Source organism: Lithobates pipiens, unplaced genomic scaffold (assembly GCF_037356315.1).
Source record: "Lithobates pipiens isolate NorthernLeopardFrog02 unplaced genomic scaffold, aLitPip1_a1.2 Scaffold_3, whole genome shotgun sequence".
Taxonomy (NCBI): domain Eukaryota; kingdom Metazoa; phylum Chordata; class Amphibia; order Anura; family Ranidae; genus Lithobates; species Lithobates pipiens.
The window spans coordinates 13,678,716-13,750,804 of record NW_027507790.1 but is presented as its reverse complement, the minus strand read 5'-3'; the positions used below and the strand labels follow the sequence as shown (position 1 = coordinate 13,750,804).

The 72,089-nt window shown below is 44.1% G+C and overlaps 2 protein-coding genes across 4 annotated transcripts; one reads left to right on the top strand and one right to left on the bottom strand.

Moving 5' to 3' along the window:
• The first annotated feature begins 15,658 nt into the window (after positions 1-15,658).
• TMEM119 (transmembrane protein 119) lies at positions 15,659-21,166 on the top strand. 3 transcript variants are annotated; one of them, XR_013263828.1, is made up of 3 exons: positions 15,659-15,787; positions 17,743-20,252; positions 20,291-21,166. XR_013263828.1 is itself a non-coding variant. In XM_077461287.1 (2 exons), the coding sequence occupies exon 2, from the start codon at positions 17,764-17,766 to the stop codon at positions 18,745-18,747; it is 984 nt and encodes a 327-aa protein (XP_077317413.1). In that variant the 5' UTR covers positions 15,659-15,787; positions 17,743-17,763; the 3' UTR covers positions 18,748-21,166. The 3 variants fall into 3 exon arrangements, 2 of the variants coding, with proteins under 2 accessions (XP_077317413.1, XP_077317414.1); XM_077461287.1 differs by having other exon boundaries at positions 17,743-21,166; XM_077461288.1 differs by lacking the exon at positions 15,659-15,787 and adding an exon at positions 15,818-15,969 and having other exon boundaries at positions 17,743-21,166.
• A 16,981-nt stretch (positions 21,167-38,147) lies between these two features.
• ISCU (iron-sulfur cluster assembly enzyme) lies at positions 38,148-63,991 on the bottom strand. Its single transcript, XM_077461286.1, has 5 exons — positions 63,820-63,991; positions 47,607-47,720; positions 47,018-47,128; positions 43,978-44,056; positions 38,148-39,263 (listed from the first exon to the last, which is right to left on the bottom strand). Exons 1-5 carry the CDS (start codon positions 63,907-63,909, stop codon positions 39,181-39,183), a joined length of 477 nt encoding a protein of 158 aa, XP_077317412.1. The 5' UTR covers positions 63,910-63,991; the 3' UTR covers positions 38,148-39,180.
• Positions 63,992-72,089: the final 8,098 nt, after the last annotated feature.

Below are 72,089 nucleotides of genomic sequence, written 5' to 3'. Positions count from 1 at the left end.
GCCTCCTGGCTCGGGGACTTTAATATACATCACAAGTCCTGGGATTGGATGGGTGTTCTGTCTATCAAAGTACCCGGGCCAGGAGGCAGGGGCTGTATGTGACAGCGAGTGCAGGGAACACACGGTAATTTAAATGAAAGCGGTTACAGCGATTTTCTGCACTCTGATGATCCAGCCAGCTCTCTCTTCCTCTGGGCAATCGCTGGGAGAAGAGCTCACATTAAACCCTGCCGGTACTCGTCTGCCCCCCCCCCCCCCCCACACTCTCTCAGGCAGCCCAAGCTTGCCACCCCTCATTTTTCACTCCTCACAAAATGTGAGTAGGTGAGTGTAAAATTTGAGGGCTGGAATAGTGTTTCCTTAGTAGAAATCTCTAAAATGCTTAATAAAGCATTAAACTCAGTCTTCAGTGCTTAAAGACCATATGGCCTTGAAACGATCTTTTATGTATGACTGTATGTACAGTATATACAGTGGGAAAAATAAGTGTTAAACACTTCACCATTTTCCTAGGTAAATATATTTGTAAAGGTGCTATTGACATGAAATTTTCACTACATGTTGGTAACAACTCATGCAATCCACACATACAAATAAAACCAAAACAAAGAAGTTCAGAAATTAAGTTATGTGTAATAAAATGCAATGACACGGGAAAAGGTATTAAACACATGAAGAAAGGGAGGTGCAAAAAGGCATGGAAAGCCAAGACACCAGCTGAAATGTATCAGTAATTAGAAAGCAATCCTGCCCCTTGTCAGGGCAAATTAATATCAGCTGGTTTAGTCTCGACTAATAGCTTATAAAAAGGTGTCTAATTAAAGGTGTCACACAAGAAAGCTCTCATGATGGGTAAACGCAAAGAGCTCTCTCAAGACCTTCGTAACACTATTGTTGCAAAACATACTGATGGCAGTGGTTACAGAAGGATTTATAAAATTCTGAATGTTTCAGTGACCACTGTTGGGACCATAATCCGGAAGTGGAAAGAACATAATTTCACCATAAAATGGCCACGACCAGGTGCTCCTCAAAAAAGGCAGAGGAGTGAAAATAATTATCAGAAGAGTTGTCCAAGTGCCAAGAACCACTTGCGGAGAGCTTCAGAAAGACCAGGAATTATCAGGTACAATTGTTTCAAAGAAAACAATAAGTAAGGCCGCGTACACACGGGCGGACTGTTCGCCCAACTTAGTTCGTCAAACAATCCGACAAACAGTCCGCTCAAAATTTGCATGAACGGACTTGACCACACACGATGAACGAACAATCCGCTGAAAGTGTGCGCGATGACGTGAACGGCACGTACGACGGGACGAGAAATACGACGTCCAATACACTGCAATGCAACCTTCGCCGTGTAAATCCTTTCTCAGCATGCGCGAAACTTAGTTTGTCGAACAAGCCTACACACGAGCGGACTGTCCGCTGAAACCAAGTTTCAGCGGACTGTCTTACGGAAATTCCGAAAAACTTTGTTCGTCAGACTGTCCGCTGAAACAGTCCGCTGAAGCCCACACACGAGCGGACTGTCCGCTGAAACACTGTTCAGCGGACAAAGTTGGGCGAACAGTCCGCCCGTGTGTACGCGGCCTTATGCACTCAACCACTATGGCCTATATGCACGCTCACCAGGCAAGACTCCATTGTTAAAGAAAATGCATGTTGAAGCTCATTTTGCTGCACAACATTTAGACAAGCCTTTGAAATACTGGGAGATTATAGTCTGGTCAGATGAGACTAAAATTGAACTCTTTGGATGCCATCATGTTTGGAGGTCAAATGGCTCTCCCCATCAACCCAAAACACCATACCAGCAGTAAAGTTCGGAGTTTAGAGGGAACATCATGGTATGGGCCTGTTTTCAGGATACGGTATTGGTAAACTTCATGTCATTGAAGGAAGGATGAATGGAAAAATGTAACCAAGACATTGTTGATAAAAATTTGCTGACATCTACCAGAATGATGAAGATGAAACCAGGGTGGACATTTCAGCAAGGCAATGATCCCAAACACAAAGCCAAGGAAACTCTCAATTGGTTATAAAGAAAGAAAATAAGGCTGCTAGAATAGCACAGCCAATCACCGGACTTGAATCCAATAGAAAATCTATGTAAAGAACTATAGATCAGAATTTATAGAACAGGCACACAGGACCTTCAAGATTTGAAGACTGTGTGAAAGAATGGGCCAAAATACACAGGAGAAATGCATGTGACTAATTTCTCCATACAGGGGGCGTCTTGAACAGCGGCGGCCCATCCATTAAGGGCGCCGCCCCCATCCATGCCGCCACCCCCCTATCCATGCTTCCGGCCCCTTGCAGGATGCCAGGCACATGCATTTCAGTGGTGGGTTGTTTTTTTTTGAAGCACTGATTAGAGCCGATGACTCTAACAGGCTTCAAAATAGAGTGGACTTGGTCACAGAGAATGTGATCACAGCCCACCCAGGTGTGTTAGAATAGAGAATGAATATTCATTATTCTAATACTGATCTTCCTCCTGGACAATCAGGAAACAGGTCTGAGACCTGTCACTCGATTGGCTGAAAGGATAGACGATCCTATTGGACTTCTAGGAGGAGGGGAGGAGACGCACAGTCGCCGTGATGGAGGAAAGGGACACAGGAGCTGCTGCTCGATGCCTGTTGCCTGATCCCTGCTGTCCGATGCCTGATGCACGCTGCCGAGAAGGGGTAAGTATCGGATGGGGGAGTTGTTTGGCACCCCCCCAAAAAGAAAAACACCAACCGCTACTGGTCTTGAAGCTGTCATTACCAACAAAGGATTTTGTACAAAGTAAAAAATCCATTTCAGTTAGCGTGCTCAGTACTTTTTCCTTGCACCTTGTATGTATGGATTACATGTGTTGTTATCATGTGGTGAATTTTTTTTTTGTCAATACCACCTTTAGAAATATATTTACATTACATTACACTGAAGGAATGACACTTTGCTACAATGTAAAGTAGTGAGTGTACAGATAGTATAATAGTATAAATTTGCTGTCCGCTCAAAATAACTCAACACACAGCCATTAATGTCTAAACCGCTGGCAACAAAAGTGAGTACACCCCTAAGTGAAAATGTCCAAATTGGGCCCAAAATGTCAATATTTTGCGTGGCCAGCATTATTTTCCAGCACTGCCTTAAAGAGGAAGTAAACCCTGATGAGTTTACTTCCTCTTTTTTTCCCTGCAAAGGTAAAGCATAATGGACTACTATGCATCGCATAGTAGCCCATTATGTGTCACTTACCTGACACAGGAGCCAGCGAAGTCGCGCTGTCCCCTGTAGTCCGCCGCATCCATCTTGCTGGTGGCGTCTCGCAGCTCCGCCGCTGTCATTCGGCGAAGCCGCATGCGCACGGGAGTCGACAAATGCGGCAGCTCCATTTTTGGAACTGCCGCGTTCAGTGCGCCTGCGCGCCGCTGTCTACGGCGCATGCGCCGTAGACAGCGGTGCCCGTTTTCAGGCAAATATCTCCTAAACCATATAGGTTTAGGAGATATTGCTTGGACCTACAGGTAAGCCTTAATCTAGGCTTACCTGTAGGTCAAAGTGGTTTGTAAGGGTTTACAACCACTTTAACCCTCTTGGACATGGAGTTCACCAGAGCTTAAGAGGTTGCCAGTGGAGTCTCTTCCACTCCTCCAACAAGACGACATCACAGAGCTGGTGGATGTTAGAGACCTTGCGCTCCTCCACCTTCTGTTTAAGGATGCCCCACAAATGCTTAATAGGGTTTAGATCTGCAGACATGTTTGGCGAGTCCATCACCTTTCCCCTAAGCTTCGTTAGCAAGGTACTGGTCATCTTAGAGGTATGTTTGGGGTCGTTATCATGTTGGAATTCTGCACTGGGGCCCAGTCTCCAAAGGGAGGAGATCATACTCTGCTTCAGTATGTCACAGTACATGTTGGCATTCATGGTTCCCTCAAGGAACAGTAGCTCCCCAGTGCCGACAGCACTCATGCAGCCCCAGACTATGACACTCCCACCACTATGCTTGACTGTAGGCTAGACACACTTGTCTTTGTACTCCTTACCTGGTTGCTGCCACACATGCTTGACACCACCTGAACCAAATAAGCCCTTGTACACACGGTCGGAGAATCCGTCGGAATGTGTCCTTTCGGACCGTGTCGTCGGATAATCCGACTGTGTGTGGTATGCATCGGACTGATTCCGTCGGAATATCCGTCGGACCCAATTTTCCAACATGTTGGAAATATTTCCCGTCCAACTGGGCCAGTCGGACATACTCCGATCATGTGTAGAGAATTTTGATCGGACCAAGTGCCACGCATGCTCAGATCAAATTCCTACATCAAAGCTATTGGCTACTAGCCTGAATGTAGTCCCATCGTAACGAAATTACGTCATCACGTTCTGAAAGATCTGTTTTTTCAACAACTTAGTCCGACCGTGTGCAACAGTTTCGGACAAGATCCGACGGAGAAAATCAGACGGATTTGGTTGTCGAAATCTCCGACCGTGTGTACAGGGGCTAAGTTTATCTTGGTCTCATCTGCCCACAGGACATGGTTCCAGTAATCTATGTCCTTTGTCTGCTTGTCTTCAGAAAACTGCGGGCTTTCTTGTGCATCATCTTTAGAAGAGGCTTCCTTCTAGGATGACAGCCATGCAGACCAATGTGATGCAATATGTGGCGTATGGTCTGAGCACTGACAGGCTGACCCCCACCCCTTCAACCTCTTCAGCAATGTTGGTAGCACTGATAAGTATATTTCCCAAAGACAACCTCAGCATATGACACTGAGCATGTTGACTCAACCTCTTTGGCCTGTTCTGACGGGAACCTGTCCTGTTAAACCACTGTATGGTCTTGGCCACTATGCTGCAGCTCGGTTTCAGGATCTTGGCGTAGCCTAGGCCAGTGATGGCGAACCTTGGCACCCCAGATGTTTTGGAACTACATTTCCCATGATGCTCAACTACACTGCAGAGAGCATGAGCATCATGGGAAATATAGTACCAAAACATCTGGGGTGCCAAGATTCATGTTTGTTGCCAGCGGTTTAGACATTAATGGAGGGTGTTGAGTTATTTTGAGGGGACAGCAAACTGACATGGTTATACATATACTGACATGAAAAGACATAATAAACTGGCATGAAAAGATATAATAAAATATTTACATAAATATATATATATATATATATATATATATACACATACAGTATCTTACAAAAGTGAGTGCACCCCTCACATTATTGTAAATATTTTAATCTATCTTTTAATGTGACAACACTGAAGAAATGACACTTATCTATAATGTGTAAAGTAGTGAATGTACAGCTTGTATAACAGTGTACATTTGCTGTTCCCTTAAAATAACTCAACACACAACCATTAATGTTTAAACCGGTGGCAAAAAAAGTGAGTACACCCCTAAGTGAAAATGTGCAAATTTGGCTCAATTAGCCATTTTCCCTCCCCAGTGTCATGTGACTCGTTAGTGTTACAAAGTCTCAGGTGTGAAAGGGGAGCAGGAGTGTTAAATTTGGTGCTATCACTCTCACTCTCTCATACTGGTCACTGGAAGTTCAACATGCCACCTCATGGCAAAGAACTCTTTGAGGATCTTAAAAAAAGAATTGTTGCTCTACCTAAAGATGGCATAGGCTATAAGAAGATTGCCAAGACCCGGAAACTGAGCTGCAGCATGGTGGCCAAAACCATACATCGGTTTAACAGGACAGGTTCCACTCAGAACAGGCCTCGTAATGGTCGACCAAAGAAGTTGAAGTTGCATATGCTCAGCGTTTATATCCAGAGGTTGTCTGTGGGAAATAGACATGTGAGTGCTGCCGGAATTGCTGCAGAGGTTGAAGTGGGGGGCGTCAGCCTATCAGTGCTCAGAACATATGCTGCACTCTGCGTCAAATTGGTCTGCATGGTTGTCATCCCAGAGGGAAGCCTCTTCCTAAGATGATGCACAAGAAAGCCTGCATACAGATTGCTGAAGACAAGCATGGTGCCAAGCGTGTGTGGCAACAACCAGATGGGGAGTACAAAGACAAGTGTGTCTTGCCTAAAGTCAAGCATGGTGGTGGGAGTGTCATGGTCTGGGGCTGCATGAGTGCTGCTGACACTGAGGAGATACAGTTCATTGAGGGAACCATGAATGCCAACATGTACTGTGACATACTGAAGCAAAGCATGAGCCCCTCCCTTTGGAGACTGGGCCGCAAGGCAGTATTCCAACATGATAACGACCCTAACACACACCTCCATTACGACACTGCCTTGCTAAAGAAGCTGAGGGTAAAGGAGATGGACTGGCCAAGCATGTCTCCAGACCTAAACCCTATTGAGCATCTGTGGGGCATCCTCAAACATCCACAAGCTCCGTGATGTTGTCATGAAGGAGTGAAACAGGACTCCAGTGGCAACCTGTGAAGCTCTGGTGAACTCCATACCCAAGAGGGTTAAGACAGTGCTGGAAAATAATGGTGGCCACACAAAATATTGACACTTTGGGCCCAATTTGGACATTTTCACTTAGGGGTGTACTCACTTTTGTTGCCAGCGGTTTACACATTAATGACTGTGTGTTGAGTTATTTTGAGAGGACAACAAATTGACACTGTTATACAAGCTGTACACTCACAACTTTACATTGTAGCAAAGTGTAATTTCTTCAGTGTTGTAACATGAAGAGATATAATAGAATATTTGCAAAAATGTGAGGGGTGTACTAACTTTTGTGAGATACTGTGTGTATATATATATATATATATATATATATATATATATATATATATATATATATATTTTTTTTTTTTTTTTTTTTTATTTAAATGATATGCTTTTACAATTGAGTGGTACATACAGTATATTCATATATTGTAGCACGTGACTTTGTCTTTGTTCAGAAGAAATGTTGCATTTGCATTCTTCTCAGCTTTTCTCAGAAAAGAAAGCTAACCACAAATTATAAATGGAAAACTTGATTTCAGCTTGTAGAGTAGCTGCCACACGGTAACATGAAGAACATGCTGAAGCTGGTCTTCAATGGCTCAACTGGTAATCTAAAAGTTTTACATTTACTGCACATTTGTCCTGTTGTAACATGACAATACAGTATAGATTTACTTAAAACGTATGGTTGTAGATTTTATACTTTTAGTATGTGGGTTTGGTGTGACTAATGGTTCTGAGAATTATAAGGATCATATGCTGGGTGGAAAAGTGTTTTGAGAAATGGGCATCCCATATGGGCGGTGCAGCAGACAAGTTCTATGTCTGCTTCAAAGGGCAAAGTGTCTTCAAAAGGTTTCTGTCCTCATTTTGTAGAATGGGTGTAAACTTATGCTAGTAGTTGCTCGGAAAGGGCTCTGACACCAAACGGTACACTTAGAATTGTAGTGCAATGTGCAAACAGCACTGATCATGTGCAAAGTGTGGTAACCCATAGCTACCAAATGAAAAGCATCTTCAACTGACTGGTTGCTATGGGTTAATGTGCTTTGTAGAAAAACTGTTGCATGTAGTGCTTTATTGAAGGTTTTGAAATGGATATTACTAGATGCCCCAGTCCACAATAGGTTCAGCTGTGTACAATTTACACCATAAATATACACTAAATTATTATTATTATTTTTTTTAAATAAATATGAGAAACTTAAAAGGGATTGTAAGTAAATTGTTTTATTTTTTTAACCACTTCAATACCGGGCACGTAAACACCTTCCTGCCCAGACCAATTTTGAGCTTTCAGCGCTGTCGCAATTTGAATGACAATTTGCACGGTCATGCCACACTGTACCCAAATTAAATTTTTATAATTTTTTTCCCACAAATAGAGCTTTCTTTTGGTGGTATTTGATCACCTCTACGGTTTTTATTTTTTGCTAAACAAATAAAAAAAGACCGAAAATTTTGAAAAAAAAAATGTTTTTTTTGTTTCAGTTTCAAAACTTTGTAAATAAGTACGTTTTCTCCTTCACTGATGGGCACTGATGAGGTGGCACCAATGAAGTGGCACTGATGAGGTGGCATTGATGGGCACTGATATGTGGCACTGATAGGTGGCACTGATGGGCGACACGGATGGACACTGATAGGTGGCACAAATTGGCACTGATAGCTGGCACGGATTGGCATGGATAGGCGGCATGAATGGGCATGGATAGGCAGCACAGATGGGCATGGATAGGCGGCACAGATGGGCATGGATGGGCACTGATAGGTCTGACAGATGCGAGTGAGGAAAAGCCGATCACTGGCTCTTCCGATTTACACTGTGATCAGCCATGATTGGACACAGCTGATCACGTGGTAAAGAGTCTCCGTCAGAGACTCTTTACCGAAATCCTAGTTGCAACAACGATTGCCGCAATGCGCGCCCCCAGGGCGCATCGCAGCGATCGTTGTTGCAACTAGGATCTCGGTAAAGAGTCTCCGACTGAGACTCTTTACCACGTGATCAGCTGTGTCCAATCATGGCTGATCACAGTGTAAATAGGAAGGTACTTCTCACGTTCATGTGAGCTCCCTCACATGGGGAGAAGCACCTGCGGGCGCGCTCCCGTGATACAGCCGCGCTGCGTCATTGGATGTCATTGACATCAGCGCGAGCCAATGGCTGCAGGCGCACTGGGCAGGCCGCAGATCGTGGCGATATGCCGTGAGTGTCGGCTCCCGTGTGCATGCGCGGGAGTGACGTCATCGCGGCTCCGGCGAAGCGAGACCTGGAAGTCGCTCCGGGATACATGGCAGCGGTGAAGAGGAAGACGGAGGACTGCTTCGGGGGCTTCGTTCTCAGGTAAGTTGTTCATAATGAGCTAGTATCCTATGCATACTAGCTCATTATGCCTTTGTCTTACAGGGTGCGTTTAAAAAAAATTTTTTTGCCTTCACTTCCTCTTTAATGCATAGAATGCATTAAGGTGCAAAAGCATTTACCTTTACAACCCTTTTAACCAATATAGTCACTTTATTGTGTTAATCGATTGGCAAAAGGAGCTCATATAAGTGAGTGGCCCACTCCAAAATTTTTGGCAGATTGTCAGGCAGCACAGTGATTTAGTCGTATCTATAGGTAAAATGTAAAATAATACATTTATTACCACATTGTATTTCTGTTATTTCAGCCTACTCCTATTAATCTGAAAATCTTGAGGTTTGTAAACTTACTTGGTGAAGATCCCCACATATGTACTTCGTTGAATTATATAATAATGAATGATGGTCCACTTCTCAATGGATAATGTTTCTGGCTTTGCTTCCCTTTAGGACAGGTGGATATCCTTATTGTGCTAGAAAGATAAAGGAAGAAAGGGCGCACCAGCCTTGTGCATTATCCCAAGTAAATTTATTTTGTAAAAACATAAAAGCTACTCACAAGCATGTGAAAATAAATACGCATAAACGGCTTCCATCCCATGGCTATACAGTCCTGGGACCAGCACACTCCAGATCATAGTGAAGACTATGTAGGTATTGGCTAATGCGCTTCGAAGGTAAACCTTCTTCCTCAGAGATTAACCCTCTCTTCCTTTATCTTTCTTATACATTTCACAAAGGTGCTGACAGGAGGAGTTTCAGGAGGCAGAGTCAGTACAGGAATCACAGCTTGCAGGCAGAAAGGTACCATGGGACATGTAGTTCTTATAAATTGAAAGTAAACAACAGGGAGAAGCTGCAAAGGATATTTTTAAAGTAAGCTTATATTGGATTATCAAATGTAGACGGGTGCCCTTCTGAAGATCCTGTTGTCCCCCCCCCCCCAGAGTGGAGCTGTGTGAGAGAAGCTTCGGATTGTGTGCATTAGAGCCAGCTCCTCCCATCACTGCCACTGTGTTGTAGGAGTGGCTAATGTGTGTAGACTCCCCCCCCCCCCAGAGACCCCCGTCTCTGGAAGCTGTGTGTGTGTGCTGGAACTACAGAATGGCTGCAGGCTCTGTGTGGCTTTCTCTCCCTACTGGACTCTGTATTACAAGCACAGGCTCTGCTCACTCACAGGTTGGCTCTTATCAGAGGGCAAGAGAAAAAGAGCCAATGGGCACATCATAAAGGACTTGCAGTGCAGGCGTTAGGGACAAAGAAAATTGTAGTTCTTGAAGGGGAGCTAATTCCCATGAACCACTGCACTAAAATTCATAGAGCTTCACTGTTTTCCCAGGCAAACTGATTGCAGCAGTCCAGGGAAGAGAGTGACCAGTACAGACCTGCTGTCAGGGTCTGTGCCTCACAACCGAAGCAATTAGAGAGGGGATAAGAGGACCCGTTGCTGTGCCTGTTCCCCACATCAGGGAGAGGGGAAGGCCTGCACCTGAGCCTGCTAGAGCTGCCTGCTAGAGCTGCCTTCAGAGACTGAGTTGAGAGAGAGGGTCACTGCGTCTTCAGAATCAGAGCTGAGAGGCTGCGGCCTGTGTGGGGATCTGGGTCCTGATCACTGGGAATTGTTGATTTCCAAGCCTTTGGGACCAGATTAGCCTCCTGCCAGGAAGTGGTGATCTGAACTAGATGTCCTAAATGCCCACCACACTCTGTTAGCTCAAACAGGGATTGCTCCTACTTATCAGCTTAGCCTCTTTTTTCTACTAACACTTTTAAAGGGACAGTGCACCACCTAAGGAAGGGCCCCACTGAAAGCCAGCCAACATTGAATATCAGGCACCAGGTACTCTCAGCCACGCACCATAGGGGTTACATGTATAGCATGTGCTCAAGGGTACATTTACTTTTTGTTAATTGATGCCATTAAAGCAGGGGAGGGCTGGCAGCCTTAGGCCTGGGGGGCAAGTCCAGTCAAGTGGCCCATTGAACCACTGAATCAGCTCACCACCCATCTACACCACATTCCCCGTACAGAGAGAGAGGGAGACTGCTCCACATTGCCCCAAAGAGAGAGAGACTGCTTGACACTGCCTGCACAGAGAGAGACTGCTTCACACTGCCTTCACAGAGAGAGACCGCTTCACACTGCCTCCACAGAGAGAGACCCCTGCCTCCACAGAGAGAGACCCCGCTTCACACTGCCTGCACAGACCCCGCTTCACACTGCCTGCACAGAGAGAGCAGTCACTTTCTGTGCAGGCACTGTGAAGCAGTCAGTCTCTGTACAGGCAGTGTGAAGTGGAGCAGTCTCTCAGAGAATGGAGCAGTCTCTAAGAGACTGCATGATTGCCCCCAGAGAGACTGAGAAAAAGAGCTTGCCCCTTCCCCACACCCAGTACACAGAACAATGAGACTGCAGGAAGATGAAGACTAAAGACTGTGCTGTCACTGCCACCACACTAAGCACTACCTGAGTTCTCTGGTGAGTGAGCACCACACCACTGGGCAAGCCAAGCAAGCAGAGTAGCTGAGAGTCACAGTGAGCGCAGCAGGCTAAACACGCAAGTCCTGCTGTCTCCACGGCATGAACACCAGATTCACCAGGGTGCAGGTTCCTGTCTCAATTACGGATAGTAATAAATGCACATGCAGGCGCATGCCGGAGCACCGGCCAGATTAAGGGCATTGTGGGCCTGGTGCTGCAGTGGAGCAGGTTTAGGATTGGCAGGGATATGAGGTAAGTAATATCATATCCCAGCTCTTGCCCAGACTTGGTCACAGCCCCACAGGGCTGTAATGTTAGGGAAGCCCAGAACTGGAATTACCAAGCTTCCGTAAGAGCCGTGCGTGGGTGTGTGCTCTGAGGTGAAAGTTTCCAAGCCATCAGAATACAGTGATCACTGCTGGCAGCTATAGCAGCCAGCACTGATCGCTAAAAAAACATAAAGACACGCTGGTTGTACTGTCAGTTGATGGAGTCAAATTCTGTACAACCAGTCTGCACAGAGATAGATTGAAATGTCTGCTGAACTTCAATCTGTCTATTGTGGCCTAAGTCCACCAGTCTCTGGGTTTAATAATATCCTCAAATCTTCTGAAAGGGGGGCTCCACTTAGGTGTAGAAATTCACTTTGAGTGAATACAAGCATTTAGGCTCACACTGGTGTGCTGCGGTATGGCTGCAGTGCGGGTGTACTGGTGGGTGTTGCACCCCCTCAGACTTCTTTTAGGTTACTCATTGTTGCTGCATGTTCTGAAAGTGCACCAAACATGCAGCATGCAGGATGTTTTGTGCACTTTCAGAACATGCAGTAAAAATGTGCATCCTCTATGTCCCAGGGGCAACATGCAGGATGACTGCAAGAACACCAGCACTGCAGAATGTCAGTGAGAGCCCATATCATACCACCTAGCCCTAGGAGGGCAAGGTACTGGCACAGGCTGCTAGAAAAAAAACTCTATGGCTGCAGAGAGGAGGAGAGATGAAGAGCTCACTTACTTGGATGGTCCCGGCCTCCCAGGAGCCTCACTGGATTCCAGCCAACTGCTCAGATTGAGCAGAGAGCAGGTCCAGCCTCTGCCAGCCAATGGTGTGGAGTAGGGAGGGGCTGGGCGGGGCTGTGCTGTGTAACACACACTGTCAGCCCTGACATGAAGACATCGCTGGCTCACAGTACTGGACTCGGCCAGCTCAAGAACTGTGCATGTTGCGGTATTGAGCTGACGACACAGCAACCTTTGCCACCACATATCAGAGCAGCCCAGGGGGCAATTGCATCCCTGCCCCCTGGCCCAGCCCTCCCCTGCATTAAAGAGACTCCTGTAGTTTCACCTGTTGTAGTTAAATGTCATGTTGTTATAGCCTTTGAGCACCAGTTAGTGGGTCATTGACCATAATGCTCTTTTTTGTATGTATAATTGTCTGCTTGCTGATAAATACCATGTTGCTTTGAATTGCCATAATATGTTCAATTGATTTACCGCTAAGTAGAGTTGGGCTAAACACCCCCCGTTTGGTTCGCAGCAGAACTCTCGAACATTGCAAAACTTCGGACCCGAACTGCAAACCCTATTAAAATCTTTGCTACCTAAATTAGAAAAGTGCCCATTTTGAAGGCTTATATGCAAGTTATTGGCCTTAAAAAGGGTATTGGGGCCCGGGTGCTGCCCTGAAGGACATGTATCAAAACATTTTTTTTTTAAAAGATTGTTTTTACAGGAGCAGTGATTTTAATTATGCTTAACAGCTTGCCGACCAGCCGCCGTCATTATACTGCGCAGGTCGGCACATTCCCACAAAAAATTGGGATATTTATTATAGTAAAATGTACAAAATATTGTGTTTTTTTTTTCAAAATTTATTTATAGCGCAAAAAAATAGAAAAAACACAGAGATGATCAAATACCACCAAAAGAAGGCTCTATCTGTGGGAAAAAAAGAATGCCAATTTTGTTTGGGTACAGAGTCGCACGACCACGCAATTGTAGTTAAATCGATGCAGTGTCGTATAGCAAAAAAATGGCCTGGTTAGGCAGCCGAATCTTCCAGGGGCTGAAGTGGTTAAAGTAAAACAATACAAGTTCAAAGATCCTTTAAATATAGTGCCGGGGGGGGGGGGGGGGTTCCCTTAGTCTGCCTGTAAAGTGGCACATCTGTACCATGTATAGAACCTGCTGCAGCAAAACTCACCTCTATAAAGTAAAAAAAATACATTTAAACTGCTGGCAATACAATACTATTGCCAGTGATACAAAAATGTAAAAAAAAAAAAAGCATGGGGATTCCCCCCAATTCATACCAGGACCATGTTCATGGTTGTGGGAGTCTGCGGGCAGGAGGCTTATCGGAATGTGGAAGCCCCCTTTAATGAGGGGGCCCCCAGATCCCGGCCCCCTCCCTATGTGAATGAGTATGGGGTACATTGTACCCCTATTCATTCACCAATAAAAAGTTTTAAAAATAAATAAAGACAGGAGGCAGTTTTTGACAATTCCTTTATTTAAAAAAAAAAAGATCCCGATGTAGAGCTATCGTCAACCATGGTGTTAGCTGCAGTTCTTAAATAGGTAAGGGGCAGGTTCACCTGGTGACACCACCCCCTTGTGACATCACCAACTGGTGCATGCTGGTTCAGTGATGTCACAAGGGGCGATGCCACCAGGTGGCCATGCCCCTTATCTATTTAAGAATTGTCAAATGGTGGAGCAGGCATTTGGCGGTTAGCCTTCATTGCGGCAGATGATTTTTTGGGGGGGTTTTTTCAGGTCCAGCAATGCGGCAGGTGTCATGATTGATGATGGATCTACATTGGGGGACATTGTTTTTTTTATTTTATTAACAGAGGAATTGTCAAAAACTGCCTTCTGTCTTTATTCTTGACACTTCTTTTGGGTGAATGAGTAAGGGTACAATGTACCCCTACTCATTCACATGGGGGCTGGGATCTGGGGGCCCCCTTGTTAAAGGGGGCTTCCAGATTCTGATAAGCCCCTTGTCCACAGACCCCCACAACCACAGCCAAGGGTTGTTGGGAAGAGGCCCTTGTCCCCGTCAACACAGAGACAAGGTGTTGTGGGGGGTCAGAGCCCCTCTGCCCAAAAACCTCCCCTTATGTTGAGGGCATGTGGTCCTAAGGGTTTAGTATGGATTGAGGTGGACCCCCCCACCGTTTTTTTTTCACTTTATTTTATTCCCAGCAATGTTTTTTTTTTCATTCACTTGTCAGTGGAGAAGCCAGATGACAGCTAATGACTCATCTGTTGTTAAGGACGCAGTGGCCGGCTTCTCGGCCCGCTCCTTAACAACTAGCTACGCACTATGCAGCACGCAGTGCATTGTGGGGCATTCAGCGAGCCAACATCCCACCAAGTGCCCCGCAAATCCTCGGCTCGGTTCGAACTGTTCGCCCAACTCTACCACTAAGCTGTTTGTGGCCTTATTCCTTTGCTTCCCTAAAGAGTGGTAGACTGCTAACTCTTAAGTCCATTTGTGTATATGGCTTTAGAATACGGCCATGTGCATTAGTGGGGATCGAGCAGTTAATAAAGCCATGATAGGACAGAGGACTCATCACCAGTGCCTTCTGCAGAGGTAAGTGCTACACAACTGTAAATATTGTTTGTATTGCCATTACAATGCAGATGTTCTAAAATGAAAATGTATGCTGACCCGTAGATTTCCTTTGAGAACGTAATAATTATAATTTCCTCTCGCAGACACTACCAGCCTGGAGTTTGCCTTTTTTCTTAATATTTGTTTGAATTTCCTCCCACAGCTGAGAAACACATTGGAGGTTTAATTGGCTACTTCCCAAACTGGCCCTACTGTATATGATATTGACAATAGATTGTGAGCCCTTTTGTAGAATGATGACTGATGTCAATGGTTTTATAACTTGCTATGAAAAATATAAGCTACATAAGTACCAGCACAGAAATAATAAGGAATATTGCTAAAGCAATAAATACTACATAACAACCTTGTATACTTAAAAAATATTCTTTGTAAATTGTTTTATTATTGTGACTGCCACCAGGTATGCAACTATTGTAATACAATTCACAATTTTTCTTTTGTGTCACCGTAGAAGTTCTGTACAACTCCCTATGTGAAGCATAGCTGACTGGCTATTGTAGAAATGTTCCTGTTTTCATTTAACAGCATCTAGTACTGTATATGCATCAGCATATGTTTATGCACGGACAGCTGATTCTAGTAAAAAATAATACATTCCTGGTCCAAAATGTGATTATTGTACCCCCCCCCCCCCCCCCCAATAGTGATGGGGTTAAATTTCCCCGCCTCTAGATCCAGAAGGATGCACAGAAAAGGCAGGAGGGATTTTATTTTAAGGGCTGAGCTTGCCCCCCTCTTCTCTTTTCCTTAATGAAAACAGTCTGCATTAGACTGAGTTAGGAGACAGGCTATCTCAGCAGTGGAGTCTGCAGGAAATTACAAGCTTGGGATATAACAGTAAGTTACCAAACTCTCCCTACTCTAACTTGTTGCCTATAACAAATCGCACAGCTATAGGGAAGGTCCTAAGTGTATACGTTTAGCTGCAGTTTTTTTTTTTTAACGTACATGTCCTAAGACACAGCTGGCGTGTAGCTTGCAGGCAATTTTCCTTACGATCTGGAATTTAAGAGCATTTGGTAAGAAGCCTTTTAGCTTTATGCTTTTAACCATTTTAGGAAACCTTTGGGCACATAAGGAGATCACAATATATGGAAAAAAAGTAATAATGTAACTAACTATATTCTGCATATACTATGTCCTTACAACTAGAAATGTATTAGTTACCTTAACTTTTATATGTGAAAGTACTAGTTAATTATTGTTTAGTTACAGTTATATTTAATGTTTGAATACTTTTGTTCACGTTTTTTCCAATATATATTACTGTAATTTATTTGTGCTGTATTTAGTTACTTTATCTATTTGTGCACAATTGTGCTGAATTTTGCAAGAGTTTTAATATGATAATTTATGGGTTTAAATGCTATTTTGAAGATGAAGCTATTGACCATAGCAATCAGATTTCAGCTGCCATTTATGAAGTACAAGTTAGAAAAGCAGAGCTAACATCTATTTGAATGGTTGCTATGGCAGCAGCCATATTTTCCTTTGCTCACTTTTTTTATTCAGTTTATAAAATGTGATTTGCATGTTGCTTAATGGCCTTCCCGTGGAGAGCTTTTATTTTTAAGCAGAAAAGCTGAACTTAGAAAAAAGCAAGACCTAGCTCTTGAGTTTACTAGTGTTTCCTCCAGATGTGGAACATTTTCTCCTTTCTAACCTGTGAGCCTGGGATCTGGAGTCCCTGGGGACTCTATACTTTATAACAAAGAGGCAGACGGAGCCCAGATGTGGTAGGCACACACAAGGGGGCAGGGCTCCAACCTCTGCATCATGTTTTTAGGGATAGCAACAGGATCTGCTACTGCTCCGTACTTCATTTTTTTGGCTCTGCATAAAATGTTCTTAACGTTTGTGTGTGTATATATATATATATATATATATATATATATATATATATATATATATATATATATATACACGTTTTTCTTGTAACGTTAAAAACATTTTATGCTGAGCCAAAAAATGAAGAACATTAGCAAATCCAATATATATATATATATATATATATTTATATATATTAGACCGTTATATATATTTATATATATAATTAGACCTTTTCTTTTAATTTCAGTAAAATATAGCTACAGTACATCCCATGTTTTTGTACTTTGATATTTGTATTTTGCACATAAATGCAGTTTACATATATTCATTTCTGGACTAGAGCTCACCCAGCCTGTCCTCATTATCCAGCAATCCAAGTTTAACCCTTGTTTTATGTGAAGGGATAACGAGAGGATGTGAGAAGAGACACAACTATATCATTGTCCATGATATTTTTCTGCGTGCGTTTAGTTTATACAAATGCAAAGTCTATTTTTACAACTGACATATGTGAAATTCTTTTAGGAGACTAAAAAGCGTTGTTCATGTGTATTTCTGAAACATGAAGTTAGCTCTGAACCTGCAATGTATCTAACAACACATTGCTATAAATGGCTTAAGCTGCTTGTTTAGAATCTTGTCAACATTTTTCCTATTTTTACTACATTAAAGTGATGCGACAGTTGCCTTTGCCATGAAATTTGATGAAAAGATTTAAAAAAAACGTCTTTTTATAACCAGATGCTTTCTGTACATATATAGTATGTACTATTTATATAAGGACATATCTTCTTTACATATACCCATATGCGCCTTACTTTTATCTATGTATACTGGTGTTTTATTTTAATATATAGTATGTATTTGCTATTATTGCAGTTACCGTATATGGTTGCTGTTTTTTAATCTCTTCAAAACTTGCCTTTACCAGACATGATATGTCAGCTATTTTTTTTTTACAGATACTGAACCTCCACAGAAAAATGGGCCACATTTTGACCTTATGTATGTTCCTGTTCTTAACGTATCCTGTATCCCTGGCTCGATACACCACTGAACCTGAGTTTGGAAGTGGAGAAGGAGATGGGACAGCGGTTGTTTCCAATACTCAGAGCTATGACATTGTTGGATCTACGACAGAGAACTCTGTGAAGAATGTAAATGGCACAATCACTTCCTTAAATGTCTTGGAAAATATAAAACAGTTTTTTAATGAGTACATGCTGCTTGTAATTGTGGTAGGTTCTCTGGTTGCCCTGCTTATATTTATAATGTGTGCTGCAGTGATTATGAGTCACAGACACAAAGCATCTGCTTATTATCCTTCATCTTTTGCACCAAAAGAGTATGTAAACCATGATGACAAAAATGGAGGTCCTAGAGCTTTCAATGAGATTCCTGAGAAACCCCACAATGAAAAAGTTGAAGAAGTGGTAAGTTCAAGCAACCAGCTACAAGCTGATATTCTTAATGCCACTCAAAACCTTAAGTCTCCAACCAAGGGTTGTAGTATTAAGGAGCAAAAAAATTGTGAAGGATCTCAAAAGACTTGCAATCTTTCCCATAAAGAAAATCCTCAGGAAGCCACTAGTGAAATGTCCCCAGAGAGTTCCAAACCCCAAGAAGAAACTCCAGGCAACAAAGTGGAGGAGGCGCCAACTGGTTCCCCAGAAGAAGCTAAGCCTATAGATAATTCTCAGGAAGCTCCGGCTGAACCAATAGAAGAAACTAAACCCACAAGTGATTCTCAGGAGGTTCTAGCTGATCCTACACAAGAAGCTCAACCTGCAGGTGAATCTCAGGAAGCCCCAGCTGAAGCTAAAGCAGATGTCCCAAGTCCCCCAGAAGAAGCAAGTGGAAAAGAAGAAGTGAATGCCACTCCAGCTGAATGTGGAACAGCAACCAATAATCCATGTGAAAGTCAAGAATCACAGCAGGCTCCAGACACACAACCATGTGGAGTTTAATGCAGTGTGATAGTATTATTATAAAGACAAGGAAACTGTTTTGCATCTGGCTTATAACAGCAGATAATTATCCTTGAAGTCAGGAATAATTTTCATGATCTAAAATGGCACTGGGAAGTAAACTGTGGTGCTTATGTTTTACAAACTATTGGAAGGCAATATCAGTGATAGTTCTGGTTTTACATTGTGAGATCTTTCTTCTTGTAAAGTGGGCCACAAAACTGATATACTTATGCAATGTAGTTCCTATTGCCAGTACAGAAGCATGTACAATTGTAAATGTATATCTCTGTTAAAAAGATATGTTGCAAACTATTTGTTCCCAGTATCACCTATTTATGGTTGTTTGCTTTCATGTTCCATGCTTCTAGTACTCCAGAAGCAGGCACTGTAAAGAACTGCCCTTATTTAATGAGCATTCATTTAGTTAAAAGGGTTATATAAAACTGAAAAGCTGTAAATGCATATTAAAAAAGGAAGCAGGTGTCCAATGTTAACTTTTGACAGCACACAAATAATTTTGGTAAAAAAAAAAAAAAATCTGATAGTTCCTCTCTTTATAATGTCTGAATTTTTTACAGTAAAACACATTTTCTAATTTTATAAATATTTTACCAGAGAATTTTCATATTCAATCCAGGGCATCCTAGCTTGTATCTACCAATAGACACCCATTGTATAAAAGACTAATTCCTATGCATTTGGTTTGATGAGATGGTTGATAGGTTATGTTGATACCATATACATTTTTGTGTTTAACTGAACATGTGCTGATAAGCAATGCTTCACAAAGGGAGTTTCCTTTTAGGTCAAGTGGAATATAGCTACAATGATATGTTTATTTTATTATGTATATGAGCTTTATTTAAATCTATTCCAGTTATGGTTTTCTGGAACATGTTAACAAATGAAGCCTTTTGATATTTAACATTGACACAGTGACATTTTGGATTAAATAATAATAATTTAGGGAGGTAGTAAGTTGGTTGAAACGATACAAAAGTTGGTTAAAGAGGAACATCAGTCTGCTCGCATAATTTGTAATAAAAACATCTTTGCCATTCTGAAGCTTCCCTCCAATCACATTGCATATTATTTTATATATACTGTGATTCTGTACTTGCCAAATATGCTGCAGAAATCTCCCTCCACTGAATCTGGTTGCAATAATTTTAAGCTGGAGCCGCTGCCTGTTCACTTCCTGGATTTACATAGACACACCTCCAGCTCTGCAGCCCTCACTGGCCCTCTTATGACTCGTCCCCCCTCCCTTCCTGGCAAACTCTCACAAGAGTGAGCGAGAGAGCTGTGCATGATGCCTAGGCTTTTTTCCAGACAAGAAACAGAAAGTGGGCTGTATAGGCATTTACTGGCAGAAAAAAAAATGTTTTACCATCCAAAGTTAAAACAACAAGGATTTAATAGATGGAAAGATGAAAAAATGTCTGCTTTAAGATGGCATGTTAGGTCAAACTAGAGAATAGCTGGTTAAGATGGCAAGTTAGGTCAAACTAGAGAATAGCTGGTTAAGATGGCAAGTTAGGTCAAACTAAAAAAATTGCTGGTTATTGAGTGTACTGTATATTATCAGTTTATTATAGTTCATTTTTAGTATATTAGTTGAAGCAGAAAACAAGAAATAAATATTTATATTTTTAACACAGGCTTTTCTAAAGCAGTGTGCTTATTTACAGACAGTATTTTAAATTTTACCCAAAGATTTGGGTACTCTCACTATGTAAACATATATGCTTGGCCGGGTTTGGGGTCAAGCAATTAAAGCAGTGTTAACAAAAAATGAAAAGCCATCAGCTACACATACTGTAGCTGCTGGCTTTTAACAATAGGACACTTACCTGTCCTGGAGTCCAGCGATGTCGGCACCGCAGCTGATGTTTCCATCAGCTGTCGGGTGCTGCCGCCTCCATTGCGGGTAAGGGTACCTGTCATTGTAGCCTTATCGCTTCATGCCGGGAACCCTACTGTGCATGTGTGAGGCCCCACTCCTCTCTCCTACTGGCCCGGCGACAGGGAGAGGAGGAGGAGGGGGCCCCGGGGTGATGTCACAGGCCGTGGCCCGGACTCCCGGAAGTGGGAACAGGATACCTGTCCCCCCTCCCCCCCGAAAGGTGCCAATTGTGGCACTGGAGGGGGAGAGGAGAGAAATTAGCAGAAGTTCCACTTTCTGCTTTAAGTGTGCATACTGTATGCAGTTTCTAACATACCTCTTTGGATACTCTTGGAACAATTACATGTTTGTCTGTGATTCTAAGTGTTATATCTTGCTCAGGACCAACTGTAACTTCTTTTCACATTGTGAATATTATTCTAAGTTTGGGCCAACAATGTAAAATAAACATAATAAACATAAAACATAATAATTATTCTACCTTTAATAAAGCCATCGTTTTTTGGTGAACACTCAGTCACAGTTTTATTTAGCAATGTCCTTGATTGCTCAGCATTTCTGCCTGGTGTGTATGAGTGTGAGGTGGAATTATAAGTGGATTGGGATGACCAGATGGATTAAGTACTTTAAAAACAAAACCTTTAGCCCTCATTCACACTGAGCAAGGCTTTCAAAGCCGCATCAAGACCCCTTTCACACTGCCAGCGTTTTTCAGGCGCTACAACTCTAAAAAATAGTGCCTGTGTAGCACCTGAAAAAAGCGGCTCCATTCACTCCAAGGGCTTTCATGCTGGAGCGGTGCACTGGCAGGGCATCACAAAAAGTCCTGCCAGCAGCTTCTTTGGAGCAGTGAAGGAGTGGTAAAACTCACCGCTCCTTCACTGCTGCTCCCCATTGAAATCAACTGGGCAGTTCTGGAATACCTTTTCGGGTTAAAACCTCCCCGTTATCGGCCAAATAGTGGCGCTAAGGCAACGGTAAAGCGATGCTAAAAATAGCAATGCTTTACCACTGAAAGCTCGGTGTGAAGGGGGTCTTAAGTTCCGACTTAGAGGGTAACTTGAAAGACATCTGTGCAGGTTCATACACAGATGTCTATTAAAATCACCCCCAAAGTCCCCAAAAGTAGTGCAGGAACTACTTTTGGAAATCGATGCGGTGGTGCAAAGTCAGCGTTGTACGGATTGGGACGCTCCTATTGCTGGCAATAGGCTCTGATTTGAAATGCTATTTGACCTGTCAAATCATGCTGATGTGAACGAGGCCTTAGATTTCAGGATAATTTAAATAGTGATAAATATTACAATAGCAGTTTTCCAATTCATTAATTAGCTAAAGCAGATTGGAATCACTACCATGTTAGTTTTTAAGCAACTGATTTATTCATTTACTGAAAATGCAGCTTTTTATCTTTTAATCCTTGGCTATGTTTAAGTTTAAGCTGGTGCAATGAATGCTGCCCCAGGTTTCCTGTTTCAGGGAGGCTTCATTTCTCTTGTAGCATATTATGGAGCTACCCTTGTATACAAGGACTAGAGTTGTGTCTCCCTACACAGTGTGCATCAATAGAAACCCATAGGCTAGGAGAGAAAGGCAATCCCCTTGCTCCTCCCTATCCACTGTTAATTCTTACCTGTGAAGACCGAATGTTCAGGAAACTTAGCAGTACTGGAAGTTGTAAATCGCAAGTGCTGGGGTAACGCATAGGTTACTTGGGAATTATTATTTTATTGTGCTCAATGTATTAAACTAAAAAACACTGAGGGTTTAATACTGCTTTATGCAGAGTTTTACAATATGTCAGCAGTTTAGGTTTTTTAGTATGGTTCAGAAAACATTGGGAGTAACAATGTAACACTGTGAATACACCAAAGTTATCTTTAAAAAGCTGTGTGATACGGCCCCAAAAGGCTTTGCAAACATAGAAGATGTTTGTAAGTGGTTAATTACTTATTAAGCTGGACAAAAACATACAGTATGCTCCAGAAACGTATTGATGTTAGTTCATGGCTCATCAAAGATAGCAGTATTAGCATGGTATTGCCACATCACATATTCTCAAAGCCCTTTAGGCACGATACCATATACCTGTGTATGACATGATGCCATATTTCTGTAGATATCTGAAGATTGTTATAAAACCCTGTGTAAGCTGCACCACTGCCATATCTATGTGGACTAAATCCTGCCATGTTGTAATGGACTTTTATTAGCCAGGCTTTGCAATGTTTTCAGATGTTTAGCTTAAGACATTTGCTCCTTTCAAATTATTTTACTTTAAAAGAAACCTAGCTTGTTTTTGAATGTGCATATCCTGATTGCAGAGGTGTAACTAGGGCCTTCAGGGTCCCGGTGCAAGAAACTATGAAGGGCCCCCCTGACACCCAGGGTGACCCAGCCCCATGTTTCAGGAGCCCATGTGTCACCCTTGTACACCTGGATAGGAGGGGCGACAGGGGTGGCATAGAAAGGAACCAATCCAATCCATTTTCTTCCTGCAGCCGCTGAATGCCGGTGGGAGGGAGAGAAGTAGGCTTTCAGCGACTGCATTAGGAAAATGGAGAGTATTGGATCCTCTGTATGCCACCAGCCACCCCTCCTATCCAGGTGTACAGGGGATGAGTGGCAGTGAGCAGTGGTGGTTGTGATGGGGGAATGGGATGAGTAGCAGCAGTGGCGGGGGTATGGTATCAGTGGTAGGGTGGATGGGATGAGTGGCAGCAAAGGTGGTTATGAGGGGGGTTAGATCAGTGGCAGTGGTGGGATCGGTGGCGGGTTGGGATCAGTGGTGGCATCCCCCCTCCCTATCACCACCTCTGCCTCTTACTGATCCATTCCCTCTACCACACCACAGATCTCATCCCTATCCCTCCCATTACCTGTTGTACAGGCGATGGGGGGGGGGGGGGATAGGGATGAGATCTGTGGTGTGGTAGAGGGAATGGATCAGTAAGAGGCAGAGGTGGTGATAGGGGGGATGCCACCACTGATCCCAACCCGCCACTGATCCCACCGCCACTGATCTAACCCCCCTCATAACCACCTTTGCTGCCACTCATCCCATCCACCCTACCACCACCACTGATCCCATACCCCCGCCACTGCTGCCACTCATCCCATTCCCCCATCACAACCACCACTGCTCACTGCCCCTTCCCCCATACTCGAACGAGCTGGGGGGGGGGGGGCCTTTCATAAGGCTTTAGTATTTTGTTTTGTGGGTTACCTTCCCCAGGTGCCCTTTTGACCCTGAGGTTTACCTCTTGAATCCTGACGGTGGAGGCCATCGTGACTGCCTGGAGGCAGATGCCCCTGGCACTGAAGAAGCAGCACACTTAACCACTTGGCGCCCACACTACGTCATATGACATCATGGGCTCTGTGGCGGTATATCTGAATGATGCCCGAGGCTACAGACTTCATTCAGAAATCGGCATTTTCAGCCGGCGATTCCCTGCACCATGAGAATGATCATAGCAGCTGTTGCGCCGTTTGATCGTTCTTATCCGCCGCCCTCCGGTGCTTGTACCGACTCACCGCTTCCATCGGCGAGTCGGTCACAGGATCCACCGGCCCCCGGATGATACCATAAAGATATCCGGTGGACCAGATCGTCCGAGTCTCTATGATCGTTCGGAGGCCGGCCGCGATGTTATGACGTCACGCCCGGCCTCTACATTCAACTTAACGGCGCCGTTTTGGCTGGGAAGCCAGGATTGTTTTTTTTATTTTTGGCTTCCCAGCCTAGAGGTGAGATATGGGGTCTTATTGACATACGTAAGTCCCACCCACATATAAAAATGGTGTTCAAACCACGCCTGTGAGGTATCGGCAAACGTTAGAGCGAGAGCAATAATTCTAGCCCTAGACCTCCTCTAACTCAAAACATGTAACCAGTAAAAAAAAAAAAAATTTAAAGCATCGCCTATGGGGATTTTTAAATACCAATGTTTGGCGCCATTCCACGAGCGCATGCAATTTTGAAGCGTGACATGTTGGGCATCTATTTACTCGCATATCTTCCTTTTTTCACATTATGCAAAAAAATTGGGCTAACTTTACTGTTTTTTTTTTTTTAGCATGAAACTTTTTTTTTCTGGAAAAAAAAAAAAGTGTTCGAAAGATTGCTGCGCAAATACCGTGCGAGAAAAAAAGCAACGACCGCCATTGTATTCTCTAGGGTCTTTGCTTAAAAAAAAATAAATAAAAAAAATAACATAATGTTTGGGGGTTCTATGTCATTTTCTAGCAAAAAAAAATTATGAATTTTACATGTAGGAGAGATGTCAGAATTGGCCTGGATGCGAAGTGGTTAAAAAGAAAAATACTTAAACTTCTTAACCGGAAAAAAGGGGACTTTTCCCATTAGAAATTCTTAGGATATACTTATCCAGATAGTCTCCAAAAAAACGTTCACCATAAAAAGGGAAACTGGCCAAGAGCTTTTTGCATGGCGCTTCGGCTGACCATTTTTCAACCATAGGATTCTATGCGCGCGTACCCGCCTTAGCATCAGCCGTGAGGCCTGGACAATAGAATCTTTCATAGCGTCAAATGTAAAACAGAACACTTCTGATATGCTGGCCAAACCCTGGGCCTGCTGATCAGGAATAACGGAGTACCTCTATAAACTGGCCATATTAGACCCCTTTCACACTGGGGCGTTTTTCAGGCGCTTTAGCGTAAAAAAAAAAACGCCTGAAAGAAGCCTCATCTGCAGTCCCAATGCGAAAGCCCAAGTGCTTTAAGAGCCCTTTCACAATGTCAGTGCCTGAAAAACACTCGTAAAGTGCCGCTTAAACTAGCAGCACTTTACCAGCATTTTTCGAGCTTTTAACCCCTGCTAGTGGCCAAATAAAGGGTTAAAAGCGCCCACAAAACGCTGCTGCCAATAGCGCTTTTCAGGCGTTTTACAGGCGCTTCCCATTGATTTCAATGGGAAGGGGCGCTTTAGGAGCGTTGTATTCACTGCTCCAAAAGTGCTGCAAAGAAGCTGCTTGCAGGACTTTTGACGACCTGCCAGCGCAGCGCCTCAGTGTGAAAGCACTCGGGCTTTTACATTGGGATTGCAGTTGCAGCTTCTTTCAAGCTCTTTACAGGCACTTTTAACGCTAAAATGCCAGAAAAACGCCCCAGTGTGAAAGTGGTCTTACTCTCAGGGGAGGATGCCATCTTACTGGGATGGATCTAGGCTTCCATGTGACTAAATAAGTCTTTATAGAGCCCTTTGAGGCGTTTTAAACCCCCTGCCATAGCCTGATGCACAAAGCAGAGGTGCTACCAGAAGGAATGTATCCACTGCTTGATAAATAGTTCAGCTCTATCAGTGCTATTAATGTCCAGCTAGATGCAGTAATAGAATGTGTTCAAGGAATGCCTGCATCACCAACTTCATTGCTCGTGGCCCTCCTGCAGCATAAATAACACAATGGTGCTTTAAAAACCAGACCTTTCCACGCTGGGCGCCAACGCCACGCTAGAAGAGAAACTTGCTGTTTCCTGGACAAACGTGAGCTCTCTGAGAAGCATGAGACGTAAGTGCTCAATACAACCCCCAGTGGCGACACATAGGCATGACATTTATAAGAGATTTAAAAAACTTCTTAGAAAACTCCACTTACCTTTCCTGCTGCAGGGTTTTCTGTGGTAAACCAACAGACCCAATCTTCACCCTTCACGGTGGGTTCTGTTAAACCTTCAGGAGCCGGGGATCCGAGGAAACCCACAATCCTGGACCTATAATAGCATCCTACCAGTAAAACTTTATGGCCTATCCACCAAAAAGTACTCCATCCCGGGGTCCAGCTCTCTAAAAATAGAAGTGTTACAGGCAAAACCTTGTTTCTTCAGATATGGGGCCAGTATTCAATTTGGCCAAAAATATACTTTGAATTGATCCGGTCTGTATGGCTAGCCCCAGCAAGGATTGCTCCAGTGGAGCTCAGCACAGCACATCTCCACTCGTGACCAACACCTTAGTGTTTCTCAAATCCAGTCCTCAGGCCCCCCCAACAGGTCATGTTTTCAGGATTTCCCTCAGATGAAACGGCTGTGGTAATTGCTAAGGCAGTGAAACTGATCAAATCACCTGTGAAAAATAATGGAAAACCTGAAAACATGACCTGTTGGGGGGGCCTGAGGACTGGATTTGAGAAACACTGCCTTAGACCCTCATCCCTGCCATTCCTTTAACAATTGGTATATTCTGCTATGAGGAATGTCAGAGCCATAGCTGTCTCAATACTAAAATTTGTTGTCTGGCCAGGCAACTTTTTTGATTCTTCCCTTCCCTGAAGCGAAGGGCTTGGAATACTGCAGTGACCGTCTGAGCACTATTTTTGGGTGCAATTTGTCTTCCTCGTAAAAATTGTTCCTTGTTGATTGTCTATTTTAATGGGCAGTGTTTTTCACCTGTTTTTTTTTTTTTGGTGGATTTTCTGGGTGATCCTCCTATCATGCTGGACAGAACCCATGGTTTCTTCAGCCGCCAATTTTCCTTTAGTGGTGATTCTCTGGCCTAGTCCAGATCAGGGATGAGCATCAGTGCTCCCCCTTTGGTTGATTTCCTTTTTTTTTTTTTTCGTGGTCATTTCTACATAATGCCTTGATTTGGACTAGATCCATTAACCACTTCAATACCGGGCACTTAAACACCTTCCTGCCCAGACCAATTTTGAGCTTTCAGCACTGTCGCACTTTGAATGACAATTGCGCGGTCATGCTATACTGTACCCAAATGAAATTTTTATCTTTTTTTCCCACAAATAGAGATTTCTTTTGGTGGTATTTGATCACCTCTACGGGTTTTTATTTTTTGTGCTACAAATAAAAAAAATACGGAAAATTTTGAAAAAAAATTTTTGTTTCAGTTTCAAAACTTTGTAAATAAGTACGTTTTCTCCTTCACTGATGGGCACTGATAAGCGGCACTGATGGGCACCAATGAAGTGGCACTGATGAGGTGGCATTGATGGACACTGATATGTGGCACTGATGGGCGACACGGATGGGCACTGATAGGTGGCACAATTGGCACTGATAGCTGGCACAGATTGGCATGGGTGGGCACTGATAGGCGGCATTGTATTATGTTATACTGTACTAATGGATGCCAATCAGTGCCACACAATAATGCATGCCAATCAGTGATGCCCATTGTGGGCACTGACTGGCATCCCTGGTGGTCTAGGGAGGATTACCTTTTGTTGGGCATCTCTGGTGGTCTGGTGGTGTCCCTGGTAGTCCAGTGTGGGCATCCTAGGGGGGGGGGGGGGGCTGTGCTGATAATCGATCAGCACAGACCCCACCCCCGTCAGAGGAGCAGCCGATCGGCTCTCCTCTACTCGCGCCTGACAGACGCGAGTGAGGAAAAGCCGATCACGGCTCTTCCTATTTACACTGATCAGCCGTGATTGGACACGGCTGATCACGTGGTAAAGAGTCTCCATACGTCTGATCAGGATTATGCAACCACTTTGCCACCGTCAATTGCCTGATCTAATTTGATGCTCAGTGATTGCAGTATTCTAGTCTGCATCGCCCCAAGGTAATACATATAACCTGGCCTGTTAGTGGGCCCTGAGGACAGGGTTGATGACCACTCCCTTAGTGAACGATAACAAAAATATGCTTTTTTTTATTCAATGCAAAAATCTTTTCCCTGAAGTCCGACAATGACACACACCCAGAAGTGTCTGGAATTATGTCAAGCTGACGCCATCAACACAGGCCCCAACCTTGCTCACCATCTTTCAAAATATTTTCCATGATTATTCTGGGTCAGACACACTTAAAGGTAATAAAGGCCGAGCCATCCAGGCGGGGAACATTAGGTGCACCTAAAAATTTCCCAGAAAAATTAACATGTTAAGGGGGCCTTACATTCACTAAAATAAAAAGAAAATAAAAAAAAAAGACTTAGTATTCTGAAAATCTAATAAGCATTTTTCAAGATTCTGTATGTTTCAAACAGCCAATAATGTGACTGAAAGTTTTGCAAACTGCTGTTCAAGTTAATGCTTGGTATCAAAATACTATGCTGTTTGTCTGAGGAATCACCAGCAAACAAAAGGACAAATAATTGGTAAAACCCCCATCTTCCCCTTTCACTCAGTTTACAAGCTTCAATAGTTGCTGTGGGCATGCCAAAACAAACAGCTGGCTGAGCCAAGGCACTCTAGTGGTGACGATATCCTTTGAAAATCTCTGCTTTAGTTTGTCTGGGAAATAAAGCCAGTCTAAAGAAATCACAGCATTTGTGCACAACGTTTTTTTCATAATATACAGTATGTTTCAATCATTACAAGTAGAAATCTTCTGAAGGTCCCTCCTACCTGCACCTAGCTAGTGGCGTAGGAAAGAAGCATGTTATGGTTGCCATAAACAGGAGAAAGAAAAAAAAAAAAAAAAAAAAAACTCCAGGATTTAGGGGCCTACAAGAATTTTTTTTTAAAAAAGATATCCCTATCAGCAGTCATGTCCTTAAATCTTCTACATGGAAAAAGGTAGCAAAGTATTAACTGTATACTTTGTTCTGACAACTATTATCTAGCACCCCCCAACCCCCCCGCCCCCAAGTTTAATTTTAGGAAGAGTAGATATTTGACTTTCTCCTATAAAAAAAAAATTAAAAAATAAATAAAAATTCTGGAGATGTCTTACTAGCAGACAGGTTTGAAATCAGCTAGTAGAACCAATCATTATAACCTCAAAGTATGAAAGTGATAAGTCTTGAATCTGACCATCACTATGTCAGGTTGATGGAGACACCAAACAGTACAAAACTTGATGTACAGTATTGCTGACAAGTTCTGTGGTTGAAGCTCCACTCTAAAGAACAAATTAAACTTGAGTGACTTTATAAAAAATGGAATTACGTACCGGTAATGTCCTTTTCCAGGAGTCTTTCAGGACAGCCACCTTAGAGAGACACCGGCTCCTCCCCTCTGAGGAAACACCGCCTTCAATTTCATAATTTAAGCCTCCTCCTCCCTTCGTTCCTCAGTTCTTCCAGAGTACCTCCGGCCAAACTGGGGAGACACAAGAACACGTCAAACAAATAAACTTTTTAAGTCTTACCTGACGATCTCATGCAATGAGTTCCCGATGATCTGCAACAATTTGGGTGGGAACCGGTGCTGTCCTGAAAGACTCCTGGAAAAGGACATTACCGGTACGTAATTCCATTTTTCCCCAATCGTCTTTCAGGACAGCCACCTTAGAGAGGATAAGCGAGTATATTACCTTAGGGTGGGACTACTGCCTGTAGCACCTTTCGACCAAAGGCTTGGTCTTTGGCTGACAGAAGATCCAGTCTATAGTGTCTCACAAACGTAGAAAAACTGGACCACGTTGCAGCTCTACAGATCTGTTCCGGAGACGCACCAGCCCATTCTGCCTGAGAAGTTGCCACGGCCCTGGTTGAGTGTGCTCTAATGCCCGCTGGAGGATCTAATCCCCCTGCCACGTATGCCTGCCCAATGGCTAACCTTAACCATCTAGCTATGGTACGTCTAGAGGCTTTGGAACCCTTCCTGGCCCCTGAAAATAAAACAAAAAGTGAATCTGTCTTTCTGAACTGACTTGTGCAGTCTAAATAATAAAGAACACATCTTCTAACATCTAGTCTGTGAAACATGTGTTCCTGTTCTCTAACTGGATTTGAACAAAATGTAGGTAGCACGATCTCCTGCATCCTGTGGAAACTAGAAGCTACCTTAGGCAAAAAGGCCGGATCTATCTTCAAAACCAGACGATCCGGAAAAACCTGAAAAAAGGGAGCCCTGACAGAAAGGGCTTCGAGTTCACTTACTCTTCTTGCTGTAGTGATCGCTACCAAAAACACCGTTTTGAGAGTGATCAGCTTTAACGAGCAAGATTCTAACGGCTCAAAAGGTTCCCCTGTGAGAACCTGTAAAACTAAAGAAAGATCCCAAACCGGGAAGGGGGAGCTTGAAGCTGGTCTTTGCCTACCTAGGGCCCTGAAGAACCTTACGACCCAAGGATCTGACGCTAGATGTTTCTCTAAAAACACGCTCAAAGCGGAAACCTGAGCTTTTAGTGTTCCAAGCGCTAACCCCTTATCCGCCCCTGCCTGTAGGAACTCTAGAACGGCTATAGGGCTATGCACGTTGAAGGAACCCTCTGAACACCAGCTGTTAAACCGTTTCCATACCTTTAAGTAAATGGACTGGGTTTCCTTTTTCCTACAGTTTAGAAGAGTGGCTACCAACCGGTCTGAGAAGCCCTTGGCTTTTAGCAATTCTTCCTCAGAAGCCACGCTGCCAGGTTCCATCGTCCTACCTGAGGGCAGAACACCGGACCTTGAGACAGGAGATCCTCCTGCACTGGGAGAATCCAGGGGGGTTCTACAGACAGTCCCTTCAAGATCGAGAACCACGGCCTCCTGGGCCAGTGAGGTGCAATTAGAATTAGGGTAGTGTTCTCCACTTGAAATTTCCTTAATACTGCTGGAATGAGCACTGGAGGGGGGAAAGCATAGCACCTGGAGAAACCCCAACTCTGTGCTAGTGCGTCCACCGCCAATGCCCCGTCCCCCCTGTTTATGGAGAAGAACGTTGCTACCTTCGCATTTTCCCTTGCGGCAAAGAGATCTATTGCAGGAATCCCCCATCTCCGGGTGATCATTTCGAATATTTCCTGCTTGAGAACCCAATTGCCTTCTCTCAGAGTTCTCCTGCTGAGAAAATCTGCCACCTGATTTTGTTCTCCCTTCAAGTGGACTGCTGAAAGGGACAGGATATTTGCTTCGGCCCATCTGAGGATGGCTTCCGCTAGGGCCCATAAGGACTTGCTCCTGGTGCCCCCCTGTCTGTTGATGTAAGCTACCACCGAGGAGTTGTCCGACCTTACCCTTACGTGATTCCCCCGAAGCTCCTTCTGAAAGGTTCTGAGAGCTAGATCTACTGCCCTCAGCTCCCTCCAATTCGAGGATCTCCTCGAGTCCCTCTTTTCCCAAATACCCTGTATTAATTGGGAGTCTAGGTGTGCCCCCCAACCTGAGCTGCTTGCATCGGTCGTGACCACCCTGGAGGTTGGCATGACCCACTCTAGACCTTGGGACAAATTTGCTCCCTTCCTCCACCACCAGAGGGACCTCTTTACCTGATCTGGAATCGAAACCAGAGAATCCAAAGATTCCTGGCTGTGATCCCAAACCTTCAGCACAAATAATTGTAGAGGGCGGTAATGTAACCCTGCCCACTGAACCGCTGGAAGAGCGGATGTCAGCAACCCTAGCGCTGACATGATCTTCCTTATGGAGATCTGGTGGTTGCCCTGAAGACACAACAGAGCCCTGTCTATCTTTTGAATTTTTTCCAAAGGAAGAAAGACCCTTTGTACTGTTGAGTCCAACTCGTACCCTAGGAAAGTGACCCTCTGGGAAGGGATTAAGTTGGATTTCTCCAGGTTCAGGAGCCAACCCAGGCTTAATAACAGGTTTCTTGTGACCTGTAAATCCTGAATTAATTGTGCTGGGGAAGGGGCAAACAGAAGGAGATCGTCGAGATATGCGATCACCGAGATTCCCCTGAGACGCAGAAATGCCAGAACTTCTGCCATCACTTTGGTGAAGATTCGGGGGGAAGAGGATAGTCCGAAAGGAAGCGCTCTGAACTGAAGGTGTAGTACTTCCATTGGAGTTCTCACTGCCAGTCTGAGAAAACGCTGGTGGGACTCTGCGATTGGAATATGCAGGTATGCATCTTTCAGATCTATTGATGCCATGAAGCAGTTCGGAGGTAGGAGTGCTTTTACTGAGTAAACCGAATCCATCCGAAACCTTCTGTAGGTAACTGAGACATTCAGGGGCTTCAGGTTCAGGATGAGCCTGAACTTTCCCGAAGGCTTGCGAATCACGAAGACGTGAGAGTAGAAGCCTCTGCTTGTCTCTCCTTCTGGAACCCGTACTACCACCTCCTGTTCTTCCAACTCCTGAAGAGAGGAAAGAAGGGCAGATGATTTTTCTGCGCATTTTGGCAGCTCGGTGACAAGGAACCTCAGAGGAGGGAGTTCCGAAAACTCCAAATGGTAACCTCCTCTGACGATCCCCAAGACAAACTGATTGGAGGAAATCATTTCCCACTGTGGGAGGAAGGCCCCCAATCTTCCTCCCACCGTGACCCTGTCACTGAGATTTTTTGGGCTGTTCAGGAGGGCGAAAAATTGCTCCCCCGGGTCCCTTGCTTTTGAGTCCCCAACTTTTCTTCTGCTGAACCGTACGGGGTGGTACAACCCTTTTCTGGGGACGAGTCTTTCTTTTGGCTTGTTCCCCAATTTTCCTTTTAACAGGAAAGGCCTTTCTTTTGTCTGCTGTGCGATCTAGCACCGCTTCAAGGCCTGGTCCAAACAGTAGATCTCCTGTAAAGGGGATTCCACAAAGTTTAAGTTTGGATGCATTGTCTCCAGGCCAGGTCTTCAACCATAAGGCTCTCCTGGCAGAGTTGGTCAGGGCCAAGGACCTTGCCGACATCCTCACGGATTCCGCCGAAGCGTCCGCTATGTAGGCTATCCCTTTAAGAAGCATGGGAAAGGAGGATAGAATAGTCTCCTTTGCTGTCCCTGCTTCAATGTGTGCGCTAATCTGGGTGAGCCAATACTCCATGTTACGGGCCACCACCGTGGATGCCATGGCTGGCTTAAGATTTCCCTGTGACGAATCCCAGGCCTTCTTAAGAAGGTAATCCATCCTTCGATCCATAGGGTTAGACAGTACCCCCATATCCTCAAAAGATAGATCAGTGTGTCTGGACACCTGGGAAAAAGCAGCGTCTAGTCTGGGAGATTTATTCCAGACGAGAGTCTCTTCCTCCGAAAAAGGAAACCTACGTCTTAATGCCCCAGAAAAGAAAGGTTTCCTTTCGGGATCCCGCCATTCCTTCTTGATGGTATCGATCAAGACGTCATGCACTGGGAACACCCGCTTCTTTTGTTCCCCCATGCCCTTGTACATCCGATCATGGAGTGACAATGTCTTAGTTTCTTCTTGAATACCTAAAGTGGTATGAATCGCTCCCAAGAGCTCATCCACATCCTCCAGGGAAAGCTTATACCGCGAGATTCTGCTGGATTCCCCATCCAGCATCTCTGCGTCAGACTCCCCCTGGGAGTCTGAAACGACACTGTCAATTTCCTCCTCAGCTTCCTCCCTGGGACCCTCTGAACTCTCTCCCCTTGCAGGAGGAACATCCACAGGGCTGGATGGTACACTCTGCTGCGCTGGTGTAGGAGTGCTCGGAGGCTGGGGCCACTGAAAACTGGAAAAAAAGTTTTGGAAGGACTGAAAGGTACCAGAGAGTTCCTTCATAGAAGCTACCAGATCTGCACCCTGCTCTACTGCCTGTTCCTTAAGTAAATCCTCAATACATTGTTTGCAAATAGCTTTAGACCAAGAGTCTCCCATAGACGTTCTACACGAAGGGCACTTCTTCTTAGAACCATGGGGGGACTTGCTCGTGGCTTTCTGAAAGACACAAAATACAGGAAGGGGCAGCATGAGCCTAAAAAACAGCAACACCAGCGCTACATAGAGGACCACCGGGAGTGCCCCCCCTAGGATCAACCATCACCAGGATCCCAGACACACTACCCTTCCCCCCGACCACCAAGGAGGAACACCAGTGGAGCTACTGGATACAAGTAAGGGAACACCTCCCCAGGTTTCCTCTTACCTTCGAGTGGCTGGTGCTATTATCTCCAGGAGTTTTTGAAGCCTCTGCCTCGGACATTCTCCCGTTGAGGAAGCGTGGTACGAATGCGCCTCTAACAGCTACCTGTGCAACTGTGAAAAGAGAGGCCGCACCAGCCGAACGCTAGGTTCCCTTTCACGTGCCGCGTCCGGAACCGGAAGACGCGGATCGAACGAAGGGGTCCGCCCCCACCGGAACTGACGTCGCCCGCCTACCGGTCCGGCTTCCAGCTCCCAGCCGGCTGCGTACACAGGGGGGCCCTGGACGCCTTCGTTCAGCACCCCACTGGGCGAAACGCAAGGATGAACCTCTCCAAAGACTTCCTGCTTTCCCCAAGCGAAGATTGGAGTGCGTGTAAAGGTCAGTCGAGTATTCAGCTTCCCCAGCCGACTGGACTGTTTGTTCCGTTGAAACCCCCGCGGGTGAACGAACGGACGACCCCATAAACTTCCCGCTTTCCCCAAGCGGAGTTTAGGGTATATGGACAGTACGAACACTTCAGCTCCCCGCTGATAGGACTGTCCTGGACCGACCGATGAACGGTCGGATAGCCGAACGGGGCCAGGGCTCCGCTCGGGTGGCTTCAGTTTCACCAACCGAATTTAGCCTAAGGTTCCTTGGCGATGTCTCCCCGCCGGAGGAAACACCATAACTGAGGAACGAAGGGAGGAGGAGGCTTAAATTATGAAATTGAAGGCGGTGTTTCCTCAGAGGGGAGGAGCCGGTGTCTCTCTAAGGTGGCTGTCCTGAAAGACGATTGGGGAAATACTGGAATTCTGGGGATGTTAAATCCTGCCCCCTTTTCCCTGCAAAGTTACAGCTGGTGCAGACTGTCCACAAGAGGTCCAAATGATCGTTCATATACAAGTTATATTGGTATCCAGTGCAATCCTTTACTTCCCACCCGGCCAATGCTGTACAGCCGGGTGGGCGCTCTCCCCTGAGTGGACGTTCAGGAACGTCCCTCAGAAGGAGGGCGGATTGCGTGTGCCTGCGCAGTGGCGCTATCCTGATGCGCTCGTGTCACCCGGACACAGCGCATCTTAGATCAGCAGGAGGGCTCTGTGACTGGCCCTCCTGATCACATGATGGCTGTGTCCAATCATGGCCGTCATGTGATGTAAACAGTCGGTCAGCTTTCCTCTCCTCACACGGAAGTTGTCGGAGAGGAGAGTGGATCTCCGCAGCCGGCTGGTAATCAGTGAGTACGAGTTGTTTTTTATAGCTTTTCACTCACTGATCACCAACCTAGTGTCCCCACAGTGTAAAACACACATGGCCCCACAATGTAAAATACACAGTGAACACAAGTAAACGCACATCCCCAAAACACATGTCCCCACATAGTAATGATCCCCAAAACACGTCCCCCACATATATAACAGTAAAATCACATGTCCCAATGATCATTTGAACACGTCCATGATCACCTGCGCACATCTGTACATGATCATTTGCGTACATATGTCCGTGACCACACAAACCAATTATTACACACTTAAAATCAGATTTTTTTTTTTTTTTTACCAAAAAACAGAATACATTTTGGCTTAAATTTAGATTTTATTGGATTTCTTTTAAAATTTCCGCTCTTTTTTCGCTTATAAACGCAAAAAATAAGTCGTGAATAAATACCACCAAAAGAAAGCTCTATTTGTGCAAACAAAATAAAAATGTAATTTTGACTGCACAATCCTTACCGAAAGTGCGAGAGCGTCGAAAGCTGAAAACTGGTCTGGGAAGGAAAGGGCCAAAAGTGCCCAGTATTGATGTGGTTAAAGTGGATGTAAACCCGGAAAAAAAAAATAAAAATTTATGTCATAGTGTAGAGTATAAGACTTCCTATCATTTGAGCCCAGTCTTGCCACCAAGTTAATCCAGACCCACCCACAAAATCTGCAGTTTTTCGGGTCTCATAGGAGACAGAGGGGAGACATTTGACAGATAAGTATACATGCAGGAGGCAGGTATATCCTTCTAGATAACCAATATTGCAGTAGTTTAGCAAGGATGAGAGTGGGTTTACATCCACTTTAAACATGCTATCAAATCTGGGAATTATAAGCATCGGAGGAAGATTTGACCTAAAATTAATTGTGTTGATGCTTCTGCTGGCCAAGTTATGTCCCTTGCACCAATTTTTGTGGTTTATTTTGGCTACATTTAAGCACATTTACCTTTTATTCAACAATAGTTGTAATCTTTAAATGATGTGTTAGTCTTTGAATTTCCCCTATCAGTCTCCTGTACAACAGAACTAAGCCTGGCAAGGAAAGACTACTCTAGTGTGCTTCCACTTCTATACTGTAGACTATTCAAGGCTGTAGGTGTGCAAAATGGTTCTTTGGCAAAGGTTGAGGACCTGGCTGTTCTGACTGGCATGGGGACAGACCTAGATAGATCGGCTGAACATAATTACAAAACTTTTCAAAATTCAAGTTTCCACATACATTTTTCTTACCTAGAGTTCACATCCAGGGACTCTTGCTTCCAAGTTCATGCAGAATACAAAAATTCTACCTTTCCGTTTGCAAGTGAAGGTCCCTACTCATACCCCATCCAAACAGAAAGCAAATGACTGGGCTGCACTGCACCTGAAGTCTTAGTTCTATTGGCCAACTTCAAACATTTGAATAGAGTGGGAAAATTTAGGTAAAGGCACTTACACAAGAAGAAAATCAGAAGTAAAATTTAGTCCGAACAATCAGATTTTCGGATTGTTAGTATCGTGCTTTCGACAACAGATTACAAATTTTCAGACAACAAACTATATGTGCAGGCTATAAAAATGTTATCGTATGTGAACACATCTGATTTTTGTTAAATTAGCAATTTTTGTCCAAAAATAAAAAAATCCTAAAAGCAAGCCTACATGACATCACTTCTGAAGTTGAGGTCTGTTGCACAAGAACTTTCGTATGAAAGTAACCTCTTCACTTTTGACAAGAGACAAGCAGGCAAAAATAAATAAATAAAAAAATTAATCCGATAATCTGGTCATGCGTACGAGGCTTTACTCCCACTAGTCTGCAGCTTTAAACGTGGCATAAACTCCCTTGGCTGATTTTTACCTATAGGTAAGCCTATAGATACAGTAAATATCTCCTAAACGTGCACCTTGTGAAGCCACCAGTGATGTCACCGGCGCATGCGCTCTGAAGGAATGGCAGTGCCATTCCTTCAGATCCCTGTGCTGTGAACAGCGACTCCCATGCACATGTGCGGGAGTGACATTGTGGCTCATCCATTCAAAGGAATGGAGCCCATGAACCTGGAAGGAAAACCAGGCAATAGTAGAAGCCCTGTTAGTGGAGGGCTTTGTTTTAAAAAAGTGGATGTAAACCCTCTCCAATACCCAGTGAAGTGAACAGCCTCAGATGATACACTGGGATAAAACAATCTCCCTACATAAAATTTTACATGTATATCGGCTGTCTTCATCTCTATATATTCTTTAGAATTTTTACCTCATGATAGAAAGTTTCTCTTCCTGTTCAGGACTGGGAGTGGAATCTTGGCATACAGCCGATTGGAGGAAAGACACACCTCCCCCTCCATATAGGCCAAGACTCTCAGAGCTCTGCTCTGAATCTGGCAGTTTTGTGCCAGTTTATAGAAACCTCCCACGACACAAACTTCAGGGGTGTGTGTGTGTGTGTGTGTGTGTGTGTGTGTGTCAAATAGGCCCACTTTGTGTAAGCAGTTCAGTAAATATTAAAATATTCTAGTTCTCTCGCATTTGGTACAAAAGGTAAACACAAATCCTACAAATGCCAAGAAAATGGATTACGTTTAGCATTTTATTTTTTTAGAACATATGAAATATGTACAAAAAAGGAAAAGCAGGTGATCATTTTTTTCTTTTTTTTTTTAAACTATACACTACATACAAAACTATGAAGCTTTAAAGAAGCCCCCTTTTTCCTTTGCAAAAAAAAAAAAAAAATCAGTCTTTATTCTAGAACAACCGATTTCTTAACATTCCTCCTAGGTTTAGAAAGTATATAATAAAAAAAGGAATAAAGCTGTTTATAACACGAGCACACTTTTTAATCTCAGGTAACCTTGGGAATCCATTCTAAAATTAGACCAGTTCCTCTCCAGCCATTGGTGCAAGAATAAAAAAACACAAACGTTGTTTCTTTGCTATTTCTAACATATTTCTTAAGGCAGGCAGGGCAAAGCAACAGTCTTAGAAATCTGATGGATAACATCCCTGTGTCAATCTCCTGAATGTGGACAGATGCCCAAGCTCACGTTAAAAGAACCAGTCATGACTGGACTAAGCAGGAAGCTGACTATAAAGTATTCAGTTTAACTCTGAATAATTGCTTACGAAAGGTTTTTATTACCTTTATTTTTGAAGGATTTTATTTTGCCCCTTTACTAATCTTTGTGTTTGTCCCTGTCTGATGCATTAGCTGGAGTGGCCCGGAGTGATTAAACAGACCCGTTTTAATAAGTTTCACAAATCTTTAAACAGATGCAGGGATTATACAAACACATCCTGCATATGTAGCCATAGGACTGGGGGGGGGGGGGGGATATCTGTGAGGGCATAAATAGGCGCTATCACTTTTAAGGTTTGTTCAGAATGTCAGGAACAATGCCATTATAGTCAATACTTTGATTATCAGTTCAATGGCACAGCTTGCAAACAGAAATCAGTTACAACAAAAACATTCACACAGTGGGACAAGTTGCTGTATTATTGTGCGTTTCATAAATCTGCTGTTCTAATGGTAAAGGCAAGCCCCATTTCCTAAGAGAACGGCATATCAAGGTGACGAGGCGCTCTGCTGAAAATGTGAGGTGCTAGCCGCTTGCTACTGACTGCTCCTTATCCTGCTTCAGTCTGTAGTCTGCCAAAGCAGCTCTGATCGCATCTTCTGCCAGCACTATAAAATGAAACAAAAAAAAAAAAAAAGATTAAACTTGTGGGGAAAAAAATAAATAAATTGCATCCCCATGCAGCCCTTCCCATTTTGAATTTTCCAATCTGCGTAACCTGTTAGCCATTGCAATACTACTATTAGAATGCTGACCAGCAAAAGTAACTACCCTTGAAAAAAACTTTGTTCTAGGACCACCTAATACTAAAAGTACATTCAAGCCAAAATCCTCCATTTTAGTTTTGGAGAGGTTATAGCATCATTAACCCTTTTGCCACCAGGTCCATATATCATATGGACCCAACAGCAGGGGGGGGGGGGGGGATCACACACAATCCGGTGGCTGATACCTAAAGGGGGCTTTTGAAAAATAGCCTATAGAAAATATAGGGTACTGACGTTTGACACCATTTTACGGGCACACAAAAATGTAAAGTTTGGCATGTTGGGCATTTACTCGGTACAACTTTGTCTTTTATGTTTTACCAAAAAGTTGGGCCATTTATTTGCCCTAAAATTCACCTTTGCGGTAATATCGCGCATCATAAAAAATTGCAACTACCACTATTTGATTCTCTAGGGCAGGGGTAGGCAACTTCGGCTCTCCAGCTGTTTAGAAACCTCAAAGTCCCATGAGACATTGCAAAACCCTGACAAACACAGGCATGACTCCTAGAGTCAGAGGCTGCCTATTCCTGCACTAGAGCATCTGCTTTTAGAAAATATGTAATGTTTGTGGATTTTTGTGTAATCTTCAGGTCTAAAATTACTTTTAAACTTTTTTTTTTTTTTTACACAAAAGTGCAAAAATGGCTTTGGCAGTGAAAGGGTTAAAACCAGTCTTTGCTATTTGTGTCCTAATGAAAGACAATGAGATGTGGTGGGAAATGCCATCTTAGAGAGTTGTCACCAGAACAGGTGTTCCCATTATTTCCCCCTTACTTCTGTTCTAATTGCAACTATAATATTTTGCATTTCACATAACTTTGTTCCAGAGAAAATGGCAGATCATACAGCTATCAAATACATTAACTTGCCAAAGACCATACTGCCACCTACTGGCTGTTAGCAAGTATTACATCCTTCTGAAGTTTGAATTTCAAAATCACAAAGCACACCCTGGGGTTGAGTTACTAAACCGGAGAGAGTGCAAAATCTGGTGCAGCTCTGCATAGAAACCAATCAGGTTTCTTTTTTCGTCAAAGCTTCATTCATCAAGCTATGCTTAGAAGCAGATTAGCTACCATGCACCAGATTGACACTCTCCAATTTTAGTAAATCAACCCTATTGAGATTATCAAAAAAACAGTTTTTAAAGTAGAACTTATTCTGTAAAAAGGAAAGTCCAACTCTCCTCTGCCTGTATTTGAGGGGTTTTTTTTCCCTCCAGGGAGCAGGTACTTGATCCCACTTTCACTCAGCTTGCCTGATGTCATGGCTAAACTGCCTTCCCCAATCCGGCAAGACTATATTGGTTTCTAGGAAGTATCTCTAGTTTTGCATTGCTATATACTGTGTGAATTCTCACAATAGATGACCTCTACTGAAGAAAGGAAGCACAGTACAGTAAAACCTTGGATTGCAAGTAATGTGGTTTACAAGCAGGAGGATTCAAGCCTCTGGGGTGTGCAGTACTGTGTTTGGCCAGAGGTGCAGGGGCACCGGAGAAACTCGAAAACACTTGGTTCCCAAGTGTCTCCGGCGCCCCAACCCCCCCCCCCCCCTGACCACATGCGGTACTGCATACAATAGCAGTGACACGGGAACTAATTGTCTGAGTTTCCGTGTATTCCTATACTCCATAAAAAGTCTCGTCTAAAGTTTGCCACAAGCCACCTGGGAGACACACCAAACATGTGGAAGAAGGTGCTCTGGTCAGATGAAACCAAAATCGAACTTTTTGCCCACAATGCAAAATGATATGTTTGGCGTAAAGGCAACGCAGCTCATCACCCTCAACACACCATCTCCACTGTCAAAAATGCTGGTGGCAGCATCATGGTTTGGGCCTGCTTTTCTTCAGCAGGGACAGGGAAGATGGTTAAAATTGAGGGGAAGATGGATGCAGCCAAATACAGGCCCATTCTGGATAAAAACCTGTTGGAGTCTGCAAAAGACCTGAAACTGGGACGGAGATTTATCTTCCAAGACAATGATCCCAAACATACAGCAAAATCTACAAAGGAATGGTTCACAAATAAACATATCCAGGTGTTAGAATGGCCAAGTCAAAGTCCAGACCTGAATCCAATCGAGAATCTGTGGAAAGAGCTGAAAACTGCTGTTCACAAACGCTCTCCATCCAACCTCACTGAGCTCGAGCCGTTTTGCAAGGAAGAATGGGCAAGAATTTCAGTCTCTCGATGTGCAAAACTGATAGAGACATACCCCAAGCGACTTGCAGCTGTAATCGCAGCAAAAGGTGGCTGTACAAAGTATTAACGCAAAGGGGCCGAATCATTTTGCACGCCCCACTTTTCATTAGTTAAAAAATCCAATAGATTTCGTTCCACTTCACAATTGTGTCCCACTTGTTGGCGATTCTTCAAACATAAAGATATAAAAATTTTATTTTTTGTGAAGCCTGAAATGTGGCAAAAGGTTGAAAAGTTCAAGGGGGCCGAATACTTTCGCAAGGCACTGTAGTGAGTGTACAGCTTGTATAGCAGTGTAAATTTGCTGTCCCCTCAAAATAAGGCAACACAGCCATAAAATGTCCAAACCGCTGGCAACTAAAGTGAGTACACCCCTAATTGAAAATGTCCAAATTGGGCACAATTTGCCAATTTTCCTCCCCGATGTCATCTGACTGGTTGGTGTTAAAAGGTCTCAGGTGTGAAATTTGGTGGTATCACGCTCTCTTACTGGAAAGAAGAAGGAGGAGACGGAGGAGACGGAGGAGACGGAGGAGACGAAGAAGACGAAGGTGTTGCTCTACATAAAGATGACCTAGGCTATAAGAAAATTGCCAAGACCCTGAAACTGAGCTGCAGCACGATGGCCAAGACCATACAGCGGTTTAACAGGACAGGCCTCACCATTGTCGACCAAAGAAGTGGAGTGCACGTGCTCAGCGTCATATCCAGAGGTCATCTCTGGGAAATGGACATGAGTGCTGCCAGCAATGCTGCAGAGATTGAATGGGGGCTAGCCCACCAGTGCTCAGACCATACTCCACACACTGCGTCAAATTGGGCTAACTGGCTGTCATCCGAAAAGGAAGCCTCTCCTAAAGATGATGCACAAGAAAGATCGCAAACAGTTTGCTGAAGACAAGCAGACTAAGGACATGGATTACTGGAACCATGTCCTGTGGTCTGATGAGACTGAGATAAATGTATTTGGTTCAGATGTGTTGAGTGTGTGTGGCAGCAACCAGGTGAGGAGTACAAAGACAAGTGTGTCTTGCCTACAGTCAAGCATGGTGGTGGGAGTGTCAGACTGGGGCTGCATGAGTGCTGCCGGCACTGGGGAGCTACAGTTCATGAAGGGAACCATGAATACCAACATGAACTGCAACATACTGAAGCAGAACATCCTTCAGAGACTGAGCCACAGGGCAGTATTCCAACATAACGACCCCAAACACACCTCCAAGACGACCACTGCCTTGCTAAAGAAGCTGAGGGTAAAAGGTGATGGACTGGCCAACCATGTCTCCAGAGCTTAACCATTTTGAGCATCTGTGGGGCATCCTCAAACGGAAGGTGGAGGAGCGCAAGGTCTCTAACATCCACCAGCTCCGTGATGTCCTCATGGAGGAGAAGAGGACTCCAGTGGCAACCTGTCAAGCTCTGGTGAACTCCATGCCCAAGAGGGTTAAGGAAGTGCTGGAAAATAATGGTGGCCATACAAAAACATTGACACTTTGGACCCAATTTGGACATGCCATTTCTTCAGTGTTGTCACATGAAAAGATATAATAAAATATTCACAAAAAAAAGTGGGGGTGTACTCACTTTTGTGAGATACTGTATGCTCTTTTTTCCTAATAGCGCAAGATATGATTTTACTGCTAAGCCAATCCTATAATCTATCCTGGGCATAAAAACTGCATAAAATTATAAAAATGTTCATATGAATGGATTAATACAGGGAAACTAGAACGAGCAAAATGCACATGGAGAAGTATGGGTTTAGGAGAAGAGAAAAAAAAAAAAAAAAAACACAGATATACATCAGATTGTGCACCTCTCCAGTTTTAGTAAATCAACTCCAGTGGTACTAGACACACTGCTGACCCCAATGAGGAATTCTATGGTAAAGGTACATTTTATGGATTGCTTTGTCACATTACACACAAAATGTAACATACTAGAGCTGCATGATTAATCGTCAAGAATTGTTATGGTGATTTTTTCCCCTTGCAATCCTGACAAAGGGTTTCCTGATCTTTGGTATGCAGAGAATTTTCTCTCTGCCATCAAAAGTCAAAGTCAGGGCAGTCTGCCAAGTTTTAAAACATTCTATCAGTGAAATGTTAAGTCAAAAAACATTGTATCAATTTGTCTTTTACATCTTTTTTTTTTTTCCCTTTCAAAATGAACACAGTAGAGTTAGACTATATTTTTTATGTGAAAGATTTTACGCCGCGAGAATCGTGATCTTTATTCTAAGCAAAAGTATTTCGATTCTCATTTTGGCCAGAATCGTGCAGTTCTACATTACAAAAAAAAACAAAAAAAAAAAAAAAACTCCAAATAAAAAAAAAAATCCTTACTGGAACAGTGAAGTTTTACTGGAGGAAGACAAAGCTCTTTAGCAATATCTGTGTTCTTGATGGTCATGGCCTCATCAACCTACACAACAAAAAACAAAACTGGTTGTTACTGCAGTTATTTTGAATTTTTTTATTTTTAAAAAAAGGCATGTTTTTTTATTCTATATACAATTCAGTTGCAACAAAATTATGCTTTCAAAGATATTTAAAGTCCTTTCTTTGAAGAAACACTAACAGTACGTACTAAAAACAAGGCTTTTGCTGGAAAGAAACAAAAAGTTGCAAATTAAACAGTATGGTTTAGAAGTTATCAAACGTCAGAAGAATTTACAGGAAGACTACCCCAGCCACCACTGACCACCTTTTACTGAAAAATGACAGTTGTCTTTTGACGTTTTGAATGAAATAAAGATACCAAGCAAGTATATGCTGCATCCTTGTTCTAAAATGTTCAAATGATTGAAATCTGAAATAGTCAGGCAAATGCAGATTTCAGAATGACAGCAATGGCAACCTTCATATTTTTCTCCAATTTAAAAGATGCAAAAATGCAGATGCATAACAAATACCACTTTTCTAATTTGCTTGTCAGTAGTCCAGTTGCAGTGTATTGGGGAAGCATCACATAGTGTTGATTCTTATGAGAGCTCAGAATAATTGTGACCCGTTTTCAGTGGAGAGTGGTCTGAAGTCTGCTCTCCACTGACGTCACTGTCATCAGTTGAGGCAGCGCATCATCCCGACTTCTGGATCGGCCAGCTGCCTTGATTGATGGCAGTCTCAGAGCTGCTGAGATAGCCGCTCCCCACCCCTCTGCAGCTCAGCACTCCAATGAGCAGAGAGGAAGAGCAGGAGCGATGCTGTCTGAAGTCAACATTGCTCTGCTCAGGGAGGAGTGAGAACTGAGCCATCAGTGATGTTCGGTGGCTCGGTTCTCAGTGCAGAGACACCAGGGGACAACTGCAGCATCAGTCTAATACTACATCCACCCAAGTATGAGTAGCAGGGAAAAAACAAAAAAATAAAATAAAAACAAAAAATAAAACACTATTTTATTTTAACCTTTTCGTGACTAAGCCTATATTTGATATTTACAAGTTAAAATATGTATTTTTTGCTAGAAAATTACTTAGAACCCCCAAATATTATATTTTTAGGAGAGAATCTAGAGAAAAAAAATGGCGATTGTTGCAATATTTTATGTCACATGGTATTTGTGCAGCGGTGTTTTAAACAAAACTTTTTGTGAAAAGGGACACTTTCATGAATTAAAAAATAAATAAAAATTATACGAAACAGTAGTTAGCCCAATTTTTTTGTATAATGTGAAAGATGTTACCCCCCGAGTAAATAGATACCAAACATGTCACGCTTTATAATTGCACGCACTCGCACTCCATAGGTGACGCTTTAAAATTTTTTTTTTTTTTACGGATACCAGGTTAGAATTACAGAGGAGGTCTAGTGCTAGAATTATTGCTCTCACTCCGACGATCGAGGCGATACCTCACAAATGTGGTTTGAACACGGTTTACATATGCAGCCGTGACTTCCGCATGCCCTTTTTCTTTGCTGTGTGAGCTTGCGGGGGCGCTTTAAAAAAATGTCTTCTCTTATTTTTATATTATTAAAATTGTGTTTAAAAAAATAAATACCGTATTTAATTGGCGTATAACATGCACTTCCCCCCCTTAAAAGCAGGGGAAAATCGCGGGTGCATGTTATACGCCGATCCCCGGCAATTCCGAGCCTCTGGGCGGCTTCCGGCCGCCTTCGGCTCTTCTCGGCGGCCGAAAGCTGCAGGGAACGGCCGGAGGTCGCCGAGAACTACCGCGCGCCGCCGAGATACACAGGACATCCAGCTCTGTATCTCGGCGGTGGCATTTAAAAAAAATAAAAATAAAAACTGACGAGGCTGCAATGGTGGACAAGGCTGCAGATGGACAATAAGGCTGCATTGATGGACATTTAAATGCAAGTTTGTTTTTTTCCTTAAAATTCCCTCCTAAACTTGGGGTGCGTGTTATACGCCGATAAATACGGTACATTTGATCACTTTTATTGCTGTCACAAGGGATGGGAATAGGTGAATGCAGGAACTATTTTATGGAGGGAACGGGGTTTTAAAAGACCTTCAATCCCTCCTTTGCACTTCAAAGTATTCAGATCACTGAAAACAGAGTCTGAATACTGTATATATATATTTTTTAAATCCGGTGCCATTGGCACCCGAGCAAACCAGAAGTGATGGGATGTCGCTTCCATGTTTACATTCAGGAGACTGGAACAAAGCCATTTCTGGCTTCATGCCAGTCTGTCTCTAGCCGCCGGAAGTGGCATAACAAGGATTGGATGTCCCAGTGGGACGGGAGGTCTAGTCAGAGCAGTGGGAAGTCCCCTCCCGCTGCTCTGGGATAACAATCAAGCAGCTTTTCGCCACATCGGTTGTTATCCCTGGGAAGCCGATCGCCTGCTCTAAAAAACGGTAGCAGATGATGCCTGCAGCTGCGGGCATCATCCCAGTATAACCCCCGAAAGCTGAGGCCGCATATCTGCGTACACTCCGCGGGAAGGGGTTAAGGTGAAAAACCTTCTCATGCTGCAGCCCCACCCCTTGTTTTACTTCACTGAGCCCTGTCTCTCGCCCTGGGGACAAATCACATCAGCTATAGCTGGTTTCTTGTGTCCTGATTGGATAGATTGATAGCAGCACAGCCATTGGCTCCCGCTGCTGCCAATCAAATCCAATGACTCGGGCGCCTGAGCCGAGTCCTTCTGTGTCAATAGACGCAGAAGCAGGACACGGGAGCGCACAGGTGTCCCGAAGGAGAGCACCTCTGATGGGAGGAGGAACCACCAGCATCACTGAGGGACCAGAGGAGGAGGGAGGATCGGGGCCACTGTGCAAAACCAACTGCACAGTGGAGGCATGTATGACATGCACACAAGGGTTTAGTAACCCTTTATCAAATGGCCCCAGTGCCACTGTATTAGAAATATTACTACCAAACTGAAGACACAGCAAATTAACAGGATTTACCGTTTTTCCCTTCACCCATTCAGTAGCCAAAGAGCTTGAGGCAATTGCTGAACCACATCCAAATGTTTTAAATTTTGCTTCAGTAATTTTCCCATGTTCATCAACTTCAATCTGAAAATACAAAAGTAGCAATAAATGTGCTTAGCAGTAGAATGAGCTGACCACATAGAATCATTTTTTCAAAAACCAAATAAATTACACATTAAAAAGAGGGAGCCCAATATCTATACTTTAACTATATCTACACTATTATATCAAATCACAGGATATTATATTTTTGGCCAATATTTTGAAAAAAAAAAAAAAAAAAAATAAAAAACACACCCCCCACTCTTAATATAAATTATGCCGACTCCATCTGTCTATAACCCATCACCAGACAAAAATTCCTATATAGATGTTAGGAGCTCTCTTTTCCCTGTGCTGGGATGAGCAACAACTTTTTTAGCAAATATCAATCCTCCTAAGGGCACAAACCCCAGAGGTTTTCTGTGTCCCTCAAACCTTCAAGAAAACAGAATTTTGTTAAATTTAATAAATCTTATTTACCCCGTGGCAAGTCTTTAGGAAACAGCCAAGCCATACTAACCTGCAATTTCATAACATCGCCACATGCTGGAGCGCCCACCAGACCAGTTCCAACATTCTTTGCGTTCTTGTCAAGGGATCCGACGTTCCTTGGATTCTCATAGTGATCAACAACCTTAATATATAAAATCAGGGTTAGAACTGTTCATTAGTTGCCCTTGACAAGCAGTGGCTCTGCCAGCTTGTTACATAATGCAGTTCTCAAAATAGCAAGATGGATCCTTGCTTACTTTTAGTCAGCATTTTCCTTTACAAAACATAGTGTAGTAGAGTATAAATATCCTTATTTTTGCTTCTCTAATTACTTGTGTTACGCAAGAAGACAGCCAGGACAAATGTTTAAGGCTCCGTTCATACCTAGGCGTTTTGTTTTCAGGCAAAAAGTCATGCGATTTTGCACAGGCCAAAAGGTCACAAATGTAAAAGGCAGAAAACGCTTGTAATTACCAATAAATAAAAAACTCCTGTACCTTGAGCGATTTGCTTCAAGCGACAGAACGTTCAGATGTGAACAGAGGCCATTGAAATGAATGCGATTTGTCTTGTTTGGCATTTTTAGAGCTGTGGCTTACAGAAGAAAAATGCCCAAAAAACGCCTAGGTGTGAATAGAGCCTCAATGGCGATGTTTACACTTATACAAACAAGAGCATAACTATATATACACACACGGCCAGTGCTGTGCTCCTCTTCTGTGCAAACCAGAAATGTCTGTTTAGCAACTTTTAGGGAGAGGTTTTAAGTGCATCTTTGCTTCACTAATCATTGGCGTTACAAAAGATGATGGTAGATAGAAAGGACTACATGTTGATGCTTATACCAAAATAAACTAGTTCTGAGTGATCCCATGCTGATCAGTCAGCTTTCAGTCTTCTCAGAGCAGAGTCGCTGCTCTCTGCTCCATTCCTTCAATGTTCACTGGATGGGAAGGAGGGCAGGGATGCACAATGAAAGTCAGTCAGCTGTCAATCAAGCAAACAGGGATACAGGCAATATTGGGAGGCTCTGTTCTATTAGTGGATAGTGGTTAATAGCCTGCTAACTACTGAGGCTGCATTCACACCTGAGTTTTGTATCTTGAAGCTACCAAATGCTCAGACTATAAGGCTAGGTTCACACTGCTGCGATGCGGGAATGCTGCGAATCTACTGCGGGTTCCCGCATCGCATGTCTCCCGGCGGCAGTTCACACTGCCCTATGCGAACTGCTGGGAGTATCAGTTAAAAGTTAATGACGCCTCCAAATCCGTTCGCATATCGCAGTGTGATCTGCAAACTCGGACAGGAATCGGATCGCATGGTGTGACCACCAATGCGATCCGATTCTGCTGCGGACCAAAAAAAAAAAAAGGGTCCTGTACGAGTTTGGGCCGGATGCGATGGGAATTCAGCCATACTATCTGTATGGCTGAAATCGCATCGCACAGAGATCGCATGTGATTTGCACTGCAGCTAAGGAGCAGGAAAGTATAAAAATGCGTTGACAAGGTGTATGCATTGAAGCCATCACCCTCATCACGTCCTCACTAACTAGGAAATAATGGACCTCGATAAAAGTATGTGAAAATCAAGTGCTGGGACACAATATGCACTGCAGATACATATGGGGGGCTAGTGAATCACTAAATAGAGTAGAGATAAGACCAAAAAAAACAAACAAACCACTGAAGGACATAAAACTAACAATTAAATCCATCCTTATTTAGAATTGTATTGCAGGCAAGCTGCATATGCAGTAATACAGGGCAAATTTTTTCACTGCCAAGTGTTACAGCAAAGGTTAGAAATACCCTGTGCTAAAAGCATATAGTAGTGTTGGACCATGGCTATCACAAATGACCCAGCTGCCTACCTCCCCCTTTTCCAATAGAGTATTATGTTACTGTAGATTAAGGATGCACCAATACTGTTTTGCTAGGGAGTACGGATACTTTAGGTCAAGTACTCGCTGATACAGAGTATCGTATACGTTTGAGGTGCGATCTGAGCCCATACAAAATGAGTGGGCCCAAATTGCACTGCAAAGAAATGAATATGTACTAATAGCGATGCGTTATAAATAATCAGTATTCCACAGCATACTTAAAGTGCAAATGCATAAAACTAAGTGCAATACAGTGACCTTCAGGGAGAATACCAAACTCACCCAGCCAGTAAAATGGCTATAAATAATACCAAACAATATAACTTGTCCTGCAGTGCCAAAAGATAAATAAATGCATTGCCAATAAATATTAAGAGACAAGGACACGTGATAAGGTGCAAAATGCTGACTGTGCTGATTGTAAACACCATTACACTAGTCACATATGGATTTTTGATATTTTCACAGGACAGTGTGTTACATTTATGTTGGTCATATTATTTAACACCATTGTGTATTGCAGTGTTATGGGGTTTTGGGGTATTTGTATTCCCCCTGTTGCTTACAATCAGCACTTTGCACCTCATCACGTGTCCTTGTTTCTTACTATTCATTGGCAATCTTTTGGCACAACAGGACTCGTTATGTTGTTTGGTATTATTTATAGCCATTTTACTGGCAGGGTGAGTTGGCTTGGTTTTCTCCCCTGAAGGTCACTGTATTGCACTTGGCACTTTAAGTATGCGGTGGAATACGGATTATAGTGCATCACTATTTAGTACATATTCCTTTTGGTGACTGACCACATTTGAGTGTTTGCTGTTTTCACATAGGTTTATTCCACGGAGGATCCATATTTGAGCTTTAGTATTTTTGGTTCAAAGAATCTAATGCGATTCCTGTCCGGATTGCATGCGGTTTCCTGCACCGTTCCTGCGTTATCCCTGGCGGAAGCAAAGGTATCATTTTAAGTATCGGAGCATTTGCATGAGTACTTGTACAAGAGCTTGGTACTGGTGCAACCCTACTCTAAGATGCAGCCCACTTTAACTGCTTCAGCCCCAGAAGATTTGACCCCCTTCCTGACCAGAGCACCTTTTGCAATTCAGCACTGCGTCTCTTTAACTGACAATTGCGCGGTGGTGCGACACTGCACCCAAACACAATTGACGCTCTTTTTTTCCACATAGAGCTTTTTTTTGGTGGTATTTGATCACCTCTGCGGTTATTTTTTGCGCAATAAAGAAAAAAAAAAAAAAAGCAATATTTTTTACTTTTTGATATAAATAACCCCCATAAAGATATAAGAACATTTTTTTCCCTCAGTTTAGGTTGATGTGTTCTACATATTTTTGGAGAGAAAAAAAAAAAAATTAGCAATAAGCGTTTACTGATTGATTTGCGCAAAAGTTATAGCGTCTACAAAATAGGGGATTGATTATAGTTTTATGGCATTTTTATATATATAAAAAAAAAATTTAAGTTAGTAATGGCAGCGATCTGTGATATTTATTGGGACTGTGACATTATGGCAGACACGAACAATGTTGACATTTTTGGGACAACTGGCATTTTTACAGTGATCAGTGTTATAAAAATGCATGATTACTGTAAAAATGTCCCTGGCAGTGAAGGGGTTAACCGCTAGGGGGCAATCAAGAGGTTAATGTGTTCCCTATTGTGTGTTCTAACTGCAGGGGGGAGGTGACTGTAGGGGAGATAACAGATTGCTGTTCATACTCTGTATGAACAGACGATCGATCTGTCTGTTCTCCCCTCAGAGAACCAGGATCTGTGTGTTTACAGACACAGATCCCGATACTCTGTGTGCCACTCGCATCGGTTCCGTGGGCACACGCCCCTAGTGGCCAAATATAAAAGCGTCATAACATGACGGTGATTCACACAGCCGAGCCATGTTGCTTCAGTACAACTGCGGTGGCTGGTCGGCAAGTGGGGATGGTTCATAATGGGGTTTTAAAGTGTATATCAAGCCAAAATTCTTTATTCTAGTTTTGGATAGAAAGAAGATTTAGAACCCTGGCGGGTTTGCACCTCTAACCGGGGCTCTGTTTACCCTCACTTTGTCCTGCTGACAACGATTTTACCAGCCAGCAAGGGGAAATTTACAATAAGGACACAGACAGAAATATATATATTTATTTACAGGGGTTCTAGCTTCCCCCTGTTCTATTAAAGAGCAGAATTATTATTCTGTCTACTGCAGAATTCTCATCTAGTAAGATCAGCCAATCAGAAAGGATACATTGCCCTGGATAGCAGGGGGAAAATTATATATATATATATATATATATATATATATATATATATATATATATATATATATATATATATATATATATATATATATATATATATTCTAACCCTTCCCCACGCTATCCAAAATGAAGGGGAAACACAATCAACAAGTTTAAAAGTTCCCACCCCTCCCTCAGACCCTCAGTTATGGTAAAGAAAAGCCCACACCGGTGTCAGAGGGAACATTCTGTGAGGAATAAATATACCACACCAATAAAACAAGGGTAGGGAAGTAGGCCTGCCGTCCTGGAAGATTTCCTAGAAAAGCCGTTACCGGTAAGTGTAACTGGTCATTTTCTCCAGTCATCTTCCAGGACGGCACACCTGAGACGATAAGCAAGAAGTTCAGGCCTACCTTTAGGCTGCATTCACACCTGAGCGTAGCTTTTTCAAGCGTTTTTTGCGGCGTTTTTTACCGCGATTTGCGGCGTTTTTTACCGCGATTCGCGGCGTTTTTTACCGCGATTCGCGGCGTTTTTTGCCGCGTTTTGTCGCGAATTTGTGCAGGGCAAAAGGTCACCAATGTTAAGCATTGCAGATACAACGTCAAAACGCCCATAGAAACGCTCGTTGTCGCGCTAAACGCTCGAATCGAGCGTTTCCATTAGTTTCTATGGGAATGAAAACGCCCAAATCAGCCCGATTCGCGCGACAAAAAAGGGTCCGGAACCTGTTTGAGCTTCAGGCGTAGGGCTTCAGGCGACTTGGAGTGGAGATGTGAACCATCTCCATTGAGAATAATGTATTTTTTCCCCTCCAGCGTTTTGTAGCTTCAGGCGTAGGGCTACAAACGCTCAGGTGTGAATGGGGTCTTAGGGCGGGACAACCGCTTGTAGGACCTTCCTGCCAAATGCCAAATCCTGAGGGGACAACAGCTCCACTCTGTAGTGCCTCAGAAATGTTCTATGGCTCGTCCATGTTGCTGCTCTGCAGATCTGGTCGATTGAGGCGCCTGCCCTTTCTGCCCAGGAGGTCGCCAGGGATGTGGTTGAATGCGCCCTAAGGCGGGTTGGTACTGGTTTACCTGCCTGCCTATAAGCAATAGATATGGTCTGTAACCCATCTAGCTATCGTTGCCTTAGAAGCTTGTAGACCCTTTCTCTTCCCTGAGAAGGTGATCAATAAGTGACTGGATCTCCTAAAGTCTTTCACTCTTTCCAAATAGACTAGGAGACAGCGCCTGACATCTAAGAAATGGAACCTTTCCTCTTCCTTATTCTTGGGATTCTGGCAAAAAGACGGGAGAATAATCTCCTGTGTTCTGTGAAATAATGAAGCCACCTTTGGCAAATAAAGAGGATCCTGAGTGAGGATTACCCTATCCTCTAGGATGCGCAAAAACGTCTCTTTAATCAAAAGGGCCTGTATATCACCCACCCTTCTGGCCGTAGTGATAGCCAGAAGGAAAGCCAACTTAAATGATAAAAGTTTAACAGAAATTTGAGCCACCGGCTCAAAAGGCCCCTTGTTAGAGCATCTAATACCAGGGACAGGTCCCATGGAGGGCAACTGACCGACCTGACTGGAACTACCCTTTCCCTGGCCAACAAAAATCTTTTTATCAGTGGCTCCTGTCCTAGCTTCCTATCAAAAACACGGACAGGGCTGCCACCTGGACTTTGAGGGTGCTGACTGCCAAACCCTGGTCCACCCCTCCTGAAGAAAGTCTAGGATGGTAGGTATCATCTGGAGAGCCCCTCCCTAGACTGCAGCCAACGGGAGAAAACTCTCCAGACTTTTGCATAAATTTTTCTGGTGACGCCTTTCCTACTGAGGAGAAGAGTGTCTATCACTCTCTCCGAACAGCCCCTGTCACGGAGTATTTCCCTCTCAATAGCCATGCTGTCAGAGAGAGACGTCCCGGGTCGGGGTGAAAGAATGGACCCTGACTGAGCAGGTCTCGTTGCACCGGCAGATGCAACGGGGAGCTACCGAGAGACTCTGAATGGTGGGGAACCAAACCCTCTTGGGCCACCAGGGTGCTATCAGCACCAGGTCTGTCCTTGAGTCGGTTAACTTCTGTAGGACTCTGGAAGGAGTACCAGTGGGGAAAGGCATAAGCCAGCCTGAAATCCCACACCTGTACAAGAGCGTCTATCCCTTCTGCTTCTTGATCCTTGTAAAGGGAGAAAAAACCGGAGGACCTTCGCATTCTTCCGAGAAGCGAACAAATCTATTTCTGGCTTGCCAAAATGTCTGCACACCAGGAAGACGATTTTTGCTCATCCCCATTCCCCCTGAGGATGGGCTGTCTGCTTAGGAAATCTGCCTGCAGGTTGAGTGAGCCTTTTATATGAATCGCTGACAGTTAAAGGACCTTCCTTTCTGCTTCCCAAGGATTTGCTGTGCTAACTGCCTTAGTTTGCCCGACCTTGTCCCCCCTTGGTGGTTTAGGTATGCAACCGTGACCAGGTTTTCTGAGAGGACCTGAACCTCTGTCCTGCAGCTGCTCTTGAAAATAGTCTAGGGCTTTGCCTACTGCCAGAAGCTCCTGAAATTGGAAGATTCCCTGGCTTGGCTGCCGTTGCAGGACCCCTGGGTATATCGGTCTCCCAGATGAGCCCCCCAAGCGCTTGCATCTGTGGTCAAGACCAATGGGTTTACCTGGGACCAGGGGCGACCCTTCCACAAATTGTGTGGGTCGAGCCACCCCGGGGGGGGGGAGAGAGAGAGAGAGAGAGAGAGAGAGAGAGAGAGAGAGAGAGAGAGAGAGAGAGAGAGAGAGAGAGAGAGAGAGAGAGAGAGAGAGAGAGAGAGAGAGAGAGAGAGAGAGAGAGAGAGAGAGAGAGAGAGAGAAGAGAGAGAGAGAGAGAGAGAGAGAGAGAGAGAGAGAGAGAGAGAGAGAGAGAGAGAGAGAGAGACCTCCTCTGTGAGGGACACTCTTCTCTCCAATGTTTCTCTTTTTCCTCCCCATGAGGCAAGTAGGAAAGTCTGAAGCTGCCGAGAATGGAGTTGTGCCCAGGTCACTGCCGGTATGCAAGCCGTCATGAGGCCCAGCAGTCTCATTATATATCTCAGAGAGGCTTCTCTTTCGAGAAGGGTGACAACCGCATTCTGGACCTTCACTACCTTCTCTGTTGGTAAGAATACTTTCTGTGCCTGCGAGTCTAACAGGTTGTCCTCTCAAATTTATTATTAACCGAAACTTGCCTGAGGGTTTTGGAACCACAAATACGTGCGAGTAAAAACCCTGGGCTAACTGACTGGCTGGTACTGGGGCAATCACCCTTGCTCTGCCAGCTCCTTTAAATTTCTCAGTAACCCCTCTGCCTTGGCTGGGTCCCTGGGAGGAAAAGTAATCAGAAATTTCTAGTCTGTACCCCATTTCCAAGAGATTTAAAATATATGGACTCTGCGTAATCTCTCCCACTGGGGAAGGAAGTCGCTGAGTCTTGCGCCTACCTTTACGGTGGCGTCATTTGCCTTCTTCTGAGGGCTCCGGAACTGGAGAAAAGAATTGCACTTTTTTCTTTTCCTTTTCCAAGGTTCCACTTTTTCCTCTGTTCAACTTTCCCCCTATCATGAGTCTTTGAGTAGGGGCCTCGAAAAAATTTGTTACCCCTTTCCCTCTTGGGTCTCACCGGGAACTTCTTTCCCTTTTCAGTAGATCGGGACAAAACCTGATCTAGGCCTGACCCAAACGCAGGGAACCCTCAAAGGGAATGCCGCATAAGCGAGACTTTGAAGTGAAAATCTCCATCCCAGGTTTTTACCCATAGGGCCCTCCTGGCGGAGTTTAAAAGTGCTGCTGCCTTAGTGTGGTCCTAACAGTCTCCACCACTGCGTCTGCCACATATGCTACCGCTCGACTGATTACCTCCAGCGAGTCTACAATTTCTTTAGTCTCCCTACCCCGGGAGACGTGATCCATTAATTTGTCAAGCCAGGTGTCTGCATTCCTGGCTACACAGGCGGAAGCTAGAGCCGGCGCCATTGCCGCCGCATTAGCCTCCCAGGCCCTTTTGAGTAAAGTCTCAGACTTTCTATCCATCTGATCCTGGATATTTCCAGAATCTTCGAAGGATAAATCGGGACCTCTTAGACACCTGTGCTAGGGCTGCATCCCAACGAGGAGTTTAAAAAAAATTTCCTCCTCCTCATCCTTAAAGGGACACCTTTCTCTTCCAAGCTTTCAGTTTGAGGAGCTTACGTTCAGGTTCCTTCCATTCTCTGAGGACTATCTCCTTCAGAGACTGGTGGATGGGAAAGGTTCTGGCCTGCAACCTTCCTAGGCCCCTATACACTCTGTCCTGCGCTGAAACCTGAGCAGAGGGGACCTGGATATCTTCTGAGGTGTAAATGGCCTTTAATAGGCCTTCCATGTCCTTACTCGAGAACAAAAGTCCCCCAAGTTTAGCCTCCCCCTGGCTATCCTGGTCTGAATCTTCCTCCCCAGAACTAAATTCTGGGGCCTGACCTTCCTCCACCTCAGACAATAGGGAGACCTGGCCCTGGGAACTCTCCGCATAAGATGTGGAAAAATTCTCTTGTGAATGAGGAGTCTCTCTCACAGAAGGACCCTCCTCCAGACTCTTCACTAGAGTAGTTTGAAAAGATTGAAGGGTGGCTAACATTTCTGACTGTAAAGCCCTACATTCCTTCACGACCTGGGGGGTCTCCTTGCCTGCGAGCTTAAAGATACATCTATCGCAGAAAGGCTTGTTGTGGTCTTGTGCTAACTTAGAGTTTACAATAACCACAACGCCTGGACTTTGAAGTAGGCCTTACCCTTAGACCTAGAGGCTGACCCCTGGGCAGAGCCTTCAGTCCCTGGAAATAGTAACAAAATAGACAGTTAGCTACACATGTCATAAAGGGGCAAGGGGGGTCTGCCTCAGAGTACCCTGCCCCTAAAACACAGCTGGATCACTCACCCCCTGTGGCGACCTCAATGGCTGTCTGCTCAGACGGACCTTCCACTTCCATGGCGATTTAGCTGCCCTGCAGGATCAAGGTGTAGTCTTGAGCGTTCCCCTGTTTGCTTGGAGATGCTGCAAGCACAGAGCACTTCACCAGAAAGTAGCCTGGGTGCTTTCCACCGCACCCTCTGCTGTTTAAATAGACCGCCGATCGGCGGCATCTTTGGGAGGTCCGTCGCCCGGAAATGACGTACGGCACTCTTCTGGGTCCTGCGCCGTGATGCTGGAACGCACGCCGGTGCGTCAGGTATCACAGAACCAACCAGGTCTCCATCCGGAAACTCGATGCCCGGAAGCGATGCCTCCGAACTTCCGGACATGTGCCGTAGTGCTGGAACGCACGCCATCCGCGTTCAGCACTTCTGAAAGGATGCAGCTCACCTCACTCCAACGAACCAAGTTCAAGGTAGGCACCGGCATAAATGGGGAGCAGCACTTCTGGGACAACTCCCCTGTCCCACGAGGCTGAGAACAAGGCTCACCAAGGAGACCTTGAGTGAGGACTATCTCCCCCATGTGTCTCTGGGGGTTACAAGGGAGTATCACAGACCCTGTCTGCTAAGCCCAGGAAAAGATAATCTCACAGGGAAAAAAACTAGGTCCCAGACCCCTCACAAAAAATAAAAAAGGAGAAACTTGGTTTCGCTGCCATCCTGTGGGAAACACAATCAAGAACTGAGGGTCTGAGGGAGGGGTGGAACTTTTAAACTTGTTGTTGATTGTGTTTCCTGTCAGGTGGACCAGTCATCTCTCAGGTGTGCCGTCCTGGAAGATGACTGGAGAAAAACAATTGCCCGGCCATGCACTAATATATGGCTTATTAAAGAAACTCTGCATGGAGCAGAATAAAACAAATATTCAAGAAAAGTCAAATCATGCAAGTAACTTTTATACAAGTACAACTACACTTTTTGCTACAAAAACTGAGTCTCCGGCAGTACAAAAAGCATATCTGTATATTTAAGTACAACTTAAATAGCAGCTCCACAGCAGCCCCATCACTTTACAAGCGCAAAAAGGCCTGAAGAAATATTGCAGCCCCCCCTCCCCCCCCCCCATACAATTATTGGCAAGCTACAATATATAGAATGTTTTGGGTTTAATAAACCTATGATTAAAATGAATGGGTTTCGCTCCACTCAAAAACAGATCAGGTGGCAGCTTCCTTGCCTGTAAAGGATAGGAGGATTTCATTTCACTATAGCGGAACACAGATTGGTTCCATGCACAGCTGCTCCAGCTTTCATCTTCTGTAATAGAAGCTGCTTATCTTCCTCTTTGCACTGTACACCGAGCATGCACAACTCATTGTACAATTCTGGCATGAACAAACTCCCATGCAAAGGTGCAGAGTTTACATCACACAGTGCCTGTCACTCCAGATGGCTGAAGGCCCTGCACCCAGGTAAAAAAAGTCAGTGTCAGCCTCACATGGCTGCAGCGGAGGCAAAGTATTTGCTGACTTTAGAGGTAGTTTAAATGACAATTATGTCATCTTGTAACCTGTCAGCAACTTTGGAAAAACCCGTTTCATCCTTTAGCTAAAGCATTTGCAAAGGCTTCTGTATGAAAGACAAATTATATAAACAAATCATAAAATTTAGACACACACACACACACACACATACACTTTTTTTGCTCTGTGCATTGGTACTGCATCGAGCAGCCCTAAACCTCTTCTTCTGGGGGTCCCCCACCAGTGCTTCAGAACTCCGCTCTTAATACACCATTATAGGAAGCCACTTCCTATGGTGTCACACCTGTGGGCTCGCTCCTGAGCTGGGCTGTGTACCTGGCCCCAATTCACAGGATTTGATTGACAGCAGCAAGAGCCAATGGCTGATGCCTCTGTCGTCAGAGACCAGACCTGAATCGGGATAGCACTCAGGTATGTATAATGGGACAAAACTTCACAAATATTTTACTGGAATGGGAAAAAAAAAAAAGGGGGGAGAAGGTTCTGCATTTACAAGCACTTGTGGGAAAAATAGAACTTTAGTCAGAAAATCCTGCTAGATCACCTCAGGTTGGCCCCTTTTGCAGGTTTAGCTATGTAAAACATCAAAAATAAGTGCCTGTATTGTTTCAAATACAGTAATACACCGTCTCACCCTGCTCTGCACATGCTCAGTTGCTCTCCATTTTTAGGTACTGACGAATTTGCGACAGCTGCAGACCTTTACCCATAATACCATGATAAAAAATAATGTTCGTTAGCAAGGAGCATGCATTCCACATTAATACTTATGCTACCAAAATGAGTGCGTGTTGTAAATTGCCTCCAGCAATGTTCCTGTTTCTTCTTCCTGGGAGGGCTGCCATTTTGCTGAAGCCCAGAGCCCCTGAACAGCAATAAATCATAAAGTGGAACTAAGCCCATTGCTTTAACTGTTTCAAAAAACAGTTCCATTCCTGGAATGTTGGGATTGCTAACTGTCACATTTGCTTGTGTTCCACTAGACAACTGTCAAACCATCAAATGGCTGGTGTCATAACTGATCACAGCACCATGGCAGTTGCAGATAAAACAGGAGCAGCTTCCCTGGCTGTTAAGGATAGGAGGGTTTAAGACTGCTTTAAGGCTGTCAGCAGATTGGCCTCTACAAACTCAGCAGTACCTAAAAATAGTAACTGAGCATGTGCAGAGCGAGAAAGTGCATCACTGCACAGTATATGCACTTATTTTTAATGTTTTACATAGCTATATCTACAAAAGGGTACAAGCCTGAAGTCATCTAGCAGGACTTCATTTTCTGACTAAAAGCTACATGTGGAACTAATCCCTCTTATCCTTTTCAGACAAGGAAGCTGCTTCTGTTTGATCTACAAGGGAAACGGACAATGGTTTGAACTGCCATGGTGATGCACAAGTGATCAGTTATGACACCGGCCATTTGATGGTTTGACAGTTTGGTTGAGGAAACAAGCAAATTTGACAGTTAGCATTCCAGGAATTTAACTTTTTTTAAGCTTTTATAGTAATGGGGTTAGAAAAGGAGGACCCCCACTATATCAACATCCAATGACTACACAAAAGTAACGTTAGTGTGTGAAACGCATCTACCATTTGAACTAACACTTGGGATGTTCGTTATTAAATAAGAATTTTGATGGATCTTGGAGTGCAGCCATTTCTTCAGTGTTGACTATACAAAAGGATTGAGAATGGATCTCACAGAAAAAGCACACATGAGGCAGTGGTAGCATAAAAGAATTGTGTATTTATTACAAAATGATTAAAGAACATAACATTTAGAAAACACCCTATTATTTGACAAAGTAAACATATACAGTGGTGTGAAAAAGTGTTTGCCCCCTTCCTCATTTCCTGTTCCTTTGCATGTTTGTCACACTTAAGTGTTTCGGAACATCAAACCAATTTAAACAATAGTCAAGGACAACACAAGTAAACACAAAATGCAATTTGTAAATGAAGGTGTTTATTATTAAAGGTGAAAAAAAATCCAAACCATCATGGCACTGTGTGAAAAAGTGATTGCCCCCTAAACCTAATAACTGGTTGGGCCACCCTTAGCAGCAACAACTGCAACCAAGCGTTTGCGATAACGTGCAATGAGGCTTTTACAGCGTCCTGGAGGAATTTTGGCCCACTCATCTTTGCAGAATTGTCCTAATTCAGTTACATTAGAGGGTTTTCGAGCATGAACGGCCTTTTTAAGGTCATACCACAACATCTCAATAGGATTCAGGTCAGGACTTTGGCTAGGCCACTCCAAAGTCTTCATTTTGTTTTTCTTCAGCCATTCGGTGGTGGACTTGCTGGTGTGTTTAGGATCATTGTCCTGCTGCAGAACCCAAGTTCATTTCAGCTTGAGTACACGAACAGATGGTCAGACATTCTCCTTCAGGATCTCTTGGTAGACAGCAGAATTCATAGTTCCTTTTATCACGGCAAGTCTTCCAGGTCCTGAAGCAGCAAAACAGCCCCAGACCATCACACTACCACCACCATATTTTACGGTTGGTATAATGTTCTTTTTATGAAATGCAGTGTTCCTTCTACGCCAGATATACTTGGACACACACCTTCCAAAGAGTTCCACTTTTGTCTCATTGGTCCACAGAATGTTGTCCCAAAAGTCTTGGGGATCATCAAGATGTGTTGTGGAGAAATTGAGACGAGCTTTGATGTTCTTTTTGCTCAGCAGTGGTTTTCTCCTTGGAACTCTGCCATGCAGGCCATTTTTGCCCAGTCTTTTCCTGATGGTGGAGGCATGAACGCTGACCTTAACTGAGGCAAGTGAGGCCTGCAGTTCCTTGGACGTTGTTGTGGGGTCTTTTGTGACCTCTTGGATGAGTCGTCGCTGCGCTCTTGGGGTAATTTTGGGCGGCCGGCCACTCCTGGGAAGGTTCACCACTGTTCCATGTCTTTGCCATTTGTGTATAATGGCTCTCACTGTGGTTAGCTGGATTCCCAAAGCTTTGGAAATGGCTTTATAACCCTTTCCAGACTGATAGATCTCAATTACTTTCTTTCTCAATTGTTCCTGAATTTCTTTGGGTCTCGGCATGATGTGTAGCTTTTAAGGATCTTCTGGTGGACCTTACTGTGTCAAGCAGCTCCTATTAAGTGATGCCTTGATTGTGAACAGGTGTGGCAATAATCAGGCCTGGGTGTGGCTAGAGAAATTAAACTCAGGTGTGGACAACCACAGTTATAGTATGTTTTAACAAGGGGGGCAATCACTTTTTCACACAGGGCCATGATGGTTTGGATTTTTTTTCACCTTTAATAATAAACACCTTCATTTACAAATTGCATTTTGTGTTTACTTGTGTTGTCCTTGACTATTGTTTAAATTGGTTTGATGTTCCCGAAACACTTAAGTGTGACAAACATGCAAAGGAACAGGAAATGAGGAAGGGGGCAAACACTTTTTCACACCACTGTACAAACAAGCATGAAGGTTAGATCCTTTGGTATATGAAATGAGAAATTCGTAGATATAGGAGTATGGATAATTAGATCTGTATAGAGAAATGATTCAACAAATCCTCCACGCTTGCTCGTCAACGCGTTTCACAATTTAGTAGTTTCCTCAGGACTTACTGGGGAGGCGCCAATATAAAATTAAAATAAGAAACGAGAAAAAAAAAAAAAAAAAAAAAAAAAAAACGAAGTATCCAAAAATAGCAAGCATTTGTATATGCACAAAAAGGTATCAGATAATTTGTATACATCTTGGAAAATTACTTGCATCACAAACACGTATGCTCGCCTGATGGGCCTTGGATCAACGTATCAGGGGACACCACACATCACAGACTACAACTCAAAGAATTTTATCGGGGACCAAGTGTAGATGTATAGCAGTGGTCAAACATCTATATTTGGTCCCCGACAAGATTGTCTTTGAGTCGTAGTCTGATGTGTGGCATCCCAATACTTTGATCCAAGGCCCATCAGGTAAGCACACGTGTTGTTTTGTTATGCAAAACATGTCAAATAATAGGGTGTAGCCTAAATATGTTTTTTAATAATTTTGTAATAAAGACATAGTTCTTTTATCCTACCACTGCCTCATGATGTGCCCACAAAGTAAGCTTTTTCTTTGAGATCCATTCTCAAGCCTTTCGTATAGTAATGGTTTAGTTCCTCTTAAAGGGGTTGTAAAGTAAAACATTTTATTTTTTTAAAATAACAAACATGTCATACTTACCTCCACTGTGCAGCTCGTTTTGCACAGAGTGGCCCCGAACCTGCTCTTCTGGGGTCCCTCGGCGGCTGTCTCTGCTTCCTCCCGCAGGTGCTTCTCACGTTAATGCGAGCTCCCTCGCATTGGTGAGAAGCACTGCGGGCGCGCTCCCGTGATACAGCCGGCGGCTATAGCCGCTCGCTGTATCACAAGGCCCCGCCCCCCGGCGCGCTGCGTCATTGGATGTGATTGACAGCAGCGCGAGCCAATGGCTGCGCTGCTTTCAATCCATCCACTCCAGCCAATCAGCGGCCAGGCTGAGCGGCGAAGAGGACAGCGGGGGCGAGCGCGGGATTTTCGAGGGGTCAGGTAAGTAAAAACGGGGGGACTGGGGGCACCGGCAGTGTGAGATGTTTTTTCACCTTAATGCATAGAATGCATTAAGGTGAAAAAACATTTACCTTTACAACCCCTTTAATGATTTACTGCTGTTCATCCAAAGGGCCACCTCCAGCAAGGAGCAATGCTGGAGGCAATTTACAGTGCACACTCATTTTGGCAGCATGATTAGCAAGGAATTCCACATTTCCTTTTTTTTTTTTTTTTTTTTTTTTTTTTTATCAAGTTGTTATGGATAAAGTTCTGTTTAAAGCAGTCTGATAAATAGGGGGGGGGGGGGGGGGGTCAGCAATCAGGGCAGAGCAGTAGAAGCAATGAGGACAGCATGGCAGAAGGCTAAGAAGAGCCCAGCACTCCCCTATTCTGGAGGGGGGAGTGTCTGGCTGGGTCACAACAACAACCCTGAAGCCGTCGCAAAATATTTTTCTTTGCCAATCTTAGGCTCACCATTAAGGATGGGCATAGACGTGTTCGCAGCACCACATGCCCGAGCCCGCTGGGAAGCTTAAACGGCGCAGTGCTAATCACAGGCGGTGAGACATTTGCCAATCTGTGCAGCCACGGATTGGGACAATGTCTCCATACCTGCGATTAGCGCTGCGCAGCGTCAGGCTTGGGCATACAAACACACCTGAGCACATCCTTACCATGCAATCAACTTTACATGTGACCAAAATTATGTCATACGAGGACCTACCTAAACTATCCAATCAGGCAGGCCCTTCCACTAGATTTTAGTTGGTTGATCGAAAGGAAATTGCACAGATTGTATAGTGTGTGGTGAGCCTTAGACTTGCTTCTATAGGTGACCACTATACTTTCCTATGCAGCCCCAATCAGCAGATAGATTGGACATGGGCAGCTGTAGAAGTTGGTGATTATGTTGTTCCAATGCGCTAAATGGTCACATATCAGCAATAGAGAGAGGAGAGCAGAGCTGCAGCCTGACCTGTCAGTACACAGGATTGTGTATATATGTGGGGGGCAGAATATCCCCAGGGCTTCCCTCACCTCAGACATGACACCCCCCTCCCGCCTGCAATAATAGAGCCTCCGTACCTTCTTGTGATAAGCGGCACAAGGCACCCGCAGCTCCGGTATAGCGCAGCGACTCCACACCGAACAAAACACCCGTCCTACTCCAGCCATCGTGCTCCGGACTAAGACAGGAGAAGACTCGACGTAACTGCGTAGCACTTCTGTAGGGAGGACACGTGACCCGCGGAGCGAACAGCGCATGTGCGGCGGCTGGTGATTGCGGTCATGTGATCAATGTCAGTGTTATGGAAGAGTGGGAGGAGGATGTAGACATGGTTAGGTTATGAAGTATGTACTGCAGGATGAGTCAGGGAGATTAAAAATAAATAACAATTTACTATACAATTTCTGTGTGTTGTTATTGAGGATTTAACTGCACATAGACTATATAAAGATCCTGTGCAGCTAAAGATGGATTCCAGGTATGTTTTTTTTATTGGTTCATCTGGAATCAATGTAAATATACAATACATATTATATATACATAGCACCCAACTGTCCCTGCTTTGGAGCAATGTCCCTCTATCCCTCCCCCCCCCCCCCCTCATTTGTCCCTCATTTTGGTCTGATCTATAAAGTTGAATATAAAATGCACTTTTTATCTTTCAAAAAGTGTTTCCCAGTGCTAAACCTTTCATCTGATTTCTAAATTGCTGCATTTTACATTTTAAAAGCCAGTATAAAGAAATAGTAGTGGTAAAAAAAAAAAAAGCTCTTTATTTTTGTCTTATTTTGGATTTATGTAACCTTTTGTTTTGGTTAATCCTCTTTTAAGAGGGTGTGGCAGGAGGCGTGTCCTATGCCTACATACGTTTGCTAGTAGGCACACCTCACAACATTTTGAGTTGGGAATGAGGGACACCTAGTGAACGGAGTGAAACATGGACCTTTCATCCACCCGCTCAGCGGACAGATCCCCTGCTGAGCTAGCGGATCGCAGCTGCAGTCCTCCCTGTGTGAAAGGGACCTTACTGGCTTACTTACTGGGAGGTTCATCAAGTGAAAATGGAAAGCAATCCTAAAAATGAAAAGGAATGCAGCCATCACATAAGTATTGCTAAGCTGCAATATAAGAAAGGTTTGCTTTGCTTAAAGTGATTGTAAACCCTTACAATCCACTTTGACCTACAGGTAAGCCTAGATTAAGGCTTACCTGTAGGTCCAAGAAATATCTCCCAAACCTATACGGTTTAGGAGATATTTGCCCAAAGACGGGCACCGCTATCTACGGCGCATGCGCCGTAGACAGCGGCGCGCTGGCGCACTGAGCGGGGCATCGTCGATGACGGCAATGCCGCGAGTCTCGGCTCCCGTGCGCATACGCGGGAGTGACGTCATCGCTGCTCCGGCTAATCACAGCGCCGGAGCAGCGAGACCCACGTAGACCCACCAAGAAGATGGACGCTTGGAACTACAGGGGACAGCGGTGACTTCGCTGGCTCCTGTGTCAGGTAAGTGACACATAATGGACTACTATGCGATGCATAGTAGTCCATTATGCTTTGCCTTTACAGGGAATGAAAGAGGAAGTAAACTCATCAGGGTTTACTTCCTCTTTAACCACTTCCCTACCCGCCCATTGTCATATGACATCCGCAGATGGGATCTCCCATATCGGGCAGGCATCATATGACATCCTCGGCTTCCCGGTGGTATAGGGGGGAGTGCGCGCCGTGAGCGCTGCATCACAGAGGAGCCGATGCGTGTGCCCTGGGGCTGCCAGGCACTCACGATCATTCTTTACAGAGCAGGACCATGGATCTGTGTGTGTAAACACGCAGATCCATGTCCTGTCAGGGGAGAGGAGACAGATCGTGTGTTCCTAGTATATAGGAGCACAGATTGGTCTTCTCCCCAAGTCAGCCCCCCACCTCTACAGTTAGAATCACTCCCTAGGTAACACATTTAATCCCTTGATCATCCCTTAATGTTAACACCTTCCCTGCCAGTGACATTTATATAGTAATCAGTGCATTTTTGTAGCACTGATCGCTATATAAATGTGAATGGTCCCAAAATAGTGTCAAAAGTGTCCGATATGCAATGTCACAGTCACAACAAAAATTGCAGATTGCTGCCATTACTAATAATAAAAAATAATAATAATAAAAATGGCATAAATCTATCCCCTATTTTGTAGGTGCTATAACTATAACCAATCAATATATGCTTATTGCAATTTTTTTTTACCAAAAATATGTAGAAGAATACATATCGGAACAAAAACTGAGGAAAAAATGCATTTAAAAAAAAAATGGGATCTTTCTTTTTTCAAACTTGTCACTCTTCTTTTGTTTATAGCGCAAAAAATAGAAACCGCAGAGGTGATCAAATACCATCAAAATAAAGCTCTATTTGTGGGGGAAACAATTCTAAAAATTTTATTTGGGTACAGTGTTGCATGACCTCGCAATTGTCATTCAGAATGTTACAGCGCTGAAAACTGAGGGTAGGGACCGGTGTGAGTGTGCGATGTATGCACTGCGTAAATTGATGGCGTTATATGGGTACCTTACATAAATAATGATATAATAGATGAACATCTTAATGAGACATATGGGATAGGGACAATTGTAGACACTCACTCAGGTTGAACTGGATAGACTGAAGTCTTTATTCAACCTTACTAACTATGTAACTGAAAATTTGCCTGGGCAGGAAGGGGGTAAAAATGCCCTGTATTTAAGTGGTTAATAACACTTTAAAAAAACAAAAAAAGTTGCAAGCAGGCAGCTTTTTATTGCAGAAGAGCCATGCCGTGTCTTCTGCATTTAGGCCTAGTTCACACCTATGCAGGTTGCATATTCCAGGTGCCAGAGGCGTAACTATACCTTCAGGGCCCGGTGCAAGAAACCATGATGGGCCCCCGCCCACCTTCCATTCAAGCCCTGGGTTTCCAATTTTGGGAGGGTGTCCATGGACATCCTCTCAGAACCCTGCTTCCCCCATGCCCCCTGGAATGTGCATACAGTGCAATCACATCGGCCCTTTACCATTTGATCAGCTGATCAGATGTAAACAGACTTGCCGGTTATTCGCAGCCCTTTCCTCCCATGCTGTGTCTGTGTAAGGAAAGGACTGCCATTAACTGTCCAGAATGTCAGTACATTGTTTACACTGATAAGCAGTGCCCCAATCATCAGTGCTCATCAATGCCACCTATTAGTGCCCATCAATGCTGCCTATCAGTGCTCATCAATACTGCCTATCAGTGCCCATCAATTCCACCTACAAGGGTTACCTATCAGTGCTCATTAATGGCACCTATTAGTGACCATAAATTCTGCCTTTTAGCAGCACCTATCAGTGCTCATTAATGCCGCCTAACACGTCCATCAGTGCGACCTATCAGTACTCTTCAATGCTGCCAATCAGTGCCATATATCAGTGCTCATCAGTACTGCCTGAGTTCTGCCTATCAGTGCTCATCAATGCCCATCAGGGCCACCTATCAGTGCCCATCAATACCTCCTATCAGTGCAGCCTGTCAGTGCACATTAGTGCTACCTATCAGTGCTCATCAATGCGGCCTATATGTGCCCATTAGTGCCTCCTATCAGTGCCCATCAATGCCTCTTATCAGTGTCCATCAGTGTCTCCTACCAGTGCTCATCAGTGCCCATCAGTGCCTTCTATCAGTGCCCATAAATGCCTCCTATCATTGCCCATCAGTGCCTCCTATCAGTTTCCACCAATGCCTCCTATGAGTGTTCATCAGTGCCTTCTATCAGTGCTCACCAGTGCCTTCTATCAGTGCTCACCTATGCCTTCTAACAGTGCACATCAGTGCCTTCTATCAGTGCACATCAGTGCCTTCTATCAGTGTCCATCAGCGCTTTCTATCAGTGTCTATCAGTGGCTTCTATCAGTGTCTATCAGTGCCTTCTATCAGTGTTCATCGGTACCTTCTATCAGTTCTCATCAGTACCTTCTGTATCAGTGTCCATCAGTACTTTCTATCAGTGCCCATCAGTGCTCATCAGTACCTTCTATAAGTGATCATCAGTGCCTTCTATCAGTGTCCATCAGTGCTCATCAGTACCTTCTAAAAGGGCTCATCAGTACCTTCTATCAGTGTCCATCAGTGCCTTCTATCACTGACTATCAGTGCTGTGTGCCTTCTCAGGACAGCACGGCTCTGAGCAGAGATCGTGTCTCTCATGGAACAGCGGCACAGAGCCGGCATTGGCAGTTCTATCTCCCACTCTGCCCGTCCTCTCTCGCCAACAAGCTCACATTTCCCACAGAGCACACAGGAGAGGGGAGGGGGGAGAAGATCAGCTGTGTCCTCTCTCATCCCGTGCGAGAGAAGACGGACGGAGGGTGAGATAGAATTGTCAATGCTGGCTCTGTGCTGCTGTTCCATGAGAGACACGCTCTCTGCTCAGAGCTGTGTGAATAGCAACCCCACTGGGGGCCCCCTACAGTGGCGGAATGCCAGGGCACCGTCGCAAGTGCGACTGTTGCGACCCTATTAATTTCACCATTGCCAGGAGCAGTTTGCATTTTTCAATACACGTTTTTGATCTATGGAACCAAAAACCAGAAAAAAGTCCCTGGCCCTTTCCATAAAATGCACAGATGTGAATTACATCCATAGGAAACCATGTTAAATAGACTGTAGTGTGTTTCTGCAAAACTGAAAATGCATGTAGCGCTGGCTCCTGAAGAGCATGTGCAATGTGTTTTTTCCATTTAACATTCGTGAAACAGCAGTTTGGTTTTAGGGTCAATTACATTAAATTATGGTTTCAGTGCCAGTCTAGCTGGATTGTACTGGGTTCTGCTTGGCCACTGGTGTCGCTGTCACTTCTGGCAAGTGTAAGAATGCAGTTTAGCTAGACGCATTAAGTGCCATTCTTCTCGGAACCAGCCCAGTGGGAGTGTCATTCTGCTGTGCATTCTGGGGGAAGGTACTTAAGGTACTGACATCACGTGCTTCTGGGTTCCGGTCCAGGAGACCTTTCTGTCTGTTTGGTCCTGGTCCTCCTTACCAGCCCCCATGGCCCTCATGGCCTGGGGTGCAGATCCATCCAATTTCAAATCTCTGGGCTGGCTAGCCCGAGGCAAAGTAACTGGAAGGAGGATTCAAAGATGGTCCTGTGCCGTTTCATCTGTGGAGAGGCCCAGCAACTGAGGAAGCAACCAGGGGAGGACTCTTTGGGAGAAGGCCACGCATAAGGCTGGCTTCTCAGAAAGAGCCTGGAGGCTTAGTTGAAAGACGCCAAGTGAATCTGTACTCATGCGGTATCGCCGGACTGGCTGCAAGATACTGGTACCGTATGAAGGCTCTCTAAATTTGTCTACGTCCTTCAGTTACAACAAGTGTTCTACAACAAGAATGTGGCAGAGATTTTATTTTCCAATTGTTCCATATACAAGTCTATGGCAGAGGTTTTGCTCTACTTAAGCACTCTATCGGCTGCTAGGCCTGGTGAAAGAGGGTCTATCTGGTAGTGGTTGTCCCAACAGACAATCAGGTTCAAAGAGCTATCCTCTCACTAGACACCGCTAAAGCATTTCATAGTATAGAGTGGAATTACTTATGAAGGGTGCTGCAAAAGTTTAGCTTGGAGGAGACCTTTATTTCTTGGATCAAACTATTATACAGGGCACCGAAGGCTTGCATTAGAATCAATAACACATTGGAGGTTATTTACTAAAGGAAAATCCACTTTGCACTGCAAGTGCACTTGCAAGTAAAGTCGCTGTAGATCCGAGGGGGAGATGCAAGGAAAATAAAAAACAGCATTTTAGCTTGCACATGATTGGATGATAAAATCAGCAGAGCTTCCACTCATTTCAGATCTACCCCTTAGATTTAGAGTGACTGCACTTCCAAGTGCACTTTCAAGTAGATTTGCCTTTCGTAAATAACCCCCATTGTCCTCTTTCTTTAATCTCCACCGGGGAATGAGGCAGGGCTGCCTGCTATTCCCATTGCTCTTTGCTCTAGCCATAGAGCCCCTAGCTGCTGCCATTAGAAGGAACCCAGCTGGTTTTAAACGGGGTGACATGGAGGATAAAGTAGCTCTGTATGCAGATGACACGCTCCTCTTTTTTGGGGGACACATCTGCCTCTCTGAAAAAAACCTCTTATGGAATTAACAGATAGGTTTGGGACTTTTCAGAGTTCAAAATAAATTGGGACAAATCCACGCTGCTACCACTTGATCTTCTCACGCCACCCCTTCCTCAGATAGCAGAACAGATTAAGGTGGTAGATACATTTCGGTAGCTAGGTATAGTAATTCACCCCAATTTAGACCTTTATGTTAAACTCAATATAAATCCCCTAATCCACAAATTTCAGGAAAAAACAGCTAACTGGATTAAATTACCCCTATCGGTAGTAGGCCGCTGTAACTTAATAAAATGATTTGGAGTCCACGACTCTTGTATGCACTTCACAATGCACCCATCTGGATACCTATACATGTATTCAAAAAATGTAATACCATATTCTGCTCCCTGATATGGAGGAAACAGGTGCCTCGTATCAAGCGCTACAGGAAGCAAAGGACTTGAGTGGACCAGCAGTTACAAACCCATATTACTATTTCATAGTGGCTTAATTGCAGCATCTAACGGGATGGCGGCACCTCGAGTCCTTTGATCCTAAAATAAATATTGTAAGCGCACTACTTTCGGGTGATGGCTTTGTGGAATGGTTGGTTAAACCCACAGTGCTTTTTTTTACCACTATTATTCCTTTATACAGGCTTTTTTAAATTTACAAATGAAGCAATCTAGAAATTGAATAAAAAGGTTTAGCAAAGGAAAACACTTTTTAAAAGCTAAAAAGTGCATTGTATATACAACTATATAGATCAGACCAAAATGAGGGACAAATGAAGAGGAATGAGGGACAGAGGGACTTTGTTCCAAATCAGGGACAGTTCCTCAAAACCAGGGACAGTTGGGAGCTATGATGTATAGATAGAAGCTGCCCATGAACGTTGTCTTCCAGTCTCTATGTATAGATAGAAGCTGTCCATGAACTGTTCTCTTCCAGTCTCTATGTATAGATCAGTGTTTCTCTAATCCAGTCCTCAGGCCCCCCCAACAGGTCATGTTTTCAGGATTTCACTCAGATGAAACGGCTGTGGTAATTGCTAAGGCAGTGAAACTGATCAAATCACCTGTGAAAAATAATGGAAAACCTGAAAACATGACCTGTTGGGGGGGCCTGAGGACTGGATTTGAGAAACACTGGTATAGATAGAAGCTGCCTATGAATGTTCTCTTCCAGTCTCTATGTATAGATAGCTGTCCATGAACGTTCGCTTCCAGTCTCTATGTATAGATAGAAGCTACCCATGAACGTTCTCTTCCAGTCTCTATGTATAGATAGAAGCTGCCTATGAATGTTCTCTTCCAGTCTCTATGTATAGATAGCTGTCCATGAACGTTCTCTTCCAGTCTCTATGTATAGATAGAAGCTGTCCATGAACGTTCGCTTCCAGTCTCTATGTATAGGTAGAAGCTGTCCATGAACGTTCTCTTCCAGTCTCTATGTATAGATAGAAGCTGCCTATGAATGTTCTCTTCCAGTCTCTATGTATAGATAGCTGTCCATGAACGTTCTCTTCCAGTCTCTATGTATAGATAGAAGCTGTCCATGAACGTTCTCTTCCAGTCTCTATGTATAGATAGAAGCTGTCCATGAACGTTCGCTTCCAGTCTCTATGTATAGGTAGAAGCTGTCCATGAACGTTCTCTTCCAGTCTCTATGTATAGATAGAAGCTGCCTATGAATGTTCTCTTCCAGTCTCTATGTATAGATAGCTGTCCATGAACGTTCGCTTTCAGTCTCTATGTATAGGTAGAAGCTGTCCATGAACGTTCTCTTCCAGTCTCTATGTATAGATAGAAGCTGTCCATGAACGTTCGCTTCCAGTCTCTATGTATAGGTAGAAGCTGTCCATGAACGTTCTCTTCCAGTCTCTATGTATAGATAGAAGCTGCCTATGAACTGTTCTCTTCCAGTGTCTATGTATAGATAGAAGCTGCCCATGAACGTTCTCTTCCAGTTTCTATGTATAGATAGAAGCTGCCCATGAACGTTCTCTTCCAGTCTCTATGTATAGATAGAAGCTGTCCATGAACTGTTCTCTTCCAGTCTCTATGTATAGATAGAAGCTGCCCATGAACGTTCTCTTCCAGTTTCTATGTATAGATAGAAGCTGCCCATGAACGTTCTCTTCCAGTCTCTATGTATAGATAGAAGCTGTCCATGAACTGTTCTCTTCCAGTCTCTATGTATAGATAGAAGCTGCCTATGAACGTTC

Excerpts from the sequence above, each read along its gene's own strand:
- TMEM119 (XM_077461287.1), top strand. The coding sequence starts at position 17,764 with ATGGGCCACATTTTGACCTTATGTATGTTCCTGTTCTTAACGTATCCT.
- ISCU (XM_077461286.1), bottom strand. The coding sequence starts at position 63,909 with ATGGCTGGAGTAGGACGGGTGTTTTGTTCGGTGTGGAGTCGCTGCGCT. Across the intron at positions 47,721-63,819 it reads GTGCCGCTTATCACAAGAAG|GTTGTTGATCACTATGAGAA; the intron begins GTACGGAGGCTC and ends TTATATATTAAG. Across the intron at positions 44,057-47,017 it reads AATGGGTGAAGGGAAAAACG|GTTGATGAGGCCATGACCAT; the intron begins GTAAATCCTGTT and ends TTTGTTGTGTAG.